The sequence below is a fragment of the Dasypus novemcinctus genome, chromosome 28, assembly GCF_030445035.2.
Source record: "Dasypus novemcinctus isolate mDasNov1 chromosome 28, mDasNov1.1.hap2, whole genome shotgun sequence".
Taxonomy (NCBI): domain Eukaryota; kingdom Metazoa; phylum Chordata; class Mammalia; order Cingulata; family Dasypodidae; genus Dasypus; species Dasypus novemcinctus.
The window spans coordinates 35,014,498-35,086,586 of NC_080700.1; the positions used below are offsets into that span (position 1 = coordinate 35,014,498).

The 72,089-nt window shown below is 45.1% G+C and overlaps 1 protein-coding gene across 1 annotated transcript; it reads left to right on the forward strand.

Moving 5' to 3' along the window:
• The first annotated feature begins 3,939 nt into the window (after positions 1–3,939).
• Positions 3,940–42,510, forward strand: IYD (iodotyrosine deiodinase). The gene is made up of 5 exons (XM_012531056.3): positions 3,940–4,180; positions 30,471–30,662; positions 33,073–33,232; positions 39,469–39,625; positions 42,111–42,510. The coding sequence occupies exons 1-5, from the start codon at positions 4,009–4,011 to the stop codon at positions 42,291–42,293; spliced, it is 864 nt and encodes a 287-aa protein (XP_012386510.2). The 5' UTR covers positions 3,940–4,008; the 3' UTR covers positions 42,294–42,510.
• The last annotated feature ends 29,579 nt before the right edge of the window (positions 42,511–72,089 follow it).

The following is a 72,089-nucleotide window of genomic DNA, read 5'->3' on the forward strand; positions in this document are numbered from 1 at the left end:
TTCCCAGCCCTAGTTACCGTCACGTGCTATTACCCTCCAGCTGTGCACATGTGGTCCCCGCCTTGTCTACCCTCCAGCTGTGCACGTGTGGTCCCCGCCTTGTCTACCCTCCAGCTGTGCACGTGTGGTCCCTGCCTTCTCTACCCTGCAGCTGTGCACGTGTGGTCCCTGCCTTCTCTACCCTCCAGCTGTGCACGTGTGGTCCCCGCCTTCTCTACCCTCCAGCTGTGCACATGTGGTCCAGCCTTGTCTACCCTGCAGCTGTGCACGTGTGGTCCCCGCCTTCTCTACCCTCCAGCTGTGCACGTGTGGTCCCCGCCTTCTCCAACCTCCAGCTGTGCACGTGTGGTCCCCGCCTTCCCTACCCTCCAGCTGTGCACGTGTGGTCCCCGCCTTCACTAACCTCCAGCTGTACACGTGTGGTCCCCGCTTTCTCTACCCTCCAGCTGTGCACGTGTGGTCCCTGCCTTCTCTACCCTTCAGTTGTGCACGTGTGGTCCCCGCCTTCTCCAACCTCCAGCTGTGCACGTGTGGTCCCCGCCTTCCCTACCCTCCAGCTGTGCACGTGTGGTCCCCGCCTTCACTAACCTCCAGCTGTACACGTGTGGTCCCCGCTTTCTCTACCCTCCAGCTGTGCACGTGTGGTCCCTGCCTTCTCTACCCTTCAGTTGTGCACGTGTGGTCCCCGCCTTCTCCAACCTCCAGCTGTGCACGTGTGGTCCCCGCCTTCCCTACCCTCCAGCTGTGCACGTGTGGTCCCCGCCTTCACTAACCTCCAGCTGTACACGTGTGGTCCCCGCTTTCTCTACCCTCCAGCTGTGCACATGTGGTCCCTGCCTTCTCTACCCTTCAGCTGTGCACGTGTGGTCCCCACCTTGTCTACCCTCCAGCTGTGCACGTGTGGTCCCTGCCTTCTCCTCCGAGCTCTGGAGCTGTCAAGCCTACTCCTTACTTGTGATTTCCATTTGCATGGTGGAAAGATGACCCCATCTACTGGGTAAAGAACTGGACGTTCGACTCCTCCCTCCGCCACTCACAGCTCCCCAGAGCTGCTTCTCTGCCATTTGCCCCAAATCCATCTTGAACTGCACACTGAAAACCTAGAAATCACCAACACCTCTGTCTTTCTTGCCCTCTGTATTAGTCAGCCAAAGAGGTGCTGATGCAAAATGCCAGAAATTGGTTGGTTTTTATAAAGAGTATTTATTTGGGGCAGAAATTTGCAGTTACCAGGCCATAAAGCATAAGTTACTTCCCTCACCAAAGTCTTTTGCCACATATTGGAGCGGGATGGCTGCTGACGTCTGCCAGGGCTCAGGCTTCCTGGTTCCTGTCTTCTCAGAGTTCATTTCTCTCTGGGCTCAGCTCCTCTGTTTTCTCCAGAGGTCAGCTATAGACTATGAGGCTCTCTAGGCTTTGCCTCTCTCCACAAGGTCAGCTATAGACTATCAGGTAGCGGCTCTGTCTCTCTTCCCAGGGCTTTCTCTTTCCTCACAACCAAGATCCTCTGTGTGCTTACTTCCCGGGCTCCAGCTCAAGACTCCAACATCAAAAACTCCAACTCTGTCCTTTGCCATGTCTTTTATCTCTAAGTCTCCACCCACCAAGGGGCAGGGACTCAATGCCCTAATGACGTGGCCCAATCAAAGCCCTAATCATAATTTAATCACGCCCAGGTAGAGACCAGTTTACAAACATAATCCAATGTCTATTTTTGGAATTCATGAGCCGTATCAAACTGCTACACCCTCCATGACCAGTTCACCAGCAAGTCCCATGGACTGCACCATCCAAATGTGCAGCCGATTCATGGTGGTCTGCATCTCCTCCACCAGCCAGCTCAGGCTGCCATCACTTCCTGCCTCCGCTAGGATAGTGGCTTGTCCACTGCTATGTCCATTCCCACCCTCACCTGACTCTTCCCTCTAATGCCATGGTCTTTTCAATGCATTAACCTGGGAGAAACATATTGCACCAGAATCAAAAGCACAGGCTCTGGGCACGGACTGCCTGGCCTTGGGCACACAGGCTTCATTTTCCTCATTCAAGCAATGGAGGTGATAATGGACCTGTGGCATGGAGCTGGTGGGTGGCACGTGGGGTTGAGAGCATCAAGTGCTCAGAAGAGAACAGAACACCACCTGGGCAGCACTCAACAACATCAGCTCTGGCTGGCCTGTCGTCCCCTCCCACATTACTCACGACCTACACAGACCTGCATGATCCAGCAAGCACCCTCCTCTTTGCCATGCCCAGTGCAGACTTCCTCCCAACCCCCATAGGTGCCAGCTCCTTCCAGTGCTCAGGCTTCATCTGAATGACTACCCCTTCCTTTAAGGCTCTTTCCTCCTGCTCGGCTTAAGTGAGGTCTCCCCAGAGTTCCAACATCTGCCCCAACATTCCTTCCACAGGAGACCCATGCTTGGCCATGTTGCCCTCTTCAGCAGTTCCCATGGAAGTCAAGATGTGGCATGCATTGGAGATTTGATCCTGTTTGTGTCCCTTTCGCCTGTGGCTCCAGGAAGCATGCTCTATGTCTGCTCTTCCTGCCACGTCATCTCTAGCATCGAAAGCAAATCCTTTCACATGGTTTCTCAAAAATATGTGTTGAATGCCTCACCTTATCCTTCCTTCTCTGCCCTGAGCCAAGCAATCCAGGACAAGAGTCTTCTTTTCCCACCATCACAGAAAGGACTATTAAAATATATTTTATTTTTTGGAATAAGTAATATAGATATAATGGTTTAAAATTCAAAAATTGGGGACTATTATACAATGGAAGTTCCGCCTCTCACCCTTGTCCCCCAACTGTCCAGTTGCCATATTTCTCCAAAACAAGTAACCACATTTTTTCCCCTTTTCATTTGAAATAAATATAGACTCCTTAGAAGTTGCAAACCTAGCTCAGAGAAGTCCTAACAGAGCCGCTTAAAAAATATTATAGCGTATTAAATTAAAGGTCTATGATGAACATTATGACCAAATAGCACAGACACATATATTATTTTCCTTTCTGTTTTCCACCAATGGAATCATACTATACATAGGTTGTGGGAAACTGGCTTACCTGTTCCTTATTGTAAATGTTACACCTGTTCTATTGTAGATGTTGCAGTTGTTCCCTATTATTTTAGATGATGTTGCAGTTCTGATAGCCAACAGCTGCTCGGTAGTTTCCAATAAATACGAGGTGGAAACTAGAGTTGAGGCTCTGAGTTCCAGAAGCTGTGAGTCTCCTGGTGCCAGCTTTATCTCCTCTCTTGTGTCTATCTCTCTGTCCCGTTATTTTGTAAAGTTCTGTATCGCCTTCCTTTTGACCCAACCTATTGTGAGCTGATCACAGCAACTGGCACCCAGCATGGGGAGTGAGGGAAAAAAATGCTCACAGCAAACAGACTTTGATACCTTGGCTTCGAAACAAGCAAACAAACAACTAGGTAGCAAGTATCAATTCAACAAATCGTCATTTTAACTCCTTTGCCCCACTTTTCCTGGACTTAAGTTTTCTCTCGTGCGAAACATGAGAATTTCTTCACTCCATGTGCGGGTTCATATTTCCAGGTGTCATTAAAAATAACAATACTTGGAAAACACCCAAGCCTGGGCCAGCGTTTCCCAAGCACGCTTCTTGACACCGCAGGCCACCAGGCCTTTCTCCTGACGTTTGCGGGGCCCAGCTCTGAGCTGGCGGCCGGCGAGGTGCTCTTTTCAGAGCAGGTTCTCCAGGTGATTCCAGCGGCAGGAGGTTGATGACCCACTGCTCTTAGAGCAGGGGCTGTGGAACACTGGATTGATTGTTAGAAAACGCTCGGAGCAAGCCCACAGTTATACCACGTGCTGTGTGTGATCTTTGCTCCTTTGCAAAGTCCTCACGGGCCTGGCGAGGTCTGCCCTGGGTCCCCGGCCTCTGGCACGGTCGTGCGCCCTTCCTCCACCTCCCAGCATTCCCGACCGGTCTCCGTTGCTTAAATACCCGGGGAGAAGGTGCAGCGGCTCCTTCTTGCCAGCATGCTGGCTCTCACCCCCGTCCTGGCGGCCGTCGTCTGCATCTTGGTGGTGTGGATCTTTAAAATTCCTGGGAGGAGCAGCGAGAGGAGGAAGGGGGAGCCCAGAGCCCAGCCCCGACCCTGGGTGGATGAAGACTTAAAAGACAGCTCAGACCTTCCCCCGGAGGAAGAAGGTAACGCCCTGCCGTGCTGGCCGGCTCGTCCACGCAGCGCTGTTAGGGGTGTAGGTGGATGGTGGGGGGTGAGGGGAGGGAGGCACCCATGCAGGTCAGTCCCTCCTCTGTGCTGTGCGAAGGGACTTGTTCCTCTCAGGTGGGTAGTTTGTCGCCTGCTGGGACGAGCCCACCTTGGTTCCTGCACATTCCGTGTAAGAGCTGTTAAAGGCTGGAAGTTTCCTCCTGCCTCCAATACTGCTTTGGCTTTTGAAATCCTTCTGCAGAGTCGCACTGGACTGGCAGTGGCAGGGGTGAGCGGTTTATTTTTTTTTTAATTAAAAACATTCATTTTATTCAAGAAGCTGTAGGTTTACAGAACACTCCAGCTGAAAGTTCCCTTACACGCCCTTCTCAGACGCACAGTTTTCCCTCTTATGAACCCTTTGCATTAGTGTGGCACTTTCGTTATGGTTGATGAAGCAATATTATTACAATTATGCTATTAACTTGAGCCCACTGTTTACATTGAGTTCTCTCTTTGTGTTGTACGACTCTATGTCTATGGTGTGTTTTTTGTTTTATATACAATCTAAAATTGCCCCGTATGAGATTGCACAGCATTTGAGCATTTGTCCTCTTGTGTCCTTTTTTTTTTTTTTTTCACTCAATCTGATGTCCTTCAGGTTCATCCATGTAGTCCCATGGAAATGGACTTTTTTTTTTTTTTGAGGTACTGAGACCAGGGATTGAACCCGGGACCTTGTATGCGGGAGGCTGGTGCTCAACCACTGAGCCACATCAGCTCCCCTGAGTTGGCTTTCCCAAGTTGGCTCCCTTGTCTGTTTGCTCATTTGATTGCTCGTTCATTTGCTTGTTGTTTTTGCTTGTTTTCTTTAGGAGGCTCCAGAAACTGAACCTGGAACCTCCCATGTGGTAGGGAGCTGCTTAACTGCTTGAGCCACATCCACTCCCCTGGACTTCCTTCCTTTTAACAGCCAAATCATATTCCATTGTATGTATTGACAACATTTTATTTGTGCATTCATCTGTTGATGGACACTGGGGTTGCTTCCACCTTTTGGCAATTGTAAATAATGCCGTTATGAACATCATTGTGAAAATACCTGCTTGAGTCCCTGCTTTTAATTCCTTTGGGGATATACTGTGACATGGAATTGCAGGTCATATGATAATTCCATACTCACATTTCTGAGGAACTGCCAAACTGTTTTCCACAGTGACTGCACCATTTTACATTCCCACCAACAATGAATGAGCGTCCCTATTTCTCCACATCCTCTCCAATACTTGTGGTTTTCCATTTTTTAATAGTAGCCATTCTAGTGGGCATGAGGTGTTATCTATTGTGACTTTGATTTGCATTTCTCTGATGGCTAATGATGTCGAGCATCTTTTCATGGATTTATTTACCAGGAGTATATCTTCTTTTCAGAGATGTCTATTTGGTCTTTTCCCTATTTTAAAATTGGGTTGTCTTTTCTTGAATAGTAGCAGTTCTTTATATATTCTGGATATTAAACCCTTATCAGTTACATGGTTTCCAAATATTTTCTCCCATTCACTTTCACTTTCACATATATAAAGACCTTTCATGTACAAAAGTTTTCAATTTTGATTAAGCCCCATTTCTGTTTTTTCTTTTGTTGCGTGTGCTTCTGGTGTGATGTCTAAGAAATCACTGCCTAACACAAGGTCCTGAAGATTTTATTCTATGCTTTCTTCTAGGAGTATTATAGTTTGGATTCTTATATTTAGCCATTTTTATTTAATTTTTTGTGTATGGTATGAGGCAAGGGTCCACCTTTGTTCTTTTGCATGTGGATATCCAGTTCTCCCAGCACCATTTGTTGAAGAGATTATTTTTTCCCAGTTGTGTGGACTTGGCACCCTTGTCAAAGATCAGTTGGCTAAAGGTATGAGAGTTTATTTCTGAACTCTCAGTTCAATTCCCTTGGTCTCTTTGTCTGTCCTTGTCCAGTACCATGATGACTGTAGCTTTGTAGTAAGTTTTAACTTTGTTCTTTTTCTTGAAGATGGGTTTGGCTATTTGGGACCCCTTCCTTGTCCATATGAATTTGATGATTGGCTTTTTCATGTCTGTGAAGAAGTCTGTTGGAATTTTGATTGGAATTGCATTTGATGTCTATATTACTTTAGGTAGACTTGACATCTCAACAATATTTAATCTTCCAATGCATCAACATGGAATGTCCTTCTATTACTTAAATTTCTTTTGGCAATGTTTTGTAGTTTTCTGTGCATACATTCTGTACATCCTTGGTTAAGTTTTTCCTGAGATATTTAATAATTTTAGTTGCTATTTTAAATGAAATGTCTTGGTTTCCTCTTCAGACTGTTCATTACTGGTGTATAGAAACACTATTGATTTTTGAGTGTTGATCTTGTATCCTGCCATGTTGCTGAATTTTTTAATTAGCTCTAGTAGCTTTTTTATTGTGGATTTTCCAGGATTCTCTGTGTAGGGAATCATGTCATCTGCAATAGTAATTGTCCTATTTGAATTTCATTTATTTCTTTTCCTGACTTAATTGATCTGGCTGGAATTTCTAGTACAATGTTGAGTGATAGTGCAGGCAGTCTTTTAACTAGTTTGTCTTCTTCCTGATCTTAGGAGGAAAGTTTCAGTCTTTCACCACTGAGCATGAAGTTAGCTGTGGGTTTTTCATATATGCCATTTATCATGTTAAGGGTATGTCTTTCCATTCCTAGCATTATCAGGGTTTTTACCAGGAAGGGTGCTGAATTTTCTCAAATGCCTCTTCTGCATCAATTGAAATGATCATATGCTTTTCCCCTTTCATTTTATTAATGTGGTGCATTACATTAATTGATTTTCTTATTTTCTTTTTTAATTTATTGAAGTATATCACTCATACATAAACACACATAAACAATAAGTACATAGTAGTAGTTGTGAACTTAAAAAACATATATAACATCATAAGGACTCTCATAATGCACCCTACCACCAATACCTTGCATTGTTGTTGAACATTTTTAATTAATGATTAAACAGCATTTTCAAAATATTACTACTAACCAAAGTATTTTCCCCCAACCCACCCTATTATTATTATCTTTATAGCATTTATATATGAACATACATAAACAATAAGTGTATAGTAAAAATTGTGAACTTAGAAAGCAAACATGCATAACATCATACAGGGGTCCCATACATCAACCCTCCACCAACACCTTGCATTGTCATGAGAATTTTCTTACAAATTATGAAAGGATACTGTCAAAATCTTACTACTAATTGTAGTCCTTATCTTACATATGGTGTATTTCCCCCCAAACCCATCCTATTATTATTTAAATATATTTTTTTATGACAGAAGTTGTACATTTATAAAACAATTATGTACATGTGCAGAATTCCCAAACAACACTCCTCTATCAATACACTACACTATGGTGGAATATTTGTTATAGATAAGATAATATCATTTGATTGTTATCACATCTACAGTATATTTTTGGTACACATTTTCCATACTGCCTCATTATCAACACAGTATATCTTTGGCATAGATGCAAGAATATTATATCATTACTGCTAACCACATTCCATAGGTCATGTATTTTTCCCATGCTCTCCACATTCCCACCACCCTGCAGTAGTGATGTACATTTGCTCTAGATCACAAAGGACACTCTTGCATCTGTACTATCAGCCACAATTCTCATCCATCTCTTGGTTTACTGTGCTATCCTGTTCCTAGATTATTCTCTAGTATTCTGTCAATTGGAATTTACATACCTAGACTACCATTTTCAGCCACATCCCCATTTATAAACCAGCTGTTATTTCTTGCTACAATCCACTCTATGTATTTCCACACTTTTACAGTAAAGCTGATTAAAACTTCTACTTACATTAAACATCATAGTCCATCTCAGTCCTCCTATTATCTCCTTTAAGAATCCACCACCTACCACCAGGTCTTGAAGATATTTTCCTACAATTTTTTCTAGAAGCTTTGTGGTTCTTGCTTTTATTTTTAGGCTTTTGATCCATTTTGAGTGAATTTTTGGGTTAGGTTGAAATAGGGGTCCTCTTCCTTCTTTTGGGTGTGGATATCCAGTTCTTTCAGCACCATTTGTTGAATGGACTGTTTTGCCCAAGCTGTGTGTGTTTGACAGGCTAGTCATAAATCACTTGACCATACATGTGAGGATCTGTTTCTGATACATAAATTTGGTTCCATTGGTTTATGTGTCTGTCTTTATGCCAGTACCATGTGGTTTTTACCACTATAGCTAGCTAATTTGATGTAAAGTCTGGAGATGAAGGTTTACTTTTCCTTTTAAAGATGTTTCTGGTTATTCAGGACCCCTTACCCTTCCAAATAAATTTGATAATTGTGCTTTCAATTTTTAAAAAAATGCTGTTAGAATTTTTATCAGGATTGCATTGAATCTGTATATCAATTTATGTAGATTGACATTTTAATGATATTTGGTCTTCTAATCCATGAGCATGGAATGTTCTTCCAGTTATTTAGGTCTTTTAAAAATTTCTTTTAACATTGAGTTGCAGTTTTCTGAAAACAAGTGCTTTACATTGTTGGTTAAGATTATTCCTGACTATTTAAGTTTTATCTGCCATATTCTATTTTCATCACTCTTTTGACATTTTTAGTTACTTTTATTGATATAATCTTCATTTCTAGACTTTCTTCCAGGCCTCTATCTCCTGTCTTTTCTTTTCAGGCTCTAGCACACCCTTTAGCATTTCCTGAAAATCTGGTCCCTTGGTTAGAAATTCTCTCAGTTTCTGTTTATCTGTGTATATTCTAATTTCGCCCTCATTTTTTTATCCCCCCTCCTTTGTGGCTTTCTTTTTTTTTTGTATGCTGTCTGCTCTCTGCCCATTTGCTGTGCGTTCTTCTGTGTCTGTATTTATTTATTTTATTTCCCCTCCGCCCCCTTGCAGCTTGCTTGCTGTCTGCTCTCTGTGTCCAATCGCTGCACGCTCTTCTGTGTTTTTGCTTGTCTCCCCCCTTTTTTGTTGTTGCATCACCTTGCTGAGTTGGCTGTCCATGGCATTTGTGGGCTGGGTGGCTCTTTGCAGTGTGTGGGCGAGCCTGCCTTCACAAGGAGGCCCCAGGATATGAACCCAGGGCTTCCCATGTGGTAAATGGGAGTCCAACTGATTAAGCCACAGCCACTTCCCATCACTCATTTTTGAAAGACAGTCTTGCTGGATATTAGATTCTTAGCTGGAAGTTTTTCTCTTGTCATATCTTAAACATATTATGTAACTGTCTTCTTGCCTCCATGGTTTCTGGTGAGAAATCAGCACTTAATCTTATTGGATATCTGTTATATATTATGCATTGCTTTTCTCTTGCTGTTCTCAGAATTCTCTCTTTGTCTTTGACATTTGACATTCTGATGAGTATGTGTCTCAGAGTTGGTCTATTCAGATTTTTTTTGGATGGTAGTACATTGTGCTTCTTGGACATGGATATCTATGTCCTTCAATAGAGTTGGGAAATTTTCTACCATTATTTCTTCAGATATTCCTTCTGCCCCTTTTCCCTTCTCTTCTCCTGCTGGGACACCCATGACACATATGTTTTTATGCCTTTTGCTGTCATTTAGTTCCCTGAGACCTTGTTCAATTTTTTCCATTCTTTTCTTTATTTGTCCTTTTGTATGTTTACTGTCAGAGGCCATTTCTTTAAGCTCACCAATCCTTTCTTCTGCCTCCTCAAATCTGCTATTATATGATTCCAATGTTTTGAAAATTTCATTTATTGCACCTTTCATTCCCATAAGATCTGCTGTTTTTCTGTGTATGCTTTCAAATTCTTCTTTGCACTCATCCAGTGTCTTCTTAATATCCTTAATCTCTTTAGCCATCTCATTGATTTTATTAAGGAGATTTGTTTGAATGTCTATGATTAGTTGTCTCAACTCCTTTACGTCATCTTGTGCCTTTAACTAGACCATAACTTACTATTTCTTGGTGTGGATTGTAATTTTTTGTTGGTGTCTTGGCATCTGGCTTACGAGAGTATTTATTCTGTGTGCAGTTTTTCTCTTTAGTTTAGGGCTTCTTGCCCTTTCTCCCTTGCTGGTTCTGCAGTAGGACCCAAGGATGTAGTTGGTGCAATAAGCTGTGGAGGCTTTAGCTGCCCTCCTTGCTCCAGGGATCGATGAAGCTTCTTCCAACTTTCTCCTTTGCCAGGGGTTTGGACAGAGTCACAGCTGTGTGGAACAATCCAAGTCATGCAGGGCTAGACTGTAGTTGCCCGGAGAGACTGATGAAGCTTTCCACCCCTTTCTCCCCTGCCTGGAGCAGGGATGGAGCTGCAGGTGTGAGCAGCCATCTCTGAAGTGCAGGTCCAAGATGACCCTATAGACTTCTGATTATTCAATCTGTGCCAGCCAAAGGTACCTGTAGTTACCTGGATAGGCTTGTGCAGAGCCAGCCAGCCTCCTCCCTGCCAGAGGAGGGGTTGATGCCTAGGCTAGGGCTGCAGGCTGATCTGGGTGAAAGAAACCAGTTCCTACTGTCATTGAGATCTTTGGTCTGCCCAGCTTCCCCTCATCCTGGGGGCAGAGTCAAAATGGTGGCCATTGGCCTCTTTCTGACATGGATAGATTCAAACTTTAGCTGTTCGTAGGGTTATACTTTAGCCTGCTGAGTCTACTAATCAGTATCTGAAATTGGTGGCCAACCATATCCTCCTCCCCTGTTTTTGGGAAATGGAGCTTCCAATTCCAGCCAGAGAATAGCTCCTGGGGTGGTGTGTGCTGCCAAAGTAGGATAATCTCCAGCCTCCATGGCTTGGCTGGTAATTTCCCAGAGAGGCTGGCATATGTCTCCCCAGCTTCCTCCCTCCCAGAAGTGGGGCTGGGGCTTAAGCTAGACCTGCAATCTGACCTGTATGGAATGAAGTCAGTTCCCACCAGCACTGGGATTCTTAGTCTGCCCCACATCCCCTAGGCTAGGTGTGGAGTTAAGATGGTGGCGTCTGGTCTCTTTCTGATGTGGACAGTCTCAAATTTTAGCTGTTCTAAGGATTATACTTTAGCCTGCTGAATTTACTCTTCAGTAGCTGATGTTGGTGCCCAACCGTCTCTTCCTCCCCCATTTTTGGGAAGTGGAACTTTCAGTTCCAGCTGTGGAACAGCTCCCAAGGCAGCTTGTGCCTCCAGTGCAGGATGGGCACTGGCTCCATGGTGTGGAGCACTCTAATTACAAATCTTCTCTGCAGATGGGCAGTCTTCACCTTCCATTCCTTCAAGGATGCTGCAGTGTGCTCTTCTGGTCTCCTGGAGTCCCTAAACAGGGGCTTCAGCTAGCTCCAGAGAGCTCTGGGTATTTACTAACTCCCAGTTGCAGGAGCTGAGTCTAGGAGCTGCTCACTCTGCCGCCATCTTGCTGGTTCTTGATTTTCTTTTGCTGAACTATCCCTGCATACTTGGGATAAATTTCTCTTGATCGTGGTATGTAATTCTTTTTTAAAAAATTAAATAATTATTATATTATCTTTTTTTCTAAAGACACATAGATCAAAAAAAATAAATAAATAAAGACACATAGATCACAAAAAATGTTACATTAAACAATATAAGAGGTTCCCACATACCCCGCACTCCCCCCCCCCCACTCCTCCCACATCAACAACCTCTGTCATCATTGTGGCACATTCATTGCATTGGGTGAATACATTTTGGAGCACTGCTGCACCACGTGGATAATGGTTTACATTGTAGTTTACACTCTCCCCCAGTCCATTCAGTGGGTTATGGCAGGATATATAATGTCCAGCATCTGTCCCTGCAACATCATTTAGGACAACTCCAAGTCCTGAAAATGCCCCCACATCTCATCTCCTGTTCCCTCACCCTGCCCTCAGCAACTACCATGGCCACTTTCTCCAGATGAGTGCTACAGTTTCTTCCATTACTAGTCACAATAGTTCTATAGTAGAATACCAGTAAGTCCACTCTAATCCATATTTTATTTTTCCATCCTGTGGACCCCGGGATGGTGATGTCCACTCAACCTCTTTTAATATGTTGTTGGATTCAATTTGCCGGTATTGTTGAGGATTTTTGCATCTGTATTCACAAGGAATATTGGTCTGTAATTTTCTTTTCTTTCAATATTTCTATCTGGCTTTGGTATTTTGGTGATGCTGGTCTCATTGAATGAGTTGGAAAGTGTTCCCTCTTCTTCAATTTTTTGGAAGAGTCTGGGCAGGATTGGTGCTAATTCTTCTTAGAATGTTCAGTAAAACTCACCTCTGAAGCCATCTGGTCCTGGGCTTTTCTTTGTGGGGAGGTTTTTGATTATGGATTCAGTCTGTTTAGTAGTTATTGTTCTGTTGATACCTTCTATTTCTTCTTGAATCAGTGTAAGTAGTTTGTGTGTTTCACTTGTCCATTTCTTCTCAGGTATCTAATTTGTTGGCATACAGTTGTTCATAGTATCCTTTTATGATTGTTTTTTATTTCTGTGGGGTAATGTCCCCCCTTTTATTCCTAATTTTAATTACTTGCATCTTCTTTCTTTTTTCCTTTGCCTGTCTAGCTAAAGGTTTGTCAATTTTAATGATCTTTTCAAAGAAACAACTTCTGGTTTCATTGATTCTCACTATTGTTTTTGTATTCTCTATTTCATTTATCTCACTCTAACTTTTATTTCCTTCCTTCTTACTTTGGTTTTAGTTTGCCCTGCCTTGGGTCCATGTGGCCTTGGGTCCCCATGCCTCCATGTGTGTGGGACTTGAAGTCATTACCATGGGCAGCAAAGAGACAAACCAGATGGAACTGTGCGTTCAGTCAGGAAAAGGCTCATGGAGGCAGAGGTGGACAGTGGGTCTGGGAGAGTCACTAGGAGGTAAACAGCAGCTGTTAGTAGCATCTCAGGCAGCAGGAGCAGAATGAGTGCAGGTGCAAGGATGGACACCAGGGAAGGATCCTGAGAAGTTGAGGTGGGAAGGTAGAGAAGAAGGAAATTGGGCCAGAAGAAGGAAACCCAGGTTTAGGGCTGGCCTTGCAAAGGAGACATGGCAAGGGAGGCTGGCAGGGAGGGCTTGGTTGGGAGGAGGCTTCAGTAATCTGTGTTGGCTTGTCTGAACCAAGTTCATGGGAAGGACGATGCTCAGTGATTCTCAGCTGGGTAGTGATGTCCCCAGAGGCCACTTGGAAGTGTGGAAGTGAGTGTGTGCACGTGGTGCATGTGTATGTGTGTGTGTGAGCATGTGTGATGATATGTGTGCATGTGTGTATGTGTACATGTGTGTGTCGCTGTGTGTATGTGTGCGTGTGTGTCGAGCTGTCCTGATCTCAGGCTTGGGTGGGTGTCCAGCTGATGTTCTGTTCCCAGGACTAGAGCCGAGCAGCCCCTTGCCACCCTGCCGTGCTGCCTCTTGCTCTGACCAGTGGAAGGACTCCCACCTGGAACTCCAGTGATGTCCCACTGAGCAGCTTGCCCCTTAAACAAGGGAGCTCTGCCATGATGATGTGATGGCCTGGATGGTGGTGGCAGCGGGAATGTAGGGAAGGGCTGACTCAGAGTGACCTTGATGGAAAACCAATGGGTCTTGGCAATGCATTGGATCTGGAAGAAGAAGGAGAGTGCAAACTTTGGAGGCTGCAGGGGTCTGAAGGCCACTGCTGTAAATGGCTGGGAGAAGAGGAGCTAGTTAGAGGGGAAGATGATGAGCTTAGCTGAGGATGTGTTAGAGATGACAGTGACACAACTACGTAGAAAAGGGAGAAGGGAGTACAGACAAGGGGCCCAGGCCACAGAGGCTACCTGAGGGTGATTGGAATCGGGCAGTAGGAGGAACTTGGAGAAGTAATGACTTCATCACTGGGTATTCCTGGGGAGAAGAAGACTGATGATCGAACTCAGGGGGCCACCTGCAGGTAAGGAGCTTGTTAGGAGAAATGGACGCTAGGAAAGGAGAAGACAAGGAAGGAGAGCTCCAGGATGATAAAGAGAACCAGTCATTAGAAGAGCTTACCATGCTGGCAGTGCCATGCTTAGTTGTAGTAGACCATAGAATCTTCATGACCATACAACGAGGTAGACACCAGTATTCTCCCCATTCTACAGGTAAGAAATGTGAGGCCCAACAGGTAAAGTCACCTGCCTGGGCAGCCTGGCTCTGGAGCCCAGGCACACAGCTGGTTTGCTGGGCTGCTTTTCCAACTGGAGAGGGCAGGAGAGGCTGGCAGGGTTAGCATTCTTTGAGTCATCATGGGAGCCTGTGCTGCCGGAAGGCCACTGGATTTGAAGACACAAGAGTTGGGGGAATAGAGAGGAGTGGGAAGGCTTGAGGGGACTCAGGGACATGGGGCTTAGCCGGAAGACTGAGGGACATGCCCTGCCTTGGTCCCCTGCCCGACTGTCCACTTGGCAAAATTCTCTGCCTCTTCATTCTCTGCCCCTCTCTGCCCTCATCCTTCTCTTACCTTCACACAGGGGAATGACCTGAATTTGTAGCCTCTTCACCAGTCATGGGCAAACCTGAATGTAGAGTTTCTCAGCTCTTTGTTGAAATTTTTGTATTTTATGCAGTAGCTACTCAGGCCACCTGGGTGGTGGGTGACAACCAGCGTTTCAATGCAAGCTCCTCTGCCACCCATGCCCTCAACACCCAGGAAGGTGGACCCGTCTAAGGGAGGATCTCAAGCTGGCACTCCAGGCTCAGAAGGAATCAAACAGAGGATGACTGGAGGTTTTTTGGTAATTGCAAATAGAAACCAGATTCAGTTAGAGACAAAATAGCAGAATAAGTAGTGCTAGCTCCTCTAGAGTGAGTCAAGGAAAGTAGGGGTACCAGTCCCACCCCCTCCGGCTCTGGTCCACACAAAGAATTCATAGATCAGGGAATCAGCATGAGGGGGCATGGTGCACCCACACTTGTTAGATCTGGGGCCAGGCTAGGGTGGAGTCCTGTTAACACCTTCAGTTCCCTTTTATCTGTAGCTCTAGTCATTCCAGGGGCTACCATGGCAAATGTCCACAAACTGGATGTCTTGACACAACAGAAATTTAGTCTCTCACAGGTCTAGAGACCAGAAGCCTGAGATCCAGGTTTTGGCAGAGCTTTGCTCCCTCTGGTGCTAGGGGAAGATCCTTCCCTGCCTCTCCCAATTCTGGTGGCCGATGTGGACCTGAGTCTGTGGCAGCATCAGTCCAATCTCAGCCCCCACCTTCACGGGGCCTCCTTCTCCATGTGTCCCTCCATCTTCACCTGCAATTGTCCTCTCTGTGTCTGTCTGCGACTCTTCTTTAAGGACATCCGCCATATTGGATTGTGGGCCCAACCTACTCAACACTTAATTACATTTACAAAGACCCTATTTCCAAATGAGGTCATATTCACAGATACCAGGGTGAGAATGACATCTTTTCCATTCAAGTCCCTCATAGTAGCAGGGGTCTAAGAAGGGGATGCTGCTGATTTTCATCTCAAAGAGAAAACCTCAGACTGTCCCACTGAGATAAGGTGAAAATCCTACACAAAACCTCTCTCTTCAGGCCCAGATTCATGGAAGTTTCCGGAATGTCAGTTTTAATGGTGGTGGAGATTTTTCTATATGGAGCATCGCCGGCTGTCCAAAATCAATCAGGCTAACTGAAATTTTGGTTAAATGTTCCAGATTGTCCATTTTCTGCTACGAAAGGCTTGTGTTAAAAAAAAATTTTTTTTTATCTTGCGTGGGTAACACCTGTGAATAAAAATGTTTCCACAAACTTGGGAAATGACAGATCGCTCTGCACCCATGGTAACAAGTAGCTGTCAGAATTGGTTTCAAGTCTAGTCAATGGATTGATGACAATTTGGTAAATACACTTAATATGCCAACCTATCCAACACCAGCCTTGTGCTTCTGACAGCAAGCTGGTCGGGATGGACGCATTCCAATACCAGCGCCTCTTTGTGCCAACCTGTCAAAGACTGTCTCAGCTCATGAATACTGCTCCTCCAAATGTGTCAGTCGCCTTACACCACGGGAGGCCCACCAGTCCCTGAACTCCAGGCTCCCCCACGAAGCAGTATGCTAGAGCTAGCTTATGGGTTCACAAGAGTGACTGTTCAACAGTCAGGAATTTTGTGGGCCATGTGTTAAAGCATCAGCAGTGCAAAATCATGGAAAAATTTATACTACAGAAGTTGGCCAGTGCTCTAAATCCAGAGTCTTTTAAATCTCCTCCCCCAGAGAGCTGGTTTTCCAGTGCACCATTGCCAGAACCTCTATCAAAGGCCATCATTCTGCCATTCTGGGAGAGAATGAGCTCTTGACCAGCGTCGGTCTTCTTTCCTGCAATTATGGTTCATGGTGGACCTTGGACACACCCACCCATTCATTCTTTCGCATGGCTAATTTAAAAGGTTGGTGCTCCAGAACGCCTGTAACAACTTGGGGTAAGGTAAGGACAGGTAAGTTCAGATGAAGGGATACTAGGAAAGGGAAAGGGCTTGAAGGAAATCATTGTCCTTGGGTGTGAGCCATTGGGGGAGACTTAAGATCAGCCCATGGATGCCAGGAATACCCCAAGGAGGTGAAGAGACTCATAAAACAGTTTCTACCGCCCTTACTCTGTTGACTCAGAATAACATTGCTCTAGCCGGTGTCTTTCCATCAGCGTACCCCCAGCCTCCACCCTACCGCAGATGGAGAATGAATGGCTGGTAGCCCTGGAGGGCTCAGGGCTTCAGATTCCCAGCTCAAGTGCTGGATATATGAGTCCAGGGATGGACTCAACCCATGCTAGTGCCTCCAGGGGACAACCTGGAAGACCTTTCTAGAAGACCACACCAACCCGCTCACCTGGAAACACAGCCCTGGCCCAAGCAAGGGGCCAAGCAAAGCCGAGGCTGTGGGAGACGGGACGTCCTCGGGGCAGCCCTCGCCCTTGAAGTTGCTCCTCCTCCGCCTTTAGAGTGACTGCTGGGGTACCTGCCTCACACCCACCCTCAGGAACATCGCTCCACAAGGGTCCCAGCATGCTGGGGAGAGGAGGGAGGATGAGTCGGCCTTGAGATTTCATCCCTGGATACATGTGGAGGCCCATTTGCAAAGATCTTGAAATTAAACCGCAACACTCCAAAAGCAACTTACTTAGAGACACAGCTGGAAAAAATACCTCCATGTCGACCGTCAAAGGACAGATGTGACTTAGGAGCTCTTGGCCGGTAAACCTGATTATGATGTCAAGGATTCCTTGACATCACAGCAAAGATAGAGTGCGAGTTACTGTGGACATCAGTGGCAAGCCTCCAGCGTGACAGTTCTAGGCTTCCATGAAAAAGCAGGCAAAATGGATGACACTCATGTGCCTTGGAGAGGAACGAGCACCCCCTTTCCCACCAAAGGGTCTAGGGCAGAGAGCAAAGGGGGTGCTTTGGAGGCTGTTCTCTTTCCCATGGGCCAGAGCCCCACTTCTCGAGGCATTGAGGGGCTTGGTAACAGGAGCAATGGGGGTGCCTCTTGCATCTGCCCTCTGTCCTGCCGGGGGCAGTGCTCTGATCTGCTCTGCCAGCCCCCCATCCCGAAGTGCTGCAGGAGGAGTGACCCTGCTGGGTCTTGATCCCAGAGCTGCAGGCCCATTAACGGGGGGAGGTAGGAGAGAGTGGCCAGCGCTGATAAGGCTCGGGCAACGGCGTGCCTCGTTCTGCTACATCAGGAGAAGCTGCTTTGGACTCTGGAAGTTGCAGGAACTGCCGAGTCAGCCCCGCTGAGTTAGGAACCTCTCCTTAAAACCCGTAAAGGAAACCTTTAATGCGTTCTGTACCGACTACAGAAGTCGTCAGACCTAATCATAAATGATTGGAGAAACCATCCTTGGCACTGGATGTCTCTATTGACATGATGGAGAAAGTTTCAGGGCTGCCCTGTGACGCTGATGACATCTGGCTCAGCTCAGAATCAATCACTAGAAAGCTGATAGGTGCCGTCGGGCTGGAGACCTTAGCCTCGCTCAGGCCCAAGAGTCAGGGGGGGGGCTCGCTCCTGCTGAACCGCCGGTGGGGGGTACTCCCGAGGGGAGCACCGGTTCTCCAGGCGTGGGGGACGCGCGGTTGGGGAAAAAACCACGGAGACCGCTTGAGCGCAAGAACAGGTCTGCTTTATTACGGAAGTACACTTAGCTATATAGGGTTGGGTAGAGGGAGGGGCGTGATGAAGGGAGGGTTGGCTGAGAGGTTTGGAATAGGGGAGGGGAAAGGGGGAGTGAGAGCTGGCCGGATGTTGGGCTAGGCGGGAGATAGAAAGGGGGAGGGCAGCGCCGGCCAGCCGTTAGCAGCAAAGGCCTAGTCAGGCGTGGTCACCTTATCTAGGCCCAGTGGGCAGAGGCGGTATCACTTCTTGTCGCACCGTTTGCTACTGTGGCAAGCTGGGCGCCCTTCCTCCCACAGATAGGAGCTCGTGGTCACTCCCCCTTCCCTCCTCCTACCTTTTAACTCAGTGACTGGACCTTCTCATTAAATGTGTGTAGTCCAGATCAGGACCGCCCCTGCTAGTTCCTCACTAAGCGCTAGGAGCAAACAGTGGCATCCACTCGTCTTGTGTCCAGCTTTCTCAGCCCTTGGGTGAGCAGCCCCTTTCCCCCTCTTTCCCCCAGTCCTGACATACCTCGGAGTGAAGCAGGTGGGAGTAAGTGTCAAGGTCAGCCATCCACCTGGTCCCATCGGAGAACATCTGGACATTCTCACCTCTATGTGGGCTGCCCCATGAGCATCCTGCCTTCTTTGCATCCTACCTTCTGGACTCTCGCATTCACTCTTGTACTTGACCCTGCCACTTGGACGACTCAGGCGCACCTCCGATGTGACACACTGGCATTTCCTTCTCCTCTGTCTTGTCCCTCTTCCCCTGAGCCATGTCTTGCAGGCCTCCTCATCTAAGCAGATGGTCTATCATGCCCCAGGCACTGCTGCCAGGAGCCTTAGTCCCTTCCTTGCCTGCCGCATTGCCCCCAACATTAGGGACCCTTATCATTTTATCTCTAAGAGGCCTCATGGGTCCAGCCATATCTCACGTCCTTTCTGTGGCTATGGCGCCGCCAGCATCTCTTCCCAAGACCCTCTTGATGGGCCTCTCCTTTTTCACCTTTGCTTCTCTCCAGTCGATGCTTTCCAAAGCATAAAGAAGGTCAGTCAATCTTCTACTGATGCCTGTTGCAGGCTTCCTATGACACCAAGCTCAATCTTCAGTCTTCCTGGAGGCACATAATCTGGCTTCTTTTTTTAAGATTTATTTTTTATTTATTTCTCTCCCCCCTTCCCCCATTGTCTGCTCTTTGTGTCCATTCGCTGTGCGTTCTTCTGTGTCCATTTGTATTCATGTCAGTGGCACTGGAAACCCGTGTCTCTTTTGTTGTGTCATCTTGCTGCGTCAGCTCTCTGTGTGTGAGGCATCACTCCTGGGCAGGCTGCACTTTCTTTTGCACTGGGCGGCTCTCCTTATGGGGCGCACTGCTTGCGCGTGGGGCTCCCCTATGCGGGGGACACCCCTGCGTGGCACGGCACTCCTTGAGCGCATCAGCACTGCGCATGGGCCAGCTTCACGCGGGTCAGGAGGCCCGGGGTTTTGAACCCTGGACCTCCCATGTGGTAGGCGGATACTCTATCCGTTGAGCCAAATCTGCTTCCCTAATCTAGTTTTGACCTCTATACCCACCTTCTCTAAGCCATGCTCCCTTGCTAGCCATTCTTAGGTCCTTACAGCTGCTGGGACATGCCCTTCCCCCTCCCCTGCCCCAAATCACCTGCTTGTCCTTTCTGCTCAGGTTGCAACTTACATGCCATGTCCCCACAGGGCCCCCTGACTTGCTCTGCGCCACTTCCTGTTATTAAAGCTACCACCTTCACGGAGGCAGTCACAGCTCGTGATTCTCTACTTATGCACAATCACCGCTTTATTTAACTATTTGCTTGCCAAAGGTTTAAAAACCATCTCTGTGTTATTCGCTAATACATACCCAATAAGCATTTGTTGAACAAATTGCATGGCTCTGCCTTCTAGGAAGACGTGGAGGGCTTTACTCAGGGCACTTTGTATTACACAAAGTGTTCTGTGTTTTGTAAATATTGAACCTGTTTTTCCCCCAAACTAATCATACCCCACTGGAGATTTCTATTCTACTAAGTCACCCTCCTAATGCCCACTCCCTAAAAATACAATCATTGCCATCGGCACTTCCTGAGCAGAGGCCTAAAAAGGAGAAAGCTGCTCAGTCCCACACAAACAAAGAAGTCAACTGTAGGATTGCGTGGTGCTTTCACGCTTTGATTGTCTTAGCTAGTAATACTTAGGAATCTAGACGTCAGCTGAGCTTGCCCTAGTCACACATACACACGGTAAGGCTGACCTCTCATTTCCACACCTTTGGGGAGGCTGACACCCTCTCTGGGATTTCTAAGAACTTCCAGATAATCTGTGCCCTCAGAACCACCTCTAGCTCTCAGGTTCAGGCTCCGGGAAATCCCGACTTCTTGTGTTGTACCAACTCCCCTGTGGAAATCAGCCTTTTTGTTTTTCTTTCTGTGACTTCCCCACATCCCGCTAATTACTCAGGGCACTGGCATTTGGGGCAGCCCCTTCTTTCTTCTAAGGCTTTCTGGAGTTGCTGTGTGGAAAGACAAATCGGAGTCTAGTTTGCGGACAACAGCATTTTATTCCGGAACCCGAGTTTTGCTGCAGTAAGGAAACCAGCTCGCTCGCAAAAATGGAAGCTGCTTCCAGCTTCTAAGGATGACGGAAGATTTTTATAGACATCAGAAGGAAGTTATAATAACTTGACTCCTATTGATTGGACAAGGGTTTGCCTGTTGTATAGGGGCAAGTTTCAGGCAGGTGGGCTTTATTTCATATTGGGTCAAATGTAATGGACTAGAGGCTTGATCGGCTATGGAGTTGGCTAGCTTGATGGGAATTTCTAAAGATATTAAAAGGAAACTCAAGAGGAAGTTCAAAGGGGAAGGGGGGCATGTAGGGTTTTTTTTTTGTTTGTTTTTTGTTTTTTGGCTCTGAGGGGTCTCCAGGACTTTCTCTGTGTACTTCTACCAGCTGTTTTGTAGACCTGCCTTTGGAACTTTCACCCCAAATTCAGTTCCCCTCACTTCTCATGCGCGATAGCTTAGCTCCTCTTTTTTTTTTTTTTTTAAAGATTTATTTTTATTTATTTATTCCCCTCCCCTCCCCTGGTTGTCTGTTTTCTGTGTCTTTTTGCTGCGTCTTGTTTCTTTGTCCGCTTCTGTTGTCGTCAGCCGCACGGGAAGTGTGGGCGGCGCCATTCCTGGGCAGGCTGCTCCCTCCTTCGTGCTGGGCGGCTCTCCTTATGGGTGCACTCCTTGCGCATGGGGCTCCCCTACGCGGGGGACACCCCTGTGTGGCACGGCACTCCTTGCGCGCATCAGCACTGCGCACGGGCCAGCTCCACACAGGTCTAGGAGGCCCGGGGTTTGAACCGCAGACCTCCCATGTGGTAGATGGACGCCCTAACCACTGGGCCAAAGTCCGTTTCCCAGCTTAGCTCCTCTTATCTAAAGATGCATCCTTATTTTCTGAAACCTGGTGGTCATCTACTCCAGGGATAGTTGGCAGCGTAGAAAAACTATTAGGAGTTTAAAGGTGAAAATTCTCTCTTCTCCACTCATCAGCCTTGTGAGGGAATGTGAGCCACACGGAGATTCTTTTTCACCTGATACGAATCATGATACTTTGCTCGGAAAGTAAAAGTAGCTGTGGCCAGTTTGGGTTACCATGTCAAGTTCTCCCTCATTTCTTTAAACTTTTATTCTTTCTGGAAAGCACTGACATTTTATATTTAAAATGTCATTTTATATTTATATTTAAACTTGAGCCTCAGCAGATTTGCAGCTCCTACTCTCCGGTTCATTGGACTTACCCATGTCAGCTAACAGGGAGGTGAAGAGGGTCAACCACCACACCAGGGAGCCGAGAGTGCCAACAACTGCAAGCAGGAGGATTGCATCCATTATCCATGTGGAATCTAAGCTCCCTCTTGATATAGAGGTGGAGTGGACATCACCATCTGTGATGGTTAGGCTATTGTATCGACTCGGCCAGGTAATTGTGCCCAGTTGTTTGGTCAAGCAAGCGCTGAGCTAACTATAATACAAGGGCATTTATGGACTTGAGTCATCATTGACTTTACTGCAGTGGTAAATCATAGATAGCTGGTTATAATTACATCTATCAGGGAGATTGCCATCATCAGTGAGTGATGCTCAACCCAATCAGTTGAATCCCTTAAAAGGGGAAGTGATTTCAGCATTGAGTGAGATTTTCCCAGCTCGTCTTTGGACAGCCAACATCTCTCAGAACTTGTCAAGAATCTTCACTGGACTTTCATTGGAGCCCCTGGCTGCAGCCTGCCTGCAGAACCTGGACTTGTGCTTCCCCACAGCTGTGTGAGAGACTCTGATAAATCTCTTACTATCAACAGATATCCCTTGATGATTCAGTTTCCCTAGAGAACCCTGACTAATATACCATCCCAGGGGCCAGAGGATGGAGGAATAAAACGTAGATTAGAGTGGACTTACTGGTATTCTACTACAGAAGTGTTGTTACTAGTAATGGAAAAAATTGTAGCATTGATGTGGAGAAAGTGGCCATGGTAGTCGCTGAGGGCAGGGAGAGGGAAGAAGAGAGGTGATGTGGGGCATTTTCAGGACTTGGAGTTGTCCTAAATGATATTGCAGGGACAGATGCTGGACTTTATGTATCCTGCCATAACCCACTGAATGTACTGGGGGAGAGTGTAACCTACAATGTGAACTGTAATCCATGTAGTGCAGCTGTGCTCTAAAATGTATTCACCGAAAGCAGTGAATGTGCCACAAAGATGAAAGAGGTTGTAGATGTGGGAGGAGTGGGGGTGGGGTATATGGGAACCTCTTATATTTTTTAATGTAGCATTTTTTATGATCTATGTATCTTCAAAAAAATACAATTAAAAAATAAATTTAAAAAAATGAGAATTTTTAAAAGATTGGCTTTACTATCTTTATAAAATGGTAACATGGCAAGAATTTTGTGACTAAGGATCTAAGTACGCACTTTATGTAGACTCTATCTTCTTGAACTTTCACTGCACTGAGAAAATGTCAGGGGGTGTCTTTTCTCCTTTTTCAGAAGTGCTTATTAAACAGTTCTGGCCAGTTGATCTGCTCTTGGTTTATATGGTAATTAATTTTTATAGCCTCCTTGTTATTTTTAAACATTTTCTTCCTTGTGAAAAGTAACATGCTTACTGAAAAAAATGTATAAAACATAATGAATGGTCTAACAAATTACTTTAAAGCAAAACCCTATGTAATTACTACCTAAGTCTAGAAATCTAAATTTCCAGCATTCTAGAAATGCTCATATTTCCCTTCTCAGTCACAACCTCTCTCCTGCCCTACTCAAATTTGATGGGAAGGATTTCTTTGCTTTTCTTCATAGTTGCTATCACCTATGCACTACTTCATAAACAGTAGAATCATACTCTTTGCATTCTCTGAATTTGGGTCTTTTGCTTAATAGTGCATTTGTGAGATTCCTCCAACTTGGGCATGAGCTGCAGCCTATCTGCTTTCACTGCAGTATAGTATTCCATTTTATGACTCGATCATAATTGATTCACTCTACCATTGATGAATGTTTGGGGTATTTCCAGTTTGGGGCTATTACAACATTTTCATACTTGCCTTCTGGTGCTCATGTGCATGAGATTCTCTGGGACCTAAGTGGAATGGCAGGGTCCTTGTGTGATGGACATGGAGATGTACCACCTGACCTCCCCGCAAGGAAGGACCTGGGAGTGCCATCAGCAAACAGCCTCCCGTTATCTGCCTCTTTCAGGGATTGTCTCTGCTGAATCGAACGGCCTCATTCCTGGGGTGACCCACATCCAGTGACTGATTGGGGCCATTTTGGCCTAAGATGGGGCAACTTTGATGGGCCATTTTTGTTCCAAAGTGACCCTTGATGCTGGTTGAGGCTGCCAGTGAGGCTGGCCTTGCAGCTTGACTTTTCCTGCCACCCAATCCTTCTTTTTTCCTTTGCCTTCCACAGGATCTGACCTCAGAGGCATGTCCCCTGAGCAGCCTACACACTAGGTCTGAGTCTCCTTCCCAGAAGTCCAGCTAGAGGCATATAGGTTACACATTTATTCAACTGCACTAGATAATGCTGGATTTTTAAATCTGTAGATTGATAGTCTTTCATCAAGTTTGGAAACGTTTCAGCCATTATCCCTTCAATTAATGCCTCTGCCCCGTTTTTTCCTTCTCTTCTCCTTCTCTAATAATTAGACTCCCCTGTATCCTCTAGTGTCTTACTTTCTCTTCCATATTTTCTATCTCTTGTTCCTTCATATTACGTTTTAGATCAGTAAGAAAAAGTTAATTTCCCATTTATTAATATACTCTTCAGCTATGTCTACTCATTGTTAAAACTATTGAGTATTTCATTGTTTGTGTTTTCAAATTTGCTCTGTCACTTATTCCTGCCAATATGGTCAAGCTCACTTTTTAAAATTTCTTTGAACATAATCAGTATAGTTGACTTACAGTCCATATCTCAAAATTCCAATATCTCATGCCTTTGTGAATGTGTTTCTGTTGCCTACGGTTTCCATGATTTTAGTTCATGAGTTCATTTCCGTGAATGTATTGTTATCTTTAATTGCATATTGCATGTTAACCATTCTTTTGCAAAATTATTTTTAAAAACTTTTTTTTTTTTTGAGGTACTGGGGCCAGGGATTGAACCCTTGACCTTGTATGTGGGAAGCTGACGCTCAACTACTTGAGCCGCATCAGCTCCCTTGAGTTGTTTTTATGTTTGTTTGCTTGTTGTTGCTATTGTTTTGTTTTTAGGAGGCACCGGGAACTGAACCCAGGACCTTCCACTTGGGAAGCAGGTGCTCAACTGCTTGAGCCACATCTGCTCCCCTGTAAAAAATTTTTTTAGAGGTCTAGGATACTGGCACTTATTTCCAGAGACATTCACTTCTGTGCCTATCAGTTGCATGACATTCTAACAATCTGAGATGACTTTAAGATCAAGGGTTGTGGTTTCCTGAGTCATCCAGGGCGTATTAGCTTAGGCTGCAAGTACACACCAGAACTGGTTTCCTTAAATTCTACCCCTTACTATGGGGGTGTGGCCCTTCAGGTGCCCAGGTTAAAGCATGGAGATGATCAGATGGCTATGATGACTTCTGTTACCATCTTCATGCCTTACCTCAGCCTTGGAGCTATTTCTTGGTAATTGGAAAATGCCCTCTGCACATTTGGAGTGCAGGGCTACCAATGGGGGTATGTACCTTCATCTAGATTTGACTGTGATTTCTCATGTCTCTTTAGCTCTACCATGTTTGGATGACAATGTGGTGAAATATATTTTATTAAGAATTTTTAGCTTTCTTTATCTTGGAGGTTGGTCCAAATGACTTCACTTTCCTGGAAGTGGAAATCCTTTACCAGATACGACACTCACAGTCACAACTGTGACCACACCATATCATCCGCTAATCTCTGCCATCCATTTGGATGTGTATCTACTCAAGGAAGAAAGTAATAAGTAACTGTTTCCTACCGTGCAGTTCAAGGTATTTGATATATGTCATATCAGGCAAAGATTCATTGGGTTTGGAAAGGAGGTTGTCAATAGGAAGCAAGTTTTCTAAAGACATTTTCGGTAGTACAGTAGTGATTCAGGTAGTGCATATACACATGCACGTACATCGCTTTCAGTGGTTTGAAAAAATCACATTTATTGCTTTAGGAAAGTCAGTGCTGAACTTTTATAGCCATATTATCATTGCAGATCCTAATTATCTGTTCATAGCCAAGGAGGAGGTGCCTCTTCTGACCACAGAGCTTCTCGGCACCGATTCCCATCTGGCTGAGAAATATTCGGACGGGTTTAGTAAAGACTAAATTGTTGTGTAAAAGAATCATCTACTCACCAGATCCCATTGATATTTGCAGGATCTATTTCCTGGGCAGACTTCCTTGTGAAGTTTTATTTACCTGATTACAGGTTCCCTGAAAAATCCAACCCATATCAATTCATTCTACCTTGAAGTTCCCAGGTCTACTTTCTGTATGGATCTCCATTGGCCTCTTTTTTTTTTTTTTTAATTTTTTTTTTATTGACTTTGTAATAATATTACATTAAAAAAATATATATATGAGGTCCCATTGAACCCTACCACCCCCACCATACCTCTCCCCCCCCAGCAACACTCCCTCCCATCATCATGACACATCCATTGCATTTGGCAAGTACATCTCTGGGCACCCCCGCACCTCATGGTCAACGGTCCACACCATGGCCCACACTCTTCCCCCATTCCATCCAGTGGGCCCTGTGAGGATTTACAATGTTCGGTGATTGCCCCTAAAGCACCATCCAGGGCAGCTCCATGTCCCAAAGACGCCTCCACCTCTCATCTCTTCCTGCCTTTCCCCATACCCATCAGCCATCATGTCCACTTTTCTCAATCCAATGCCACCTTTTCTATGTGGACATTGGATTGGTTGTGTCCATTGCACCTCTATGTCAAGAGGAGGCTCAGATTCCACATGGATGCTGGATGCAATCTTCCCACTTTCAGTTGTAATCACTCTAGGCTCCATGGTGTGGTGGTTGTCCTTCTTCAACTCCATCTTAGCTGAGTGTGGTGAGCCCAATAAGTCAGATTGTAGGTGCTGGAGTCTGTTGAGGCTCAGGAACTGGCTATCACATTGTCAGTTCCATTGGCCTCTTAAGCCTCCTAGACTCTTGGAGCTGATGAAGTTCAACAAACATCAGAAGCCCAAGGCCAGCAAAACAAAACAAAACATTCCTCTTTTCAATAATTTTAACTGTTTCATTGAAGACAACATCTTGGAATGTATTTCTGTTGAATTATTTGGAACTCACACTTTAGTCTTTGTAGTTCAGACTAAATGAAAGTCTACTCCTGGGCTGGACTGAAAAAAAGGAAACAGCATTCAGAGGAAGAGCTGTGAAATTTTGGATATAGAATGACAATTCTGGGAATATTGAAATGAGGCAGTTGGGGATTCAACAATAAAGTTTCTGAACCATTGTTTGTAAAGCCTACCAAGAATTTCACAATGCTATCTTATCCTTCTAAAATAAAATCTTTGAGTCTGCCCTAGGTAAGGAATTTAGTTCACCAGACACCTCTTCCTTTGTTTCTGCCAGATCTATGGGTTCATTTTCTTCTTCCTCAGTTTTACCATTTTTAGCTTCAACTATAAAATCCTCCATTGCAGCTTTGTTTTTTTGTCAGATCTTGATGTATGTATAATGAGTTTCTAGAACTTCCTGTTTCTTTTTTCACTCCTGATCTTTTTTTCTCAATCAGTCTTGCTAAGGGTTTGTCAATTTAATCAGTCTTTAAAAAGAACCAACTTTTGGCTTTGATTTTCCTCTTTGTTGACAGTCCTTTTTATTAATATGTCTTATATTTAAGATTTATTTATTTCTACTAACTTTGGTTTTATTGGGTTATTCCTTTTTTTTCACTTCTTGACATTGATATTTAGTTCATTCATTCTTTAGGTTTCATATCTTCAAATATATACATTTAAATTTCTAAATTTCCTCTTAAATATAATACTTTATCATTATTGCACATTTTCAATACATGTTATATTTATTTTGTTCATTTTGAAATGCTTTCTAATCTCCAAAGTCATCTGCTTTGACTCATAGATTAAGAAGTATATTTATTAATTTCCAAGCATATGGGACTTTTTCACAGTTACCCTTTTATTTCTATCTTAATTGCATTGTGGTTGGAGATCATTATCTATATGATTTCAATTCCTTAAAATTTGTTGAGAGCTATTTTCTGAGCCCATGAATGGCCACTTTTTATAAATAGTTTGAGTGCACTTAAAAAGAATGTGTTTTCTGCAGTTGTTTGGTGCAGTGTTCTACCTATGTCCATTTGGTCACATTTGTCAATCGCCTTGTTCAAATCTTCTAATACTCTATGTTCTTCCTGATTTTTTTCCCCCTACTTATTCTGCCATTTCTGAGAGAGATATTTTAAGGTCTTTCACTATGACTGTTGTATTAGTCAGGTTCTCTAGGGAAACAGAATCAACAAGGGATATCTGTCGATAGTAAGCAATTTATCAGTCTCTCATGCAGCTGTGGGGATGCACAAGTCCAGGTTCCGCAGGCAGGCTGCAACCAGGAGCTCCAATGAAAGTCCAGTGAAGATTCTTGACAAGTTCTGGGAGATGCTTTGTCCAAAAACAAGCTGGGAAAATCTCTCCCAATGCTGGAATCACTTCCCCTTTTAAGGGATTCAACTGATTGGGTTAAGCATCACTCACTGCTGATGGCAGTTCCCCTGATTGATGTAATTATAACCAGCTATCTATGATTTATCACTGCAGTAAAGTCAATGATGACTAAAGTCCATAAATGCCCTTGTATTACATTAGCCCAGTGCTTGCTTGACCAAACAACTGGGCACAATTACCTGGTTGAGTTGACACAATAGCCTAACCATCACAACTGTGGTTCTTGAAAGTGTGTCTTGAAGTCCTACAATATAAGTACATGTACATTTAAAATTATGTCTTTCCAGTAAGTTAAACATTTCATTATTATAAAGTAACCCTCTTTATCATCAATAATGATTTTTGCCTTATATCTGATATTAATATAGTTATGTGATGCATGCTATAAATTTTCCATCCTTTTTCTTTAAACCTTTCTCTATTCTCTTGTTTTAGACATGTCTCGTGTAAGCAACGTATTTGGACCTTAAAGAAAATCATTGGCCTTTATCAGGAGCATTTAGTCCATTTATAGTCAATGCAATTATTCTTGTTGCTTTTAAGAATTCAGTTTTCATTCTTACTGTTGCTTTTCTGAAGATAATCTTTTTTTCTCTAGATGCTTTTAAGATTCTATATTTGGTTATAAAGGGTGCAATTTTCTTTTAATGATACTGCTCAGAATTTACTGGCTCTCGAATTCTGTAATTTGCTGTTTTTCATCAGTCCTGGGAAATTCTCAACTACTATATCTTCAAATATGTCTCTGCCCCATTCTCTTTCTCTTCTCTTCTTGGGACCAGGATCAAATGTGTATTAGGCATTCTCACTCTACTCTACTTTTCTTGCTTTTTCTAATGTTTTCCGTCTTTTGGGCTCTCCTTGCTCTATCTTAGATACATTTTTCTGATTTGTCTTCTAGTACATTAACTTTTTAAGTATGTCTAATCTGCTCTTAAACCCATCCATTAAATTCTTAATTATATTACTTTTTATCAGTTCTAGAAGTTCTATTTCTTCATATTTGTTATGTCACCTTTTATTCTTTTCTGTACTCTGCAGATTTATTAAACTTATCTTTTTTCTCCTCTAAACATAATTATTATAGTTGTTTTCTCCTGAACCTGAAAATTCCTATATTTGAAGAGTTTAGGCATCTGATTCTCTTTTTTAATATAATGTTTTTTCTTCCTCAAGGTATTTTATTTCCTTGTGTTCTTGATTGTATATGGTGGTTACTAGTAATTGAACTTCAAATTATTGTTATTATTGTATGCTGGCTTTAGTTTCTGCTAGGTACCTGGGATAATTTCAGATAGAGCTATCTATGTCAAGGTCAAGTTTGAGGTTTCCAGGACTTATCAAAATGGTATAAACCCTGGCTGCAAGACTACTTTGGGGACTGGTTTGTTTCTGAATCACTCTTACCCTGAAACTATAGTTCTTGGGGGACTCAGCTTACTGTGGGAAGGGTCTCTCTTAGCCTTCCTGTTGTGTGGGGGCATGGGCTTTAATTTCTGTCCTCCTAGAACCCTGAGGATATATAACAGTGGAAATTCAGATTTCTAGGGATTGGCAAATACCATCAGGTCAAATGTAACTTCTGTGTTTATTTACCTCTGTGAATTCACATTTCTCTCTTAAATTTCGGCCTGGGTTTTTTCCCCCTAAGTTAGCAGCTCTTCCATGACTTTAAGAGGACATCTTAGTGAGTTTTCATGTGGTGGGAGATTGTTTCAATTAACCTAGTCTACCATTAACAGAAATTTGAATTCCTAATCTTTGTATGAGTAAAATTTCCTCTTTTTCTTTCTTGATTTTTAACCAGTTCAAGATTCTTTGACCTCATGTCCTTACAGACATTTTTGAGAGCTTTCTATCCTTCTACCCAGTGGCCATTTAATGACCATAGGAGACAATTAAATTGCGACTTTTCTTGTTCTTATTTGTAGATGCTGAGGAATGGCAAGAATCTGAAGAAAACATCGACCATATCCCATTCTCCCACACCCGGTACTCCACGAAGGAAATGGTTAGGAGAGCCCAGGAATTTTATGAACTTCTCAATAAGAGACGATCTGTCAGGTTCATAAGTAGCGAGCAAGTCCCAATGGAAGTCATTGACAATGTCATCAAGGCAGCAGGTTTGTAACTACACAGTGCACCTGTGAGGCTGTCAGCTGATGTCAACTGATGTGGCAATATTGCAGAAATTCAAATATGGTCCTAAGCTAGAGTACTGTGTTTATCTGTGAAGTCTTAACTAGGCATTGGCTTATTCCCAGAAGCATAATGATGTCTACTTTCTATATTTTGGTGATTACAATCTTACTGAGCACAGAGGTGACAACAGTTCAAAAGTTCTGTAAGTACTCTGTTTTAGGAACTTAAAATTAAAATATCTGGATATGCCATCCCTTAGTGGAAGAGAATTCATCCTCCTCCTTTCTTCTCCTTGTAAAACACACACATTTACACAGACATATATACACACACATTCACATACTCACACACACACACACACACATATTTCTCTTTTGGGGAACCAGTCTTCTTCCATTACACACCTTGAGGCTCTGGTACAGTATTTTAATTACATGGCAAAGTTTGCTCATGTGAATTTGCAAAGTAAGACAAAGCAAGGGAAACCCATTTTCAATGTAACTTAATACCTCCACAGAAGAAAGAAAAAGTGAGTTACAGAAAAAGGGGAGAAAACATAAGAGAAAGCCCTCATTTGAGAGTCTCCTCTGATTGGAATCTTATTTCTATATAAGTCAGCTTTAATTTCATGTGCTGAAATTATTGTGTGCCCATTGAGAATTCACTGTCCAGTTAAAAGGAAGCAAGAATAAAGCATTTCATTTCAGTTAAGAATCCGAATGCACTAGATTATTGAGATGTTCAGATAAATTGGGTACAATTGAAACCATTAGAAAGATCCACAATTTACTTCTTCTGTTTACAGATATAGTGAATGAGTAACATGAGTATAAAGTGAACTGGAATCACTCTGTTCAGAAGTTTGTGCCTCCTATTTAGCCTTTGCTTTGCCCTCCTAGTTTGGGGTGTGGTGTGGCAACAAGAATCCTGTCAAGTGTTGGCTGGTTTGAGTTGACTTGGCCAAGATTATGCCATTAAATTACTTAGTTCGAAGAAAGGAAGAGGTGCTGTTGAAATGTCCCCATCAGTGGGTCACTTTGATCCACCCTTGGGAATGGTGGGCCATCTCTAGGACTGAGGGTGACACCAGGTCAGATGCTGGCCCAGGAGCCTTAAAAGGACCTTGACTTTCTGGCATCAGTCATAGGAACTGATGAAGGTATGAGCTGAGGGTTCTTGAGGCCCAGGAGAGTTGGGAGACATGCCGTTGTTTGCATTTAGGGCCTAGGACAAAGAGTTTTCTTGTGTCCCCAACAAAACTGCAAGCTCCTTGAGATTTGAAGTCGCTCATAGTGCTTTGACGTAGGTGCTAAACACTTGGTAGGTCAGTTGCTTTTTGAGAAGTGTTTTTAAATTTTATTATTTAAATTTTGCTATTTCCAATAAGCTTCATCACTTTATCTTCTTTCAAGAATATCAAAAACAAATGACATCTTGGAGAATTTTGGCTGTCAGAATGCCCCCTTCGTGGCTGTGGCACCGTTACTTAGAGTGACCTTCTCCTAGGTCAGTAGAAAGTGGTGATGGATCCCCACATCCCTGGGACAACTGGTCTCCACCCCAGTTAGTTGGTTCGGAGATACCTAAAATGATGCTAAAGTAAATGGGGACCACAGCAGTGGGTCTGCATCACTGCCAGGCACATTGTCTTCTAGATTCTCCAGCTTCACTTTCAGCAAGGCTGAATTATTGTATTAATTTTTTATTTTTAAAGAAGCTTTAGATTACATAAGTGTTACATCGAAAATATAGCATTGGTGTGGAGAAAGTGGCCATGGTGGCTGCTGGGGGTAGGGAGTGGGAGGAAGAGATGAGATGTGGGGGCATTTCAGGACTTGGAGTTGTCCTGGGTGGTGCTACAGGGACAGTTACTGGACGTTGTACGTCCTCCCATGGCCCGCTGGGTGGACTGTGGGAGAGTGTGGGCTATGGTGTGGACCATTGACCATGAGGTGCAGCGGTGCTCAGAGATGTATTCACCAAGTGCAATGAATGTCTCATGATGATGGAGGAGGTTGTTGTTATGGGGGGAGGTGTAGGGGGAGGGGGGTGGGAGGGTATATGGGGACCTCATAGTTTTTGAATGTAACATTAAAAAAATAAATAAAGACAAAAATATAGGGGATTCCCATATCCCTCACCCCTACCCTCTCCCATACTTTCCCCTATTAACTACACCCTCTATTAGTGTAGCTCATTTGTTACAACTGATGAACACAAATTGGAGCAGTGTACTAGTCAAGGACTGTAGTTTACATTTTTCCCTGCACAATTTTATAGGTTTTGACAGAATGTATAATGGCCTGTATCCATCATTGCAATGTTTTGTAATGAGCATTCTCACATCTGCCTGCAATCCTCATGTCCCGATTTCAATTTCGTGGGTGACAGGAACGGCCCCAAGTGGGGCCCACACAGAGCCGTGGACCTTTGTGGTTGTGAAGGACCCAGACATGAAGCATAAGATCCGGGAGATCATCGAGGAAGAAGAGGAAATCAACTACGCAAAAAGAATGGGGCCCAGATGGGTCACAGACGTGAAGAAACTGAGGTACGGCAGACAATGGAATGAGGGAGGTTGGCTTTTTTCATGAAATAACTATGACTCCAGCTTCCTGGTCTTGCTTTAAGCATGAGCATGTTTGCTTCTGGCCCTCAGGGGAACTCCAGGGAGTACCCCTATATTGCCTTGAGCTATGGGTATGGTAGACTGTGCAGGAATGCCTGTTGGAATCTTCTCCGGGTTCCAATCTGAGCTCTGGTTTTCCCATTGCAACATCTTGAATGTATTATTCAATTTCTCTAAGCCTCTGGTTTTTTGTTTTTGTTTTTTTTTTTAATCCAAAATGATAAGCCTAAAAAGCTGGGGTTAGGATTAATTTGGAAAATAAGAGTAGGACCTCTGAAGCCACGCTGCTTGGGTTCATATCTGAGGTCTACCACTTATGAACCTCCCTGTGCCTCAGTTTCCTCATCTGCAAATGGAATAACTCTAGTGTCTTCTTCACTATGAGGTTTAAAGATTCATTTGTTCATTTATTTATTTTATTCCCCTTTCCCTCCCCCTCCCCCCACCCTGCTGTTCTTGCTATCTATATCCATTCTTCTGTATCTATTTCTCTTTTTGGTCTTCTCTTCTCATTTTTTCTCCTCTAGGATTCACCAGGATTCAATCCTGGGGACCTCTGATGTGCAGAGAGTTTCCCTACTAGCTGCGCCACTTCAGTTCCTGGTTTCTACCATGCTTCACCTTGACCTTCCCTTTGTCTCTCTTTTGTTGCATCGTCCTCTTGCTGCATGACTCACTTGCGCAGGCACTGGCTCACTGTGCAGGCACTCTCACTGCATGGGCACTTGGCTGGCCACGTGGGTACTGGCTTGCCTCGCAGGCAATGGCTCGCCATGCAGGCACTGGCTCACGTGCAGGCACTTTCTTTTCTTCTTTTTCACCAGGAGGCCCCGGGGATCACTATGAGATTTAGATGCATTGAGGCACATAGAACCATGATGGCATACACTCAAACCCATTTGAGTGCTTGGTAAAGTAATGGCCCTGACACAATAATTCCTTGGTAAATACAACTTTGGGGAATTACTTGACCTCCCCTCCCTTCTGGAATATAAGATTGTGAAACAAGTTCCAGGATCTTGAGTGAAGTAAATTGCATCTTGTTAAAGCAATTGGGTCTTCCAAATGGTTTCCCTGAGCATGTTGTAGTTTTAGTGTACAAGCTGGCAAGCATCTGCTAGGTGTTTATACCTTCATGGGCTTCCCAGGCTCCAGGCTGGATGTGGAGTGGCATTCAGGGAAACCAGTTTGCCATGGTGCCTCAGCATATTAGAGGAGGTACAGGAAAGGGTCTTGGTTTTTCCAAGATCTATAGCTAACTCTGCTTCTCTCACTTTTCCCCGCTTCATAATATCTCAGAGGGAATCTGTAACTTCCCCATCCCTTTTATAATAAAAAGAGTCACTTTCAGTGCCTTTTGATGCAGACTGGTTCATTTTCAAGCACTGGGATCTAAGCTAATGCAGAAATTCTACCAGCCAATGCTGCCCCTGCCAGCTCTGCTCCCAGGGGAGGGCAGAGTCCTCTTTACAGAGACAAATGCGTGCTCCGGCCCCCAAAGTCTTCTAAGCTGAGGGTAAAGGGGATGAGGGGTGGGTGGCACTGGTCCTTGCCTCTCGGAAGGCCCTCTATTTGAGATGCAGGGGTACCTGAGGCCTCTGGTTCCCAGCTGTGCTCCTCGAGTGGCCATTTCCAGGGCACCAGTCACCCAACCCCCACTGCTAGACCAGCCCAAGCATGGACAGTGGGACCCCGGTCATGGGTGGTGGGGAGGAGGGAGGGCATCTCACCAAGCGGTTGGAGCTGGGGGGCTGAGAAGGTGGCCTCCTGGGTCCTTGTAGCTCTTATCTGGTCGCCAAGGACAATTTCCTCCTAAGTTATCTAGGTCCTCTCAAAACTGTTATCTCATCAGGTTGTAACTTATTCCTGTGCCCTGAAGAAGTGCAGATATTCATAATGAATACATACATCATATTGCATATGCATGGGGAAAATGGAATGGGCAAGTCAAGTTGAGTGTCTAAATTTAGATGGACATTTTTTTTCTTTCTGAGCCATTTATTTCCATGCCAAAGCACACACATTTAAAGTAGTCATGTCAAGTATCCCAGCATGTTTTATGCTCGCTGATTCTCCAACATGGCCCCCTTTTATTTTTTATTTTTTCTTCTTTATTTTCTTTTAAATTTTACATTAAAAAAATATGAGGTCCCTATATACTCCTCACCCCACCCATACCACCCCTCCCACATCAACAACCTCTTCCATCATTGTGGCATATCCACTGCACCTGGCAAATACATTCTGTAGAACCACTGTAGCACATGGACAGTGGTCCACATTGTAGTCCACACTCTCCCCCAGTCCACCCAGTGGGCCACGACAGGACACACAATGTCCAGCACCCATCCCTGCAGCACCACCTAGGACAACTCCAAATCCTAAAAATGCCCCCACACTATATCTCTTCTTCCCTTTCCCAACCATCAGCAGCCACTGTGGCCACCCTCTCCACATCACTACTACAATTTCTTCCCTTACTAATCACATTAGTTCCCCAGCAGAACACCAGTAAGTCCACTCTAATCCCTACTCTATTCCTCCATTTTGTGGACTTGGGATGGCTATGTTCAGTCCCCCTCTATATCAAAAGGGGGTTTAGATTCCACATGGATGATGGATGCAATTCTCCTGCTTGCAGCTGTAGGCACTCTTGGCTCCCTGGTGTGGTGGTTGACCTTCTTCACCTCCCTGTTAGCTGGCCAGGGTAAGTCCAAGAAACCAGAAGGTAGGAGCTGCAAATCTGCTGAGGCCCAGGGCCTGGCTGTCACATGGACAGTTCAGAGATTCACGTATATCTGAATCTGAGTATACACTAACCCAAACACCAACCACAGGTCCAGTAAAAGTGACAGAAGAGGCATGTGTAGAAAGGTTATATCTGAGTCCAACTCCATCACACTCAGGAACACAAACTCCAGAGCTATCTGTCTTGACCATAGAACCTGTGGGTCACTGCAGCCTTCAGGAGAACCAGCACCTGGGTTTCCATCTACCTTACCTGTCTCTGGTACCCTGCTGAGGCATGCATAAGCATCACCTCCTGATGACCTCCCGACTTTTTTGGAGACTCTTAGCCATATAAACTCACTTGTCCTTTCCATTTCCCCCTTTTTATCCAAAGTCAAAATGCAGTTTTTAACACCTGATATTACATGTCTGCCAGTCTGAGTTGACCTCTTTGTTCATGATCTTTTTGTTGTTACATCATCAGCTGGTGCTTGGTAGTAATCCCTCGGTGCCAGGGAGGCTTATCCCTGGGAGTCATGTCCCATGCTGCGGGGAAGGCAGTGCATCTACATGCTGAGTTTGGCTTAGAGAGTGGCCACATTTGAGCAACATAAAGGCTCTCAGGAGGTAACTCTTAGGCACCCCACAGCTATAGGCCTAGTTCATATATCAGGCACACAGATTCATAATTGGTGCCATCAGTATCAAGGGCTCATTGTTGGACCATCCATTTTTATCGGTCTTTGCCATTGCACTTGGAGGATTGTTGTTGTTCCATTGGGGAATGTGACAGAGCGCCCATGGTCAGGAATTCAGCACTCTCTCATCTGTTTCCAACTGAAACCACTATGAAAATATCCAAACTGTTCTATGTACCCTGTATCCATGCCCTGGAGAACTCCCTCCCAACCGTGTGCCCCCACTAATGACACCCCACACAAGTGCTCCTCCCCTACCATAGTTGAACCTCTCTGTAGTCCAAAACTTCTACAAAAAGGAAGCCCAATATATTGCTAGGTTCCATTAATGGAAAAATGGAATATAGTGATGGGTTTAAAGGTTAGATGGACATTGAACTCTGGGTGTGTCCAGTACCCTCTCTCTCTCCTCCACTGGTGGCAGAATTAGTTGTCTCTCATCCATGTCCCCCAGTACCTAATACACACTCCCTATTGTACATCTAAAATTGTTCTTACCACATTGCATTTTAATTATGGCTTTATTTCCCTTCTCATTTTCTAGGCCATCTTAAAAACCACTTTGTTGAACACTGGGAATCCAATTAAAATTCTAGACCTTCTCTCTAGAAAATATGTATGCACACATATAAATAATGAATTCTAAGGCTCCAGGGACCCTAGGTTTAAAATCGTCTCCCATTATACCTTTTGACACAGTGCTGATACATAGCAGGTACTTGAATAAAGGTTTGCTGAACTGAGTTGCAAATGAACATCTGCCCTGCCATCCTGTACACATCAGCACCATCCAGAACCAGTTACTTAAGGCTTGATTTACAATCTGGATTCCACATAACCTTCTGAATCTTATCTTTTCTTCCTTGCTGGCATGAACCTTTCCCCCAACCAGAAAGTGCGAATTAATCCTTCTTTCTCTCTTTTTAAAATAAATATATATAAAAGATTTACTTCCTTTATTTCATTTATTTACTGCCCACCCCCCGCCCCATAGTTTGTGCTCCCTGTCTGCTGTCAGCTCTCCGCGGCGGCGCAGGCCAGCTCGCTTTCACCAGGAGTCCCTGGGAATCAAACCCAGGGCCTTCCCATATGGTAGGCAGGAACCCAATCACCTGAGCCACATCCACCTCTTGTCCTTCTCTTAACAGCCCTTGCTCATCACTGTCTCTTTATTAGCTCTATGTGATGCCATAATAAATTCCTGTTTACAACTGAATGAACCAAAACATCAAAAATCAATGCATCCTTACGCAAAGCAAATAAGGCAAAAGTCTTTAAACATTACAAGTTAGTTAATACTTCCCCGGCACTATGTAGTAGGAACTTAGTTCAGCCTCATGACAACCATAGGAGGTGGGAACACAATAGGCCGTTGTACGGATGAGGACACTGAGTCACAGACAGTGAAGTAACTTGCCTCAAGTGACTCTGAGTTTATATTCTGATCCATCAATCTTCTACCTCTCTGGACGGAGGAAAGAATTGGTAAGAGCCAAAGGTGACTGAGCTGGTTGAGAATGGCGATGGCACTATGAAAATGTTGTCCATGGAAGTCAATAGCGTAAGAGGAGTCATGGAAAAATGAGACCTGCATCTAGTGCGTTTTAAACAGAAAAGCATAACAAAGTTACAAATGAAAGGAATGACGACTGCCTCTTGCGACTGAATACCATCATATATCCCAGGAAAAAAAATTCCAATAGCCTAGGACTGCATGAATATCTTTCCCTTGAATATCTGCGCTAGTATGAAACTTTTGCCAAAAGGTATGGTGTAGGGTAATAGATTAGAGAAATATACGCTCTGAACCGGGAAACAAAAATTTGAACACTCAGCATTTATGCCTCAAATGACTCTCTCCCATACCGCACAAGTTCCTGTCCTCTTCTCGTCTGCAGGTTATTGGCACCAGCATCTACCCACCTGTAATCTCCCGCTGAATCTCATGTCATCTTTGCCCCCTCCCTGGTCTTCTCCTGCACCAGCTCTGTCAGTTCTAACAGTGATACCCACCCCCACTGTCCCTTCCTGTCCACCCCCCTCCTGCCTGGGCCACCACCCTCTTGTCCTGTCTGGTCTCCATCTGACCTACCTCGCTGTACCAATCCCTCTTTCATCACCTGATCATGGGATGCTCAGAAGCCCATGCCAACTCTCCACTACCTGCCCAGTGAAGTCCAGGACTCTGCAAAGCCTGTGGGGGACCCGCCAGCCCACCCGTGCCCACCACGAGTCTATTCTCCAGCCTGCCCATGTTTCTGGAAATTCTTTGCCTCCTGCCACCCGACTCTACCTTTACTCACCTCTTCTCTCTGCCTGGGATGCTGTCTCCAGCCACTTGTCCACCTGGCCCTCAGTGCCCAGCTCAAGGTCATTGTGGGAAACATCCTTCCATCTTCTTATTCAAAATGAACCTTCCATGTTGGAGACTTCCAAAGCTCTTGGCTTATATTTCTCTAGTAGCACTTGGGGTTATAGGATCCATCTTTCGATCACTCAGTATTCCCTCTGCCTTGCCATCCCCTTGTACTTATTACTACAGTTTTGTCCAACTGAATAGCCTTGGGCAGAAAAGATGAACAAGACACAAGCAAAGAAACGAAAACACAAATCCTGTTCTTTTTTACTTGAAACCTTAAAGACATTTATTTTAATGTAAATAAGCCAAAGGAAGAGATCAAAACTCATTCAGAGCACATATTCTCTGGAATTTTTTTCTTTCCTCTCCAGAACCAACTGGATTAAAGAGTACTTGGACACAGCCCCTGTTTTGATTCTCATTTTCAAACAAGTACACGGTTTTACGGCAAATGGCAAAAAAAGGGTCCACTACTACAATGAAATCAGCGTGTCCATCGCTTGTGGCATCCTCCTGGCTGCCCTGCAGGTACGTTATTCCTGGCAGGCCAGGGGAGAGAACTATTACTTGGCTATAAATAATAAATAAAAAGATGGCGGTGTTCAACTATTTCAGGGGCATTTCAGATTCAGGGACTTTTGGAAATTATCAAATCCCAAATTCCTAAGTAGGGAAAACTGACTCTGGAGACTGCGTTGGTGGGTAGGATGGTTTGACAAGCTGGAATTCTTCTGGAAGTTCATTTCCAATGTCGTTTCAGGGCCAGGAAGGCTGCCATTGCTCCGGCCTTCATAGGTATTGAAATGAAGCTTCAAGGGTTTAGACGGACAAACATCAAGAACTTTAGAGCCTGGCAGCCACAGGCCTTGAGGTCCTAGATGCTCTGAGCAGACAGATGACTAAAGAGCAGCAGGGGGGCTCTGCCAGAGGCTCTTTTGGGGGAATCTGGGCTGACAGGTCACCCTGCCTGGGAAAGTTATGCGCACACTTAAAAGTCTTCCATCCCCGTAGTAGCTGGAGCAGCGCTAAGCTTGGAACGGAGCAGGGCTGGCATCCCCCTTCCCCACCATTTCATGCATTCATACTTGCCGAGCTCCTTCTGCCATAAATCTGGGAAAGAGCAGGGCCCAGGCAAGGCACGGGGAGAGAAAAGTCATTAAACACAGCAAGGCAGACTGTGACAGCCAGTGGCGATCGCACTGTCAAGGGCCAAGGGACCCCAGAAAACTAGGCACTTCTTCACTGTCACAAAGATAGTGCTGAAAAGATCTCACAAAAGAGGAATGTGTTTTAGATGCCCTGAAGAGTTGGTCTAAAGGAGTGGCATTTTCTTTCACTCCTGGATCTGTAAGCAGGTCCATAAGGGAAATCCCGCAGGGCCGGGCCTCGGGCCACCACCCGCCATGGAAGGGTCCTGCAGGCGCCAGTTTGGGCCAAGGGCAGCTCAGCTCTCAGTGGCTCTCCCATCCCAGCGGTTTTCCCCACTTTACTGTAGCATCTGCTGCCCCCTAGCTTTCTAGAAGGCCTGCTTCAGAGTCACGATGGGGGAAGCAGGAAAGAGAAATCTTCAGGGAAAGCCCCTCTGGACAATTTGCAGGGAGCCAGATGAGCCCAGCTTGCCCTACGGAACTCACCAAGACAGCTCCAGAATGGGAAGTCTTTATGGTGCAGGCTCAGCCATTGAGGACCTGCTTGGAAATGCACGGGGGACGGGCAGAGGGCCCCTGGAAGCCACACGTGTCTAGCAAATCATGCCTCGGGGAGCTGGGGAGAGGTGGGGTTTTATTTTATTTTAATTTAATTTTTATCCCCCCCCCTTTGTGGCTTTTTGCTTGCTCTCTGCTTTCTGTGTCCATTCGTTGTGCGTTCTTCTGTGTCTATTTATTTTTATTTCTCCCCACCCCCATGGCTTGCTTGCTGTCTGCTCTCTGTGTCCATTTGCTGCGCGCTCTTCTGCCTTTTTGTCTCCCTTTTCCTTTTTTTAAATATTTATTTCTCATCCCTCCCCCCACCCCCGGTTGTCTGCTCTCTTGTGTCCATTCGCTGTGTGTTCTTCTGTGTCCGTTTGTATTCTTATCAGCAGCACCAGGAATCTGTGTCTCTTTTTGTTGCATCATCTTGCTTTGTCAGCTCTCCGTGCGTGCGGCACCACTCCTGGGTGGGCTGCGCGTTTTTCACGTGGGGCAGCTCTCCTTGCGGGGCGCATTTCTTGCACGTGGGACTCCCCTATGTGGGGGACACCCCTGCATGGCAGGGCACTCCTTGTGCACATCAGCACTGCACATGGGCCAGCTCACCACACGGGCCAGGAGGCCCTGGGTTTGAACCCTGGACCTCCATGTGGTAGGTGGATGCTCTATCAGTTGAGCCACATCCACTTCCCTGCTTGTCTCCCTTTTTGTTGCGTCACCTTACTGAGTCGGCTCTCTGTGGCTCTTGCAGGCGGTGCACCGCTCGCGGTGCGAGCGAGCCTGCCTTCACAAGGAGGCCCTGGGATGTGAACTCAGGGCCTCCCATATGGTAGGCAGGAGCCCAACTGATTGAGCCACAGCCGCTTCCCGAGAGGCAGGGCTTTGTCCCTCTACCCTCCGGACGTCCGTCCCTTGGCCACAGGGTCCTCCACCACTGGACATGGGTATTTCCAGCAGGGGATGGTGCTCAGCTGCCCTTGCTGTCTAAGGCAACCCGTGTGGTTCTTGCCATTCCTTTGGTGCACTTGGGGTTCTCCAAATTTCTTTCCATGCAATAGTCATGCCCATTTCTTAAGCATCCATGAAAAAGAAGACTAGTGTTTTTCTGTTTCAAGAGGCTTCGCACTGCTGGGTCAAAGGGACAGGTTTGGGGGAGGCAGAGGAGGCGGGGAAGATGCCAGATGCCCCTCGCCTGAGCTGGCAGCCTCTTGGCTCCCCAACTTCGGGCAGATGATGAGCCTGAGGGTCTTAGAGGGACACCGGATTCCCAGCTGCCAGCCGCCCTGTGCCTTGACATGCCCTCTTCGCCCCTCCTGTTCCAGAACGCGGGCCTCGTCACTGTCACCACCACGCCCCTCAACTGTGGCCCTCGGCTGAGGATGCTCCTGGGTCGCCCCGCCAATGAGAAGCTGCTGATGCTGCTCCCCGTGGGGTACCCCAGCGCAGATGCCACAGTGCCCGACCTCAAGCGCAAACCTCTGGACCAGATCATGGTGACCGTGTAGGCCAGAGACCTCCCAGGGGCCACCGGGGGCCACCGCCCCCACCCCTCTCGGCGCTCACAGTCTCCTCTGGGGTCCTCAGGCCTCCGTTCCACTCTCCCCCGGCCGGGGGGGGGGGTCCCATCAGCCCTGGCAGCGTGATTCGAGGGCACTTAGCATGCCGCTGCTCTCTAATCGCTTATCCGCTCTGGAAATAAACGCGTTCACGTTTGACTAAGAACAGGCCCCAGCTTGTGAGCTTTAAAAAAAAAATCACTGGTGCTAATTTTTTCTTTTCCTTATCAAAACTTCTACGGAGTGGAAAGAGTCAACAGAAAATGTCATGGTGCCCCGAGAATTCAGCTACGTGAGGATTCTTGAATTTAAACCTGGACTAATCAAATGCCTTCCACCCTCTGATTTCTGGGGTCATTTAGCCGGAGGTGTTTTTGAGATACTCTTGTACTGACCTTGGACAGTTTGAATGGCATGTCCCCAGAACGGAGCAGCGGGGGTCCAGAGGCAGAGCGGACCAGCCTGGGAACACAGAAATGGTTACTTTCATGCCTGAGTATGAGCTGGAGCTGGCCCAGCTGATGGCTAAAGGTGCAGGCATTTTGTGAGCCAGGTGCTAAAACACAATAGTAGCTTGAAATCACTCATGGTGGGAGTATTTACACGGCAGAAATGGGAAAACAAAAATCAAGAGAACCCAGGCCCACCGTTGACTGGGCCCCCCTTCTTTTCTACTTGCCCCCACCAAACACATGCACCCCTTTTCTCCAGATGGCAGCCAAGCTGCTTGGAACTGGTGGGGGCACAGCCCATCACCCACCGCCTTGTAGTAGGATACGGGGCGCACGCATATTCTTCTAGCTCAGATCATTTTTCAGCGAGCCGTTCTGCCCTCCTCTCTGTTCAAATCCTCTTTTCTGTTTTTTCATTCTGTTCCCCTCAGGAAAATCTCTCCTGCTTTTTCCATTTCATGGGGTGTCACCTGGAGATGGTAAGAACTGGTGACAGGCTTGGAAGAGAAAAGGGAGACCTTGCATTCTTTACCCTACAATTAGATATTCTAAAGAACCACTGCCTTCAACCTCAGAAGCTCTTCTAGAGTTCCCCAAATCTACCATCCACATCTTCATTTTTCTCTAAACCTGCTTTCCCCCAAGTCCAAGCGTTTTAATAAGCATGTGTTTTCTTACATACATTCTATTTCTGTTCTTTAAAAATATATATATTAGCATTCTGCTCGTTGTGTCCTCTGTGATGTAAATGAGCAGTGTTCTAAGCACACTGTGGCTTTGTTAGACTTCTGTGGGCTGGGCTGGGAATCTAACCACTGCACTTAATAGTGTTTTGACAGGATAAAGATACCCTGGGTTCTAAACACCCGATGAGTAAACACTCTTTGGCCTCACCGTTGCAAAGAAATTAAAGTTCTCTCTCTAAAGCTCCCTTCCATTTCTTCTGCCTAAGTGCTGTGTGAGCTCAGGCAGCTCTGCTGGGGCATGCGGGTGGGGAAAGAGAATCTCACCTCCTCCAAGGTCTTGCTGGCCTCCTGGAGGAAGGCACTACAAATCAAGAGACCTATTTGCCAGTCGGTTCTCCAGCAGTTGGGCATGGGGCCGAGAGGGGCCCCAGGCTCGTTCAAGCCCAGTGCGGCTTGGGTGGCAAAAGGATGCCAGGGCTGTGGTGTGAGAGCACAGGGTCTGCTCGTCCCCCAGGTGTCTGCTCGTCCCCCAGGTGTCTGCACCCGGGAACGTGGTGGCCCTGGTTTCTTTTTTTTTTTTTTTTTTTTTTTGGAGCTGCGAGAGGATTTTTTTTAAATATTTATTTATTATTATTATTTTTAAATTACATTAAAAAAATATATGAGGTCCCATTCAACCCCACCGCCCCCGCCCCCCACTCCCCCCACAGCAACACTCTCTCCCATCATCGTGATACATCCATTGCACCTGGTAAGTTCATCTCTGAGCATCACTGCACCCCTAGTCAATGGTCCACATCATAGCCCAGACTCTCTCACGTTCCATCCAGTGGGCCCTGGGGGGATCTACAGTGTCCCGTAATTGTCCGTGAAGCACTATCCAGGACAACTCCACGTCCCGAAAACGCCTCCACATCTCATCTCTTCCTCCCGTTCCCCACACCCAGCAGCCCCCATGGCTACCGTTCCCACACCCATTCCACATTTTCTCTGTGGACATTGGATTGGTTGTGTCCATTGCACACCTATGTCAAGTGAGGGCTTAGATTCCACATGGGTACTGGATGCACTCTTCCCGCTTCTAGTTGTAGACACTCTAGGCTCCATGTTGTGGTGGTTGACCTTCTTCAACTCCATGTTAGCTGAGTGGAGTAAGTCCAATAAGTCAAAGTGTAGGAGCTGAAGTCTGTTGAGGCTCTGGGCCTGGGTGTCATATTATCAGTCCAGAGATTCAAATCCCCTACATATATCTTAAACCCAGCACCAACTACAATTCCAATAAAGTAGCATGCAAGTCTTGTGAAAAGAGATCCCCTCTGATCCATTTCCATCACGCAGAAACACCAGCTCCAAAGAAGGGCCATCTGTCATGGCAGTGAACCCCTTCTGCCATGACCATAGAACCCGTGGGTCTCTTTATCCCTCAAAAGAACCAATACCTGGGGTTGTATCTACCTTATCTGTCTCTTAGACTCTGTTCAGTTGTACATAGGGGTATTCCTTCTGACAACCTCCAGACTCTTTTTTAGAGACTCACAGCCTTATAATCTCATTTCTCTTTTCCATTTCCCCCTTACATTAGGTCAAACCGCTTCCCGAAGTCATGTTATTATATGTAGATAGGTATATTCTGCTGTTCCGCATTGAATCTTTAATTCAAGGTCATTTTCTAGTTGCTTCTTCAGCTGGTATGTGGTAGTGATCCCTCGGTGCCAGGGAGGCTCATCCCCGGGTGTCGTGTCCCACGCTGGGGGGAATGCATCACATCTACACGCTGAGTTTGGCTGTGAGAGTGGCCACATTTGAGTAACATGAAGGCTGTCAGGAGGAAACCCCCAGGCACAATGCTACTCTAGGCCTTGTTCTTATTGCAGGTGCATAGGCTCAAAAGTGTAGCCATTAGTATCAAGAGCCCACTGTTGGGCCCTCCTTCCTTCCTGGTTCTTGCCGTTGCACCTGGAGGATTGCCGCTGCTCTCCCAGGGCCCACAACAGTGACCCCCCAGCCAGGAGCCCAGTACCCCCCCAGCTGTTGTTTTTAATTGTTTCCACTATGAGTATATATAGATATTACCATATACCCTGGGCATATGCCCTGTATAACTCCCTGTCAACCATATATATCCTGTCAATAACATCCCATATCAGTATTCCTCCGCTGCCATTGTTGAACCACTCTGTGATCCAAAACTTCCCGTAAAGTGAATCCCAACATAATGTCAGCTTCAGAAGAGTCTTAGATCACCAAAATTCATATATACAATATACAGTATTTCCCCAGATCCACCATAAAACCTTTTCCCTTCCACAGCAATAATCTTTTAACTTATTCATATCATATTTCCTGAAACTGATGTACAGATTCCGAAACTATAGTTTTCAAACAAGGTAACATTTGTGCTTACTATGTGGTCCATACTTTAGGTTGTACAGTTTTCTAAATTTTTTAGTTATCCTATGTTTTGTCTTATGGTTTTCATTATTAGTCTGTCATCCCCTATATGTTTTTGGTGTAATATTAGCTGTTTTATATTCATCCTCGTGTACTCTCACATAACTCCTCTTTTGCCCCCTTATTTACCTTTGTTCCATCCATTGCACGTCCATTTTCCCCTCCCCTTAGGGCCCACAATGCCTGCCAATCTAATGCCCTGGGAGCCGTCCTTTCTCACGAGAGATACAGTTCTCTCTATTCGACGGCATTAGTCTTCCCCAGGATATGGGTCCACCCCACCCAATGGTAGAACCCACCTTGGCAAAATGAGCCTTCAGCTATTCCCTCCGGAGTCCTCCCGCATCAGACCATACCCCCTGAGCGTCCTAACCAGGTAACCCTCCTACTTATACTTTGATACGTTTTACTCAACATTTAGTTCTCAATGAACTTCTGGCACTCTCCCATGTTTGTATGTTGCCCCTCCCTCCCACCTATTTCTTGGACCATATTTCCCCTCTTCCCATCCCCAGCCCCCCTCAAACCCAGAAAACCCCACCCGAAGGTAACCCCTTGCCCCCATTTTGTCCCTTCTTTGTGCTCATACTTACCCCCAGCTCATCACAGATTCCACCCCTACAGACATTAACTCACATCCTTCCTCCACCCCCCAATTTCCAGTAAGCCACTTTTCCAGACTCTAGCTCTCTGAGGCAGTTAACTTATTTCATATCATTGAGGTCATATAGTATTTGTCCTTCAATGCCTGGGTTGCTTCACTCAACATAAGATTCTCAAGGTTCATCCATGTTATCACGTGCGATTGTAGTGTATTGGTTCTTACAGCTGAGTAGTATTCCATTGTGTGTATATACCACATTTTATTGATCCACTCATCTGTTGATGGACTTTTGGATTGATTCCAACTTTTGGCGATGGTGATCAATGCTGCTATGAACATTGGTGTACATATATCGGTTTGTGTCCTTGTTTTCAGATCTGATGGGTATATACCCAGCAGTGGTATTGCTGGGTCATATGGCAAATCTATGGATAATTTTTTGAGAAACTGCCAAACTGTCCTCCAGAATGGTTGGATCCTTCTGCATTCCCACCAGCAATGGATGAGTGTTCCCCTTTCTTCACATCCTCTCCAGCATTTGTATTCTACTGTTTTTTTCATGGCTGCCAATCTTATGGGAGTAAGATGGTATCTCATTGTAGTTTTGATTTGCATTTCCCTGATAGCTAGGGATTTGGAGCATTTTTTCATGTGCTTTTTAGCCATTTGTATTTCTTCTTTGGAGAAGTGTCTGTTTAAATCTTTTTCCCATTTTTTAAATGGGTTGTTTATCTTTTTGTTTTCGAGATCTATGAGTTCTTTATATATGCAAGTTATAAGTCTCTTATCAGATATATGGTTGCCAAATATTTTCTCCCATTGTGTGGGTTCCCTTTTTACTTTCTTGACAAACTCCTTTGAGGTGCAGAAGGCTTTAATTTTGAGGTAGTCCCATTTATCTATTTGTTCTTTTGCTGCTCGTGCTTTTGGTGTGATATTCATGAAGCCATTTCCTATTACAAGGTCCTGTAGATGTTTCCCTACACTGCTTTCCAAGGTCTTTATGGTCTTGGCTCTTATATTTAGGTCTTTGATCCATCTTGAGTTGATCTTTGTATAAGGTGTGAGATGGTAATCCTCTTTCATTCTTCTACATATAGCTATCCAGTTCTCCAGGCACCATTTGTTGAATAGGCCATTCTCTCCCAGTTGAGAGGGTTTGGTGGCTTTATCGAATATTATATGGCTATATACATGAGGTTCTATATCTGAACTTTCAATTCGATTCCATTGGTCTGTGTGTCTCTCCTTATGCCAGTACCATGCTGTTTTCACTACTGTAGCTTTGTAGTATGTTTTGAAGTCAGGAAGTGTGATTCCTCCTATTTTGTTTTTCTTTTTCAATATGTCTTTGGCTATTCGGGGCCTCTTTTTATTCCAAATAAATTTCATAGTTAGTTTTTCTAGTTCCTTAAAGAAGGCTGTGTTGATTTTTATTGGGATTGCATTGAATGTGTAGATCAGTTTTGGTAGGATAGACATCTTAATAATATTCAGTCTTCCTATCCATGAACAGGGAATATTCTTCCATTTATTTAGGTCTTCTTTGATTTCCTTGAACAATCTTGTATAGTTCTCGATGTATAAGTTTTTTACATCTTTAGTTAAATTTATTCCTAAGTATTTGATTTTTTTATTTACTATTGTGAATGGTATTTGTTTCTTGATTTCCTCCTGATCTTGCTCATTATTGGTGTATAGAAATGCTACTGATTTTTGCGCATTGATCTTATAACCTGCGACTTTGCTAAACTCATTTATGAGTTCTAGGAGCTTTGTTGTAGATCTCTCAGGGTTTTCTATATATAGGATCATGTCATCTGCAAATAATGAAATTTTGACTTCTTCCCTTCCAATTTGAATGCCTTTTATATCTGGTTCTTGTCTCAGTGCTCGAGCCAGTACTTCCAAGACAATGTTAAATAGGAGCGGAGACAATGGGCATCCTTGTCTTGTTCCTGATTTTAGAGGGAAGGATTTCAGGATTTCGCCATTGTAAACAATGTTGGCTTTAGGTTTTTCATATATACTCTTTATCATGTTCAAAAAGTTTCCTTGTATTCCGATCTTTTGGAGTGTTTTTATCAGGAAGGGGTGCTGTATTTTGTCAAATGCCTTTTCTGCATCTATAGATATAATCATGTGGTTTGTTTCTCTCAATCTGTTTATATGGTGTATTACATTGATTGATTTTCTTATGTTGAACCATCCTTGCATACCTGGAATAAATCCCACTTGGTCATGGTGTATAATTCGTTTAATGTGTTGTTGAATACGATTAGCAAGTATTTTGTTAAGTATTTTTGCGTCTAGGTTCATTAGAGAAATTGGTCTGTAATTTTCCTTTCTTGTGGTGTCTTTGTTTGGCTTTGGTACTAGGGTAATGTTGGCATCATAGAAGGAATTAGGCAGTGTTTCCTTCTGTTTCGATTTTTTGGAATAGTTTCAACAGGATTGGTGTTAGTTCTTTCCGGAATGTTTTGTAGAATTCACCTGTGAAGCCGTCTGGCCCTGGGCTCTTCTTAGTTGGGAGATTTTTAATGACTGATTCTATCTCTTTGCTTGTGATTGGTTTGTTAAGATCATCAATTTCTTCTTTTGTCAGTATGGGCTGCTTATGTATTTCTAGGAATTTGTCCATTTCCTCTAAATTGTCATTTTTGTTGGAATATAGTTTTTCAAAGTATCCTCTTATGATAGTCTTTATTTCTGTGGGGTCAGTGGTGATTTCACCTTTCTCATTTCTTATTTTGTGTATTTGCATCTTTTCTCTTTTTTTCTTTGTTAGTCTCGCTAAAGGTTTGTCAATTTTGTTGATCTTCTCAAAAAACCAGCTCTTGGTCTTGTTTATTTTTTCAAGTGCTTTCTTATTTTCTATTTCATTTAGTTCTGCTCTTATCTTTGTTATTTCCTTCCTTCTTCTTCCTGTTGGGTTACTTTGTTGTTGTTTTTCTAATTCCTTCAAATGTGCAGTTAATTCTTCAATTTCTGCTCTTTCTTCTTTTTTGATATATGAATTTATGGCTATAAATTTCCCTCTCAGTACTGCTTTTGCTGCATCCCATAAATTTTGGTATGTTGTGTTATCATTATCATTTGTTTCAAGGTAGTCATTGATTTCTTTTGAGATTTCCTCTTTGACCCACTGTTTTTCTAAGAGTGTGCTGTTTAATTTCCAAATTGTCGTGTGAAGTCTGGGTCTCTGTCCCTTGCAAATTTCCAGCTTGACTCCACTGTGGTCAGAGATATTGTTTTGTATGATTTCGATCTTTCTGAATTCATTAAGCCTTTCTTTGTGGCCTAGCATATGGTCAATCTTGGAGAATGTTCCATGTGCGCTTGAGAAAAATGTATATCCTGCTGTGTTTGGGTGTAATGATCTATATATGTCTATTAGATCCAGCTCTTCTAATATACTGTTCAAATGTTTTGTTTCTTTAGTGATTCTCTTTTGAGATGTTCTGTCCAGAGTTGATAGTGGTGTATTAAAATCCCCCACTATAATTGTAGATGCATCTATTCTTTCACTTAGTTTTTCCAGCGTTTGCCTCACATATTTAGAGGCGCCCTTGTTAGGAGCATAAATATTTATGATTGTTCGATCTTCTTGACAAATTGTCCCTTTCACTAAAATATAGTATCCTTCTTTGTCTCTCACAATTGTTTCGCATTTAAAGTCTATTTTGTCTGATATTAATATAGTTACTCCTGCCTTTTTTTGGTTGTTGTTTGCTTGTATGATTGTTTTCCAGCCATTCACTTTCAACCTCCATGAGTCTCTGGGTCTAAGATGTGTCTCTTGTAGGCAGCATATAGATGGGTCGTATTTCCTTATCCAGTGTCCCAGTCTGAATCTTTTGATAGGTGAGTTTAATCCGTTGACATTCAGTGTTATTACGTTTAGAGAGTTATTTATGGTAGCCATATTTTGGTTGGATTTGTGTTTGTTATATTTTGTTTGTATTATTTTATTTTCCCCTTCTATTTTTGTCTTTCTTGTTGCTTTTACACTCTCCTCCATCTCTGACTGTCCTGTTTTTTCCTTTCTTCCTGCAGAATTCCCTTAAGAATTTCTTGAAGGGGAGGTTTCCTGTTGATATACTCTTTCAGTTTCTGTTTATCTGTGAATATTTTGAACTCTCCATCATTTTTGAATGCTAGTTTAGCTGGATAGAGTATTCTTGGTTGGAGATTTTTTTCCTTTAGTACCTTGACTATATCATACCACTGCCTTCTTGCCTCCATCGTTTCAGATGAGAAATCAGCACTTAATCTTATGGAGTTTCCCTTGTATGTGATGGTTTTCTTTTCTCTTGCTGCTTTTAGAATTTTTTCTTTGTCTTGAGCATTGGATAATTTGACAAGTATATGTCTTGGGGTGGGCCTGTTGGGGTTTATGACCAGTGGAGTGCGCTGTGCTTCTTGGATATGTACATCTGTCTCTTTCAGTAGATTTGGGAAGTTTTCATTCATTATTTCCTGCAACACTCCTTCTGACCCCTTTCCCTTCTCTTCTCCTTCTGGAATGCCTATAATACGTATGTTTGAGCGTTTTGCGTTATCATTCAGGTCCCTAAGTCCTATCTGGATGTTTTCTACCTTTTTATTGACCACTTCTACTATCTGTTTGATTTCCAATGCACTGTCTTCCACATCACTAATTCTCTGCTCTGCCTCTTCTAGTCTGCTGATATTTGCTGCAAGTGTATTTTTGATTTCTTGAATTGTGGTGTTCATTTCCATCATATCTGTTATTTTTTTGCGCATGTCTGCAATTTCCCCTCCGAGTGTTGTCTTCACGCTGTTAACCTCTTTCATTACTTCATCAAATTTGTCAGTGATAAATGTTCTGAGATCTTTCATTGCTTGTGCGAAGTCCTGCCCCCCTTCCTGATTTTCAGTTTGTTGATTGGATTCAGCCATGTTTTCCTGATTACTGGTTTGGTTTGTAGATTTTTGTTGCTGTCTTGTCAACATTTTTTCTTGACGGGTTTAATCAGTTCCTTAGCTTCTTTGTCTAGTCTTGGAGATTAATTAGCTGTTGTTTTTGCGTAAGTGTTATATCTTCTCTTTGTCACTTTGTTCTTCTTATTCCAATTTCTTATTGCTAGTTAAGCTCACTTTAAAGGAAAGTATTAGTGCTGGGGAAAGTCAATTGTGTAAGGAAGGAAAAAGTGTGAAGTAGTATTGGTGATATATGTTTACAAAGCAACAATATGAGTTCTGGGAGGGTGGAGGCCCTGGTTTCTTGAAGGTGCAGAGTCAGATTCGGTGAGTGCTCGAGCCAGCCTTGCCTTTGGGGATGGAATTAGCTGACTGCTGGACAGACCTGCAGAGGGGGTTGTCTCCTGGGACCACCAGCTGGAGGTGGTGGGAAAATGAACCTCTCTGAGCCTCAGTATCTTCCTGCGTAAAATGGGGATGGACGTAATCCTCCACTTAGGGCTGTTGTGGGGAAAATCAGGTGACCCACATGAAGGCCATGGAGATGCTTACGGAGTGTTTGCTGCTACTGTTTGTCCTGGACATTATCATTGTTAATATTAATACTATGTGCTGTGCACATTTGGCCCCAAATGAAGTGACACCCATTAAGAGTCTTCTTTTTTCCTCAAAAAGATTTATTTATTTATTTCTCTCCCCTTCCTGCCCTGGTTGTCTGTTCTCTGTGTCTATTTGGTACATCGTTGTCTTTGTCCGCTTCTGTTGTTGTTAGCGGCACGGGAATCTGTGTCTCTTTTTGTTGCGTCATCTTGTTCGCGCTGGGTGGCTCTCCTTACGGGGCGCCCTCCTTGCGCAAGAAGCTCCCCTACGCGGGGGACACCCCTGCGTGGCAGGGCACGTTAAGAGTCTTGTCCTTACAGCCCTAGCTAATCTGAAAATGCAAAAGAGATCACTGTCTCTACTTACTGAACTGTTCAAGACTTAACATGACTTTAGGTGCACCTGGATGGGGCTTGCACCGAGGTCTACTTAATGAGTGACGCCATGGCTCCTCGGAAATTTCATTTTCAGGGAGGAGCGATTTGGAGGCACCAAGTAAGAGGAAAGGACAATGGAATTTGACCTGAAGAAGGGGCAGATCTGAATGTGGCCCAGTGCCTGCCCCTCAGACAGTCAAGTCTATGGACTAAAGTTTCTAGAAGGAGGGAGCTAGGAGTCCACCAAACAGCTGCTGTGCTGTGATTTCTGTCACCTGTGGGGAGCCCATTGTCAGGTACAGGGTTGCACTCAAAAAACATCTGCTGTTTTTGCTTACTCAATCATAACTGTGAAGGAGTTAGTCTATTTACTCCCTTCTTCTGGGAATAAATCAAAAGGACATTGCAGGGAAGCGGATTTGGCTCAACTGATAGAGCGCCCACCTACCACATGGGAGGTCCAGGGTTCAAACCCAGGGCTTCCTGACCTATGTGGTGAGCTGGCCCACGCGCAGTGCTGATGCACGCAAGGAGTGCCTTGCCACGCAGGGGTGTCCCCCGCATAGGGGAGCCCCACGTGCAAGGAGAGCCGCCCAGAGCAAAAAAAGTGCAGCCTGCCCAGGAATGGCGCCACACACACAGAGAGCTGACGCAGCAAGATGCTACAAAAAAAAGAGACAGGGCGGCGGACGTGGCCCAGTGGTTAGGGCATCCATCTACCACATGGGAGGTCCGCGGTTCAAACCCTGGGCCTCCTTGACCCGTGTGGAGCTGGCCCATGAGCAGTGCTGATGCGCACAAGGAGTGCTGTGCCATGCATGGGTGTCCGCTGCATAGGGGAGCCCCATGTGCAAGGAGTGCACCCTGTAAGGAGAACCACCCAGCAGGAAAGAAAGTGCAGCCTGCTCAGGAATGGTGCTGCACATACGGAGAGCTGACACAACAAGATGATGCAACAACAAAAAAGAAACACAGATTCCCGTGCTGCTGACAACAACAGAGGCAGACAAAGAAGACGCAGCAAATAGACACAGAGAACAGACAACCGGGGTGGGGGGGGGAAGGGGGGAGAAATAAATAAATAAATAAATCTTTTAAAAAAAGAAGAGAGACACAGATTCCTGGTGCTGTTGACAAGAATACAAGTGGACAGAGAAGAACACACAGCAAGTGGACCCAGAGAGCAGACAACTGGGGAGGGGGGAGAAGGGGAGAGAAATAAATAAAAATAAATAAATCTTAAAAAAAAAAAGACATTGCAAAACTAAAAACCCTCTTGCCCCTCTAAGTCTACATGTAAACCATGTGCTAACACGGTGTCACAAAGTTTTGTCTCTACTCACCCTCCACAGGCTCTCTTTTGTCTCCCTAGCTTCCCCTCCACACACACTTTCTGTATTCTCTCTTCCTCTCCATCTAGCATTTCCAGCTTCATCAGCTGTCCCCATTACATGATTTTGGTGCTGTCAATCAGAGCTCAATGACGGGTAAGTGGGAGGGGCAAACACATGTCAAAGCCACCTTCACGGGCCCTGTGCAGGAGGCGATGGCAGCAGTGGGGCAAAGGCCCTTTTTTAACTTTCCTGGGTGTTTGAAATTTAGCAAAGGAAAAAGTGGATGGATAAAGGAACACACATCATCACGTCCAAATGGAAAAAGCACCGGTGAATAAAGCATCTCTCTCCATCAGGTGAACCATTTCTCTAAAACTATCCCCTACATTCCTCGTGAGGTTTGGACACTTACACCACGGCTCAGACTTATTTCATGGAATTCTCTTGGAACGGCCCCCCGCTAGATACTCTCAGGGTGTGCAAATGGGAGTCTGGAGAAATAAGGCCAGAGGCTCAGTTTGCTTCTGGGAGCCTCCTGGGGGGGGGGATCAGGGAGATGTCCCTGCAGCCCTGAGCCCGTCCTGTGGGGGTGGGCTCATTTGTAAATAGGAACTTTGGAGACAGTATCTGCTGAGATGAGGCCAAACTGGACCGGGCTGGACCTGAATCCATTACCAATGGCGCCCGCATTCGCAGAGGACAGGTGCACGCAGTAGAGCAGAGGGGAATAGGAGCCCCGGGAAGGAACCTAGAAGCAGTCTCGGCCGGTGTCTTCCTTGGATGGGCTGGACCCCCGGATGCTCTAATTTCCACGGCTGCACGTCAGGGCCACCCTGGGCAGCAGTGAGGTCTGGAGAGGTCAGGGTCATCGTCTTCCTTTTCTCTCCAGCCTCCAGCTTGGATTAACCTTCTTTTGTAGCATGAGACGACTGCGTTCAAGGTTAGAAACCCTGGTCTGGTGGGTTTGTGTGCCCTCTTGCTCTAAGACATGGCAAATGATGGGATGTGTTCATCAGTACGAGGGAGAATAATTAATCAGGAAGCCTGAACATAATCTGAGCCTTGCCCATCGGACCCTCTTGCAGACTCCTGCTTCGCCATGAGCGAGTTTTGAAATGGGACCAGGCTAGAGCAGGGGCCCTCCATGTTATGTGAGTTGCAGTTTCCTGCAGGACTAACCATAGATGGCTGGGGGTCCTAGCCGGCCAAAGGGGCGCTGATGCAAAGTACCAGAACGCTGTTGGCTTTTATAAAGGGTATTTATTTGGGGTAGAAGCTTACAGTCACATGAGTCTAAAGAGTCCAACTCAAGGTATCATCAGAGGTACTTTCTCACCCAAAGTCCATGGCCACCTGTTGAAGCAAGATGGCGGGCAACGTCTGCAACGGTTCAGCATTCCTCTTCCTTCCCGCTGGTTGAGGACTACACTTGAGAACCATGGTGCTGTGTCAGTAAACAACTCCAGCACTTCAATGACCAGGTATGATAGACATGTATTTTGGTGGGAGGGCAGAAGACCCTGCAGGGCCAGGCACACCTGAGGCAGTTGATTTCCCTGGCAGAGGCAGAGGACTTAGCAATCCTGTGACTTAGCCACACAGAGCCTGCTGCCTTCTTCCTGGGGCAGCAGGAGCATAAAACACCGGAGGAGCTCGCCCCAGCTGGGAGAGGCTTCCTCACTCTGATAACCCATCAGCCAGGGACCTGGCCACACCTGGAGGCTGGGGAGTGTCGTCCTCTCTGTACCTGGAGGGAGAGGGCCACCAGATGTGGGGGGACATTGGAATTCTCTTGCCTAAGAATAGGTAACTGAATTTGGGAAATAAAACTGGATATAACAACAAAAGGTGTAGAGGGAGTTTGGTGAAACTGGTGAAATCAGAGGTGATGGTGAAGTTATGTGTCAATTGGCCCAGGCTATGGTGTCCATTGTTCGGTCAAGCAAGCACTGGCCTGGTTGTAACTGGGAGAGTATTTCATCCATCAGTTGACTGCATCTATGGCCAATTGCATCTACAATCAACAGTGAGAGGTGTCTCATCCAATCAGTTGAGAGTCTTAAAAGGAGAACTGACGATTTCAGCAGTCAGAAGGAAGAATTTCTATCTCTACTTCAGCCACCCAGCTTCTCCTGGGAAATTCAATGTCACCTTCCAGCTTGCCTACCCTACTTGGGTAATCCCCAAGTTTACATGAGCTAATTCCTATATAAATCTCTTAATAGTTACATATGTACACGCTCATACACACACATATCCTATCAGTTCTGTTTCTCTGGAGAGCCCTCATGAATACATCAGGATGGGATGGTGAAAGACTCTGCATAAAGAGTCTCTTCTGAAAGGTAAGTATTAAGAGTGCTTGATATTTGTCTGATACAAATTTTAAATAGGCTATTACTTTGAGCCAAAACAATCAATACAAGTAGATGAAAAGGGAAGCTACGAATCCCTTCTTCCTACACATTCCTGCCCCTGATCACAAAATGGAAACTTCTATCTCAGAAATACAGGGGAGAAAGTTCCCATTTCTACTCTTTATTTGCTCCTCCCTATGAAAGGAAGAGTGGTTTTTTGATTGGTGAAAGTGGAAAAATGCTCCAGCCCCAACAAAGTACACCCCATTTGTATTAGTCAGTCAACGGGTGCTGATGCAAAATACCAGAAATTGGTTGGTTTTCATAAAGGGTATTTATTTGGGGTAGGAGCTTACAGATACCAGGCCATAAAGCATAAGTTACTTCCCTCACCAAAGTCTATTTGGAGCAAGATGGCTGCCGACGTCTGCGAGGGTTCAGGCTTCCTGGGTTCCCACGTTCCTGGGGCTTGCTTTTCTCTGGGTTCAAGGTTCCTCCCTTCCTGGGGCTGGCTTCTCTTTCCTCTGCATGCTGACTTCCCGGGGCTCTAGCTTAAGGCTTCAGCATCAAACTCCAACATCAAAACTCCAACATCAGATACCCTCAACTCTGTCCTTTGCCCTGCCTTTTATCTGTGAGTCCCCACCCACCCAAAATCCATGTTTACCTATTTACTAGAGAAATATCTTTAAAATCCTTTAGTCCAGATGTTCCTCTATATCAAAATCTTCTGTGAGTTCACATTGCTTAAGTCAGAGTTGGACAATATGGAGCATGGATTCTGAATCCGCCTTCCACTACTTCATGTCTATATTCACAGCGTGCTGTCCATCTGAACCTGGAAAATTCTTTTCAAACCCATTTCTTAATCTTTGTTAACACACTGTTCCAGAAATCTACTATAAACCAATCTATCTGTAAATCTACCAGTATTTCAGTGGTTACATATAGAATTCACTACTCCTGGTTTTCAGAATGAACTTTTATCTTGTAAACCTAGATTGAACCCTAATCATAAGTCAATCATGCCCAGGTACAGATCAGATTACAAACATAATCCAATATCTATTTTTGGAATTTATAACCATATCAAACTACTACACATTGTAAGCCAGATTTATAAACTAGAGGGTGATTATTCTTCTTAAAAATGCGAAAATGGATTTGTCTAAATACTGGGGCTTCCCAAGAGTGTTGGAACCGGTGAGATGATTAAAAATATTTTGTAAACATCTTTTAGGAATCCCAATAATAAAAAACAAAACTCACCTAGTTATCAACAGATATTTTGCCTGAGAGCCGTGAGAAATAGAACTGATATTTTGCCAGGCATCAGCGGTGTTCCCTTATAATTTGCATGACGTGAGAGGGATTGTGATGTAATGTTTTCACTCCACACTTATGCATGAATAAGGAAAGATCTAGAACAAATGTTCCAATGTCCCCTACCCCCATGCATCTCTCTCCCTCTTAGAGAGGTGGGTCACCAGGGAGCGGGAAGTGGGAATGGTAAGGTCACTCCCGGCTGGGCGTGGAGAGAATGAGCAGATGCGTCTGGGTGGAGACCAGCCTGCACTCCCGTTTGGTGGCCCCCCCGGAGCCAGGGCCAGCAGACAGGATGCCCAGGGCAGGCTGGGGAAGCACAGCTTGCGAAGACGAAACCCCGCCGTGTTTGAGACAGTTCTGATGACGTGTGATGCTATGATCCCATTGGGGGACCTCTTGAAAAGAGGACAATGTGTCATTGTCATGACTTTGGAGTCACAGAGCAGAGCCCAGTGCTTGGGACAAAAACACTGGCGTGAAAATGTCTTTAGAGCAAGAGGGAAACGCGTCAGCGGTGTCTGCAGAGGGCCAAGTCAATAAGGTGAGAAAGGAAGTTATTTGACCTAAGCAGAGTCGCCAACTACTTCTACTGGAACAATTAAAAAATAAAAAATAATGACAGGGAGGCAGAGTTGGCTCAATGGATAGAACATCTGCCTACCACATGGGAGGTTCAGGTTTCAAACCCCAGGCCTTCTGACCTGTGTGATGAGCTGGCCCATGCTCAGTGCTGATGTGCGCAAGGAGTGCCATGTCACATGGGGGTGTCCCCCACATAGGGGAGCCCCATGTGCAAGGAGTGCACTCCATAAGGAGAGCTACCCCATGTGAAAAAAGTGCAGCCTGCCCAGGAGTGGTGCCACACACACAGAGAGCTGACGCAGCAAGATGACGCAACAAAAAGAGACACAGATTCCCAGTGCCGCTGATAAGAATGCAAGCGGACATGGAAGAACACACAGGGAATGGACACAGAGAGCAGACAACCTGGGGGCGGGGAGGGGGGAGAGTGGGGAAGGGGAGAGAAATAAAAAATAAATCTTTAAAAAATAATAACAGGAGTGGGTGTAGCCTGGTGGTTGAGTGCCTGCTTTGCGTGTACAAGGTCCTGGGCCCAATCCCTAGTACCTCTTAAAAATAAAAATAATAGGGAAGCAGACTTGGCTCAAAGGATGGAGTATCTGCCTACCATATGAGAGGTCCAGGGTTCAAACCCCGGGCCTCCTTGACCCGTGTGGAGCTGGCCCGTGTGCAGTGCTGATGTGCACAAGGAGTGCCAAGCCACGCAGGGGTGTCCCTCGCATAGGGGAGCCCACGTGCAAGGAGTGCACCCCGTAAGGAGAGCTGCCCAGCACGAAAGAAAGTGCAGCCTGCCCAGGAATGGTGCCGCACACAGAGAGCTGATACAACAAAAAGAGACAGATTTCTGGTGCTGCTGGTAAGGATAGAAGCGGTCACAGAAGAACACACAGCGAATGGACACAGAGAGCAGACAACTGAGGGGGGAGGGGAGAGAAATAAATTTTTTAAAAATCTAAAAAAAAAAAAATGGGTAAAGGAAAGCAAGGTTCTAAAACCAAACCTCTCTGAAAGGAGCAGTCCCCTGTTGTCAACCTCAGCAAGGGCTCAGGTTGCCCAGGTGTGGGGCAGCAGGTCCTGCCCTCTGGTTCTGGCTCACCTTCCTTGAGAGGCCATGAGTGGCAGACCCAGTACTTTTTTTTTTTGTCAGGTTCTTTATTTTTTTTTTTAATATTACATTAAAAAACTATGCGGTCCCCATATACCCCCCACCCCCTTCACCGCACTCCTCCTCCCATAGCAACAATCTCCTCCATCATCATGAGACATTCATTGGATTTGGTGAATACAAGCCCACACTCTCCCACATTCCACCTGGTGGGCCATGGGAGGACATACAATGCCCAGTAACTGTCCCTGCAGCACCACCCAGGACAACTCCAAGTCCCGAAAACACCCCCACATTTCATCTCTTCCTCCCACTCCCTACCCCCAGCAGCCACCATGGCCACTTTCTCCACACCAATGCCACATTTTCTTTGATAACTAATCACAATAGTTCATGAATAGAATATCAGTAAATCCACTCTAATCCATACTCTATTCCTTCATCCTGTGGACCTTGGAATGGTTGTGTCCATTCCACATCTAGATCAAGAGGGGCCTTAGATTCCACAATGATGCTGGATGCACTTCTGCTTTCAGTTGCAGGCACTCTTGGCTCCCTGGTGTGGTGGTTGACCTTCTTCACCTTCATGTTAGCTGAGTGGGGTAAGTCCAATAAACCAGAGTGTAGGAGCTGAAGTCTGTTGAGGCTCAGGGCCTGGCTATCACATGGTCAGTCCAGAGATTCAGGTCCTCTGTGTATACACTAAACCCCAGCACCAACTACAGTTCCAGTAAAAGTAACAGGAGAGGCTTGTGGACAAAGATCACATCTGAGTCCAGCTCCAACACACAGAAACACAAACTCCAAAGAAGGGTCAACTGACATGGTACTGACTCCGTCTGCCATGGCCATAGAACCTGTGGGAGACCAAGTACTTTTGAGGTAGTAAATCTGTTTCCTTGCTGAATTCCAAATCTGGGAATGTGTGGAATTAAATAAGGAGATGATGAAATACATCAAATGCTCACTATTAAGTATTGATTCATGGTAAGCGTAGGAATAATCTTGTAAATGTTCCTTATTTACATGATTTAAATGTTCAAAAAACTTGTGATTCCACGTTAAAAGGTGAAATTGATTTCAGGCTTGTGATTTTAGGTTGAAAGGTATAAGAAAATTTGACTAAGCTCTGTAATAGTGTTAGAATATGCAAATACCTTGAGATTCACAATCTCTATAAGGTTGCTTTACTAAATTTAGAAGGGATATTTAAGTATATGAGAAAGCTTTGTCTTAACTGATAGCAAACTTGCTGTGGGATTCAAGAAAGGTGACCTCTACACTACAAAAAAAAGCAATTAAATACAAATAAAGGCAAAAATGGAGGTACTGCGATGGATGTTTTGATGTTACACAAAAGCACAAGCAACAACGGGAAAAAAATGGATAAAATGGACTTCATCAAAGGACATTATCAAGAAGTGGGGTGGGCAGCAGAGAGGCGCGGGGTCACGGGGCAGCCCCAGCCAGGGGCCGGCTGGAGGCACAGGGAGAAGAAGAAACACTTGCACCTCCCCGCTCCCCAATCTCCCCTAGGCTGCCCCTCCTTGGAAACCAGCTGGCAGGAGCCTGGAAAACGGAGGTCCTGGGGTGCATCTGGAAGGAAGCGGCTGGGGAAAGGCGGGGATGCACGGAGCCCGAGGGCGTCTCCCTTGGGGAGCCGGGACCCCGCCGAGGGCCGGCCTTTCCCTGGCCCCGGGAAGGGGGTGCGGGCGGCGCTGACGCACGTTCCTCGCTAGGAGAACCGGGACCCTCTTGTGACCCCTGGCAGTCCCCCACCCTTATCACCCACGCCCCTTGTTTCGGGTTTCCTAGCAGAGGGGGAAGGAGAGTTCCTTTATCGCGAGCTTCCGACCCCATCTTCTTCCCGGGGTCCTCTAGGAACGTCAATGTCGGAACTCCTTTTCCGCAGTCAAGAGGTTACAGGAAATCGCCCAGCGCCCAGGCCACGTGTCTCTCCGCCTCCCCTGTGTGTCCTCTCTGGCGCCTTAGTCTCAAAATCACATACACTTTGAGGAAAGATTTTGGTCCTTTTCCTTCCTGCCTGCTTTCCTGTCTTCCTCCCGCCTTCCCCTCCTAACTTCTTTCTCCCCTTCCTTCCCTCTTTTTAATATTATCCTATATCATATAGAAGAGGATATGTTCTAGATATATTGGTACTAATCTCTCCAGAAAAGCACATGGACCATTTAAGATACAGAAGTAACATCCTGCAGCACCCTTGTGCTGACGGCAGCGAGGAGCAGGCCCCTTCCTCCCGGCCTCACAGCACCCTGCACGCTGTGACAGGTGGGCCCCGGGGCCGGGGGGGGGGGGGGGGGGGCGGTCACAAACCCAGCGCCAGGTCAGACCGCGAGGGCCTGCGCATGCGTTTCGCCCTCTCCATCTGGGGCTCCCATTTGTGAAAAGGGGAACGATGATAGCAGCCCCTGCCTGAATCAGATTATTGCAAGGCGTGTGGAGTGTTACGGGTTCGACTGTGAACCCCCAAAAGACATGTCAAGGCAACCTCCAGTTCCATGACTATGACCTTGGAAAGAGGGCCTTTGAAGATATGATGAGTCAAGATGAGGCCAGACCGCATCAAAGAGGGCCCTGCCCCATTAGGATCAAGGGCAGCCCTAACTCATTAGGATCAAGGAGATCCCTGACCCATTAGGATCAAGGACAACCCTGACCCATTAGGATCAAGGGGAGCCCTGACCCATTAGCATCAAGGAGGGCCCTGACCCATTAGGATCAAGGGGATCCCTATCCCATTAGGATCAAGGAGATCCCTGACCCATTAGGATCAAGGAGATCCCTGACCCATTAGGATCAAGGAGATCCCTGACCCATTAGGATCAAGGACAACCCTGACCCATTAGGATCAAGGAGGGCCCTGACCCATTAGCATCAAGGAGGGCCCTGACCCATTAGGATCAAGGGGATCCCTATCCCATTAGGATCAAGGAGATCCCTGACCCATTAGGATCAAGGAGATCCCTGACCCATTAGGATCAAGGAGATCCCTGACCCATTAGGATCAAGGACAGCCCTGACCCATTAGGATCAAGGAGGGCCCTGACCCATTAGCATCAAGGAGGGCCCTGACCCATTAGGATCAAGGGGATCCCTATCCCATTAGGATCAAGGAGATCCCTGACCCATTAGGATCAAGGAGGGCCCTGACCCATTAGGATCAAGGGGATCCCTATCCCATTAGGATCAAGGAGATCCCTGACCCATTAGGATCAAGGAGATCCCTGACCCATTAGGATAAGGGGGTCCTGGTGCATTGTGACTGAGTCCTCATAAGCAGCGGAAATTGGAACGCCCTCAGGCAGAGGAGGCAGCCACGTGGCAGGGACAGAGGCTAAGCTCCGCCACCAGCCCAGGAACGCCGAGGGCGCCAGCCATCTGCAGGAGCCAGGCGGGGATGGAGGCGCCCCCCGAGCCCCCGGCCGCTGCCCTGAGTTCAGACGCCTGGCCTCCAGACCCACGAGAGCACGCGCTTCCGGGCGCTTAGGACCCTGTGGGGACAGCCTGGGAAACCAGGACAGGGCACTTGTGCAGTCCAGGGCCTTAGCACAGCGCCTGGCAAACAGCGCTCGATCCGCGAGCGCCCACCGTGAGAAGCCCCCCCGGTGCTCCTAAGGCGCTCAGCTCTCTTCCAAGAAAGTGTCACAGAAGGGAAGTCCCAGTCCAGGGGCCCTCCACCCAAGGGCACAGTCAGGCTCTTTGGGAGACCGACTGTCATTTATCCTCAGCCGCTCATCCGCCCCGCACGGCCTCCCCGAGACGTTGCCCAAGGTTGCATGGGCATCCTGCAGGAAGTGGGGGAGAGCAAGTAAACCCGTTTGGTCTCAGAGCGGCATTTTCCAAAGCCTGCACAGCTCAGCGCGGGCCCTGCACGAGTCAGCGTTGGTGCGGCTGCTGCTGGCGTGGGGGGTCAGTGCCAGCGCCACCAGCCTGGCCTGAGCACAGCCTCGGGCTCGGTGCCTGCTGGGGGACAGAGCAGTGCTGAGTCCACCCAAAGCACCCGCCGCAGCAAACTGACTTCTCGGGTCAGCTGCCCCTGGCTCCTGTAGGCTCTTTTTCTTTACCTTTTTATTTTTAAAAAAATTTTAATTGTTTTTTTTGAAGATACATAGATCACAAAAAATGTTGCATTAAAAAATATAAGGGAAACAGACTTGGCTCAACTGATAGAGCATCCGCCTACCACATGGGAGGTCCAGGGTTCAAACCCAGGGCCTCCTGACCCATGTCGTGCGCTGGCCCAGTGCAGTGCTGATGTGTATAAGGAATGCTGTGCCACACGGGGGTGTCCCGCACGTAGGAGAGTCCCACGCACAAGGAATGTGCCCCATAAGGAGAGCCGCCCCCGGCGAAAACAGTGCAGCCTGCCCAGGAGTGGTGCCGCACACACGGAGAGCTGATGCAGCAAGATGATGCAACAAACAGATTCCCAGTGCTGCTGACAAGAATGCAAGCAGACACAGAAGAACACACGGCAAATGGACACAGAGAGCAAACAACTTGGGGGGTGGGGGTGGGGAGGGAAGGGGAGAGAAATAAATAAAAATAAATCTTTAAAAAAAAGTATAAGAGGTTCCCATATACCCCATATCCCACCCCCCCACTCCTCCCACATCAACAACTTCTTTCATCATTGTGGCACATTCATTGTATTTGTTCTTTACCTTTTTAATGTCTGAACAAATAAAAATTGGACACATTAAGGATAGCCTCAGGAAGCGGATTTGGCCCAATGGATAGGGCGTCCGCCTACCACATGGGAGGTCTGCGGTTCAAACCCCGGGCCTCCTTGACCCGTGTGGAGCTGGCCCACGTGCAGTGCTGATGCGCGCAAGGAGTGCCGTGCCATGCAGGGGTGTCCCCCACATAGGGGAGCCCCATGTGCAAGGAGTGCGCCCCGTAAGGAGAGCCGCCCAGCACGAAAGCAAGTGCAGCCTGCCCAAGAATGGTGCCACTCACATGGAGAGCTGACACAACAAGATGACGCAACAAAAAGAAACACAGATTCCCGGTGCTGCTGATAAGGATAGAAGTAGTCACAGAAGAACACACAGCGAATGGACAGAGAGAGCAGAAAACTGGGGGGGGGGGGGGGGAGGAAAGAGGAGAGAAATAAAAAAATAAATAAATATTTCTTAAAAAAAGATAGCCTGATTTGCATTTTAACCATTGAAACAAACAAAGAAGGAATAAATCAAACACATGAGACACCCTTCCCCACTCCCCAAGTCTCAGTTCATAAAATCGAAATGGAACCTTGTGAAACTTTTATCACAAACTCCTGTGTACCTAGAAGAGCATGGACTTCTACATTGCAATTAGGTGTTTAAATGCAATTAGGTTAAAACTTCTGCAGTTGCCTTCATTAAGGTCTCAGGGAATGAAATGATTTCACTTGTGCCAGTTTTCATCCATACATGGATTTTTTCCATGTTAAAAGCAAAACTCAGAGTTTCCTGGCTTTTAGACAGAAACCAGACAGAAAAGGGAAATTTGTTAAGTGAAAATAAAGCCTAATAAAAGCAGGTTGTATATTAATTACAACTAATAGAGGATCGTGAAATCAAGGTTAATAGATGGTAGCTTTAAGGCTTTGTGACTCCACATCCAAGTATTTATTTGAGTGGCTGAGTCCATATCTGATGCTCTAGGAGTATTAGCTAAATACATGAATCTCTCTTATTTTTTTTTAAGATTTATTTCTCCCCCCACCCTCCACCCCTATTGTCTGCTCTCTGTCCATTCGCTGTGTGTTCTTCTGTGTCTGCTTGTATTCTCATTAGGCGGCTCTGGAAACTGATCCTGGGACCTTCCGGAGTGGGAAAGAAGTGATCATTCTCTTACACCACCTCAGCTCCCTTTTCTGCTATGTCTCTTATTGTCTCTCCTCTGAGTCTCTTGTTGCATCATCTTGTTGCGCCAGCTCTCTGCATCAGCCGGCACTCCCGCAGAGGGCAGCACTCCATGTGGGTCAGCTCTCTGCACAGGCCAATTTGCCTTCACCAGGAGGTCCTGGGCATCGAACCCTGGACCTCCCATATGGTAAACAAGAGCCCAACTGCTTGAGCCACATCCACTTCGCAATCTTATTTATTTATTTTTTAAGATTTATTTTATTTATTTCTCCCCTCACCTTGTGGCTTGCTTGCTGTCCGCTCTCTGTGTCCTTTTGCTGTGCATTCTTCTGTGTCTGTTTGTCTCCCTTCGTTGTGTCATCTTGCTGCACCAGCTCTCTGCGGGCATGGGCTGTCAGCTCTCCGCAGGTGGGGGTCATCAGTTCTCTGTGGTCACAGGCCAGCTTTGCTGTCACAAGGAGGCCCTGGGACACAAACCCAAGACCTCCCATATGGTAGATGGGAACCCAATCGATTGAGCAACATCTGCTTCCCTCTTATTTATTTTTAATATGTCTACTTTCAGTAAAGATTTGAGTCACCTGAAACTATCGAAACCTATTAAAAAAAAAACAGGGAAAAAGTAGAGTTAAAATAAAGACGATGAGGTAATTTCTAATGAGATATTGAAAGCACTGATAACTAGTCCACTTTCCAAGAACCCCTCCCCCTACTTGCTTGCAAAAGTTTCCACTTCCCTTTTCTTAGAAAACCCACCTCCTCATGTTTATTCATGAGAGACTTGCTTCACTGTGAGCCGAGGCAGAGGGTTTTTACCTTCCCTTACAGATTCACTTAAGACTAGTTCCAACCTGATCAGAAGACGGGGGCATGTGCAGAAAAAATAAAATCCCGACCTAAAGTTACCGATACCTAATTATAAAGCTAAACATCACACCCCTTGCTGTGCTAAGGTCACTGTTTTTGATCATGTAATGTATAACCGCGCACACTCAACTATTATAATACATTATAATTCCTACCACCACTATGTCACCACTCACGTCTCCCTAAGCCAACCTCCTCCAAACCATATAAAAGTCATAAGTCTTTTCAACTTGAGGAGACAAATCTGAGCTCAATCCCGTCCCCTTGCTTGGCTGTCTTGCAATAAAACTCTTCCTTTTCTTGAACTCCTGGAATCATAGTGTTGACTCTGTGCACGTCGGACAAGGAGCCGTCTTGCTTAGTAACAATATTTCCTTTGTTTCAGCACTTCTGGGCACAAATATATAGAATTTAATGCAAGATGATCACAGGACACTAAGTTGTCTAAATATAAGGTCTCTTGAAAATAGTCTGAGTGTGGGGAGACATTTCTAAGGCAGGCTACGATGGTTGCTCTGTATCACGTAGGACTGCAGTCTTGGTCGATTTTAATATGACCTGTGGCGCATCAGTTGTAGAAGCCATAGATCACTGCTGTTGAGATAAATGGCTCACTTCAAAATGATAAATTACGGCGAGGTATTAAAACAACTCCAAGGCTTACATACAAATAGATACAATTTAAAATGTCATTTCCCCCTTTTAAGTCATATTTCTATGACATATCGTAAAAACTGAGCTGGAACATGTGCCAGCTAATTACCAGCTCTATCCTTTTCAAGGCCAAGGTTGGAAAAGGGAGCTTCTAACAGCTCACTGACTTTCTCCTATGTGGCAAAGGATGGGGGAGTTCACTGTTTCTTATTTGGACTCACTAATTTATAATTGATGCCTTGTAGTGAGGATTTTTTATCATAACTGATTATTTGGACGCAAATACAACTAAAAACTGTTGAGCCAACATAGGCTAAGAGTGTTTGATTACGGAAAAACCAACCATCTCAAGAACAGCTGCTGTAAGCTGGACTGAATGGTTAGAACCTTCCAGACCAGGAGCTAGAAAACTGCCCCTGAGCGCCTCCTCTTTGGGTGAGTAACACAGAACATCTGCCCTTCCAGTTCATTGTAAGAATCAAAGGAAGGAAGCGGATTTGGCTCAGTGGATCGAGCATCCGCCTACCCCATGGGAGGTCCAGGGTTCAAACTCAGGGCCTCCTGACCCGTGTGGAGCTGGCTCATGCTCAGTGCTGATGCGCTCAAGGAGTGCCCTGCCACACAGGGGTGTCCCCCGTGTAGGGGAGCCACAAGCACAAGGAGTGCATCCCGTAAGGAGAGCCACCCAGTGCAAAAAAGGTGCAGCCTGCTCAGGAGTGGCACTGCACACACGAGGAGCTGACACAGCAAGATGACACAACAAAAAAAGAGACACAGATTCCCAGTGCCACTGATAGGAATACAAGCAGACACAGAAGAACACATAGCGAATGGACACAGAGAACAAAGACAACTGGGGTGGGGGGAAGGGGAGAGAAATAAATAAAAAATATATCTTAAAAAAAATTCAAAGGAGATAATTATATTTTGAAAGCTATGAATCACCATTTATATATTATGCGGTTGTCACAGATGGGACAGAAATAGTGGCCATTCAATTCAAACGATTTCTACTTCTAAGAAGTAATCCAAAGTTTGCCCCTGTAAAATAGTATCTTTGCTCTCAAGGAAAGCAAAGGAAATAAATAGCCTCTCTGAAAGGGAATCAAAATCATCCAATAATCTCTAAAAACCATAAGACGGCTGCCTCCACAGCCACAAAACACAATTGATCCGAACGTTGACTTTTCGAGGCAAAATACAAGCAATCGTACAAACTGTATCTCAATTGCTCCACAACCACATAATAATATCTTAGAACCAAGCACTTTTTCAAAAATCAATGCATGATGTCTACTCCAAATAGCTTACCCAAGAGACATAAATTGTGCCGGGTTAAAACATTGGAAGGCTGGCATTTATCATCTAATAAAACGAGAGAATAGAAACGTTTTCTTGGTGTCTTCACAATGGCTCGGTTGTTTTGGATCTTATCTTCAAAGTACTGTTTTCAGCATCAAGTGAATAATCCATTCATCTCCAATGGTAAACAAGAAAAGCATATACATTTCATATATCAAATATAGTAACGACTCACTTGACAGATGTTCAGATTTATGGAAATCTCAGCCCTTTGCTTTATCTTCTATCCAGAGGTGAAAAAGTTCCTTCTCATAAGGTTTCATCTCTTAAGCTTTCTTCCTGGTTTTGTCACCTGCTCTCACCTTCTAAAGTCCTACTTCAGTTTACTATATGCAGTAAAATTAAATAACTATGCTTAAATGTTTGTAAAATAAACAGATTCTGAGTATTGCCAAGCAACATTTGTTGTGGGGGATTATTTTGGATATTCTCTGATGGATTTTGTGACAGATATTTAAGGCCCTGAAAAAAAGACAAAAGGAAGAACTCTCTAACTCTGTGTTAGCAAGATGAACCAGAGGGCTAAGATTTCCATAAATCGGTATTCTACCATAGATTTATTGTGATTCTAGAAATGCAAGAACCTTTATCACTGATGTGCAGGCAGTGGCCACTGAGGTTCTGAGGGAAGGAAGAGGGAAAAATAGGTGTAATACGGGGGCATTTTCAGGACTTGGGTACTGTTCTGAATGACATTGCAAGGATAGATACAGGCCATTATATATCTTGTCATAACGTATAAAATTGTGTGGGAGAGAGTGTGAACTACAATGTAAATTATATTCCATGCTAATGGCAGTGCTTCAAAATACGTTCATCATTTGTAACAAATGTCCTACACTAATGAAGGATGTTGTTAATGGGGGGAAATGTGGGAGGGGTGGGGAGCAGGGCATATGGGAATCGCCTATATTTTTTATGTAACATTTATGTGATCTAAGTATCGTTTAGAAAAAATTTAAAAAAAGAAAGATATGAAGGCTGGTGCTATTCAGTAGACAACAGAGAGAAAGATACAAACCTAGGTGTGCTAAGAGCAATCTGGCAACGGTTAATTATCTGGAGGACTTGCAAATTTAATAATGTTTCTAGTTGCTATGTCAGAGCATATAAACTTCCAGGTGAATATTCAAGTAGTGGAAGGTACTGCCTTCTATTCACCTAGAAGTATATGTGCTCTGAGTTTAAGGTTTTAATATGTGCCCAGAAGTTTGCGTGCTTTAATTATATTAAAATAATTTTTTCCTGTGGAAAATTTCGAATACACAGAGAAGTATGAAAAAAATTTCCCCATGGTCCTGTAATTTAGAAGTGATTATGAACAATTTGTTTTATTTTCTCCTCGTTGCCACCATGTGCTTTAAATTTGCATAGCATTAAGATCTTATTATTAGTTAATTTCCTGATGGCCTGGCTCTTTAAATAGTCGCTTCTTGTCCAAGCTGTTGGACAGAATATGCAGATACCCAAGGGTTCTGGATATTCTTTCTCTCCTAGCTTTGCGAGGTGAAATGGTCTAGCAGAAACCATGAAGAAACTGTAGCCATTCTGACATGGCCTTTTATTGCATTTTTTCCTGGCTTATGTTCAATTTGTTGTGGTAAAATGTAAAATCTGCTGGCCCACCTTCTTTGGCTGTGCCAGAAAAGGTGGCCACCTGGACGGTTTTACATGTAGCAAAATATCACACATCCACTGATGTGTTCTTTGTAAAATCACTTTGACAATTTGAAAAATGCAGGCAGATGGAGAGAACATGATAACATGCAAGAATCCAGCACTTGGAATGAATGAACATCTCCATTTTGCTGTTTTGCTGTGTGGAAATAAGAGAAACAAAGTATCAGGTGCACCCATAAGAGCTCTCTGGTCCCTCTTGATCTCCATCACTCCCTTTGGAAAGAAAGGTCTCCATCACCAGTGGACATCTGCTGGATGTTGCCCACCAAGTGGATGCGCCCAGTGGGTATTGCAGGTGTACTTCATCTTTCCTAGGTGATACCGTGGCTTCCCTGAAGGTGCGTGGCACAAGGGTAGTTGGCGAGTTGGCTCTGGACCAGACCTGACTTGGATCAGACCTTCTCTCTGCTAGGTATTAGCCCTGTGATCCTGGAGGCTTTATTGCAATTCTCTATGACTCTGTTTCTTCATCTCTAGAATGGGAATAATAACTGTACCCTAAGAGGTTGTTACAAGGCTAACCTGTGATACGTTACACGGAATGCTCAGCACATATCCTGGTGCCTAGAAAAGATTGAGAAAATACAAACTACTAGAACTTGGAAGATGGAACTGGAGCTTTGCAGATGTGCCGTGAGCAGCTTTTCCCCCTCTTATCTGTGGTTTTCCATAGCTAAACAGTGGAAGTTTTGGAAGAGCTAGGAGAGTCAGTTCAATTCACTTCAACAAACATTGATTGAGCTGCTAGTACTTAGGAAGGACGGGGAGCCTCGCTGGGTAAACTTTAAGGAGATTCTAGTCTAATAGACCCGCAAGCCGAAGCTCTCACTGTCATTGCCGCAGGAGAGAATAGAAGCTATTCTGGAGGGAGGAAGGTTTCTGTATGGCTCACAATATTCAATTAGTCAAAGACTGAATAAAAATGCCTTCCCAATTCACGATGGACCAAAAGCCAAGAGTTAGTGGGGGTGGAAAACAGATTCGTGCGTGTAAATGATTCTAACAAGTGGGAATGACAGACCAATATTAAAAAGAGGCAACAAAATAAGGACTCATATAAAGTCCCATAAGCTTCTAAAGCCAACTGCTAAGGAAGAGTGGGGTAACAGCTGGTCATTTGAAAAAGGTTTTAGCTGATTGGTGCAAGCTAACGTTGCACATAGTGGCTCAAAAGCCATGCAGTTTGAATTAATAAAGCACAGTATCCTGGCCAAATATTGTTCCCATTGGTTTCCCCACCTGCCAGAACACCTCATGCTCTGTGATACAGGTTTAGAAGGATCTCGATACATTTTAATGTATGGAGGAAGCATCATGGATGGAAACGGAATGGAACCCACAGCTCTAGAAAAGGAAGAGTTCAGAAGACGCTTCGCTGAAGGGAGAGAAGTATTGATGATGAGGATGTAGCAGATGGCTCACGTATTTTAAGGTTTGTCATTTGGTCTCCATCTTTATAGGAAGTTACAAGAAGATGAACTCCAAATGTAAAGAAGGGCATTCTAAAGATAAGAAATAAAATGGCAAGCCTTGTGAAGAACAGTGCTTTCTGCCGTAGGATGAATTTAAGGGAGGCTAGGTGGTTACGTGTTAGGTAAATTGTAGAGCACTCTCCTGCCATAGCAGGAGGAATCTTTTCTAAGACAGTTCTGACTCTTAAAATTCTGTGGTTCTCCAGCACCCTGGTAGCAGAAGGTGTTATGTGAATACACTACATATATTAAAAACCACTGAGGCATACACTTTAAAATGGTGAAGTTATGTTATGTGAAAAAATTCTTTTCCTCTGGGCTAGGTAAGGTAGAAGTATGCAGTTGGCCTTCATAGAAAGAGTTATTGTTGTTTTTCCTATTTTCTATCCTCCAGATTGTCCATCCATTTTCCAATCTATAGTTGTATTAATAATTGCTTCTAGAAGTAAAGCCAATGACCATTTCATACCCACTAGTACAGAGGAAAAAAAACTATTAAAAAAAACAAGCAGAAAATAACAAATGCAGGTGAGGACATGGAGAAAGTGGAACCCTCGTGCTGTGCTCATGGGAATGCTAAATGCTGTTATCACTGAGGACAACAGTTTGGCAGCTCCTCAAAAAGTGAAGCAGAGAATTACCTTATGATCCAGCAATCCCACTTCTAGGCATATGTCCTCAAGCATTGAAAACACATATTCATATGAAAACTTGTACATGAATTTTCATAGTGGCCTTATTCATAATAGTAAAAAAAGCAGAAACAATCCAAATGGCCATCAACTGATGAGTGGATGATCAGTATGGATCTATCTATACAATGGAATATTAATCAGTCATAAAAAAGAATGAAGTTCTAGTACATGTTATTACATGGATGAACCTTCAAAACACGCTAAGTGAAAGAAGCCAGATCCCAAAGGATTGCATTTATAGGAAGTGTTCAGAGTAGACAAATCCATAGAGAAGGATGGCGGACTAGCAGGTGCCAGGAGCTGGAGGGAGGGGTACTGGGG

Coding starts and splice junctions, on each gene's coding strand:
- IYD (XM_012531056.3), top strand. CDS start 4,009: ATGCTGGCTCTCACCCCCGTCCTGGCGGCCGTCGTCTGCATCTTGGTG. Junction 30,663..33,072: donor CAATGTCATCAAGGCAGCAG/GTTTGTAACTAC, acceptor CGTGGGTGACAG/GAACGGCCCCAAGTGGGGCC. Junction 39,626..42,110: donor TCCTCCTGGCTGCCCTGCAG/GTACGTTATTCC, acceptor CTCCTGTTCCAG/AACGCGGGCCTCGTCACTGT.